This window comes from Culex quinquefasciatus, chromosome 2, assembly GCF_015732765.1.
Source record: "Culex quinquefasciatus strain JHB chromosome 2, VPISU_Cqui_1.0_pri_paternal, whole genome shotgun sequence".
NCBI lineage: Eukaryota > Metazoa > Arthropoda > Insecta > Diptera > Culicidae > Culex > Culex quinquefasciatus.
The window spans coordinates 100,859,144-100,913,552 of record NC_051862.1 but is presented as its reverse complement, the minus strand read 5'-3'; the positions used below and the strand labels follow the sequence as shown (position 1 = coordinate 100,913,552).

General features: G+C 40.5%; 2 protein-coding genes across 2 annotated transcripts; one reads left to right on the top strand and one right to left on the bottom strand.

The window, feature by feature from the left end:
• Nucleotides 1-1,781: 1,781 nt before the first annotated feature.
• LOC6045834 (helix-loop-helix protein 1) lies at nt 1,782-18,299 on the bottom strand. The gene is made up of 4 exons (XM_038257273.1): nt 18,196-18,299; nt 12,195-12,325; nt 2,250-2,472; nt 1,782-2,193 (listed from the first exon to the last, which is right to left on the bottom strand). Exons 2-4 carry the CDS (start codon nt 12,201-12,203, stop codon nt 2,039-2,041), a joined length of 387 nt encoding a protein of 128 aa, XP_038113201.1. The 5' UTR covers nt 12,204-12,325; nt 18,196-18,299; the 3' UTR covers nt 1,782-2,038.
• Nucleotides 18,300-29,011: 10,712 nt separating this feature from the next.
• LOC6045835 lies at nt 29,012-36,990 on the top strand. Its single transcript, XM_038258319.1, has 6 exons — nt 29,012-29,205; nt 35,291-35,636; nt 35,693-35,949; nt 36,011-36,047; nt 36,101-36,751; nt 36,813-36,990. Exons 2-6 carry the CDS (start codon nt 35,321-35,323, stop codon nt 36,878-36,880), a joined length of 1,329 nt encoding a protein of 442 aa, XP_038114247.1. The 5' UTR covers nt 29,012-29,205; nt 35,291-35,320; the 3' UTR covers nt 36,881-36,990.
• The last annotated feature ends 17,419 nt before the right edge of the window (nt 36,991-54,409 follow it).

Sequence of the window (54,409 nt, the reverse complement as noted above, 5' to 3'; positions counted from 1 at the left end):
CCGAGTTAAAATGCGTAACCGGAAAAGAAGGTGTGCATGCCTGGCACGAACACTCAAAGCGTGTTCTAGCGTGCTGCTCGTACTGACTCAGAGCAAGGGTGAGATGTAGGTGTAAGGGCAGTGCGTGTTCGTCGGGAACCTAGTGCATAAGATCGGTCAAGGCCCGTTCTTACACTGAAAATTGCGAATTGCGAATTGCGAAAAAGTTATAGCAAAATTTATCATGATTGAGCATTCTGTGCATGTACCTGAAAAATAAATTAAAGAAAAAAACAAAACCCTGATATAATCATCGATTTTATGAAATCTGAGAAAATATTCTGCCAACTTAATTCCTACAATAATTTTCAATTCTCAGATAGGTATCTCATATTATTTGAAAAAAAAATTGTATTTCTGAATTTATCCATAAGGTCTCCAAATCCAATACAAAATATCAAAACTCGTTGAAGCAATCATTGAAAATTAACTTGTAAATTTGGGAGGGGCGCCAAATTGATGTTTCGCCAAGGGCGCCGTGGACCCAATGTACGGCTCTGCCCAAACATCTAGGTTTTCTATAAAACCCACTTTTTTTTTACCTAGGTATTTAAAAACGGGGGTTTTAAAGAAAACCTAGATGTTTGGGTATCAAAAGATCGAAAATTTTGGGCACTTTCCGATTCCACCTTCTTTGACCGAGTTATTTTTGAATTTATTTACTTACTTTTTTAAGGCAGGAAAAACCACCAAATCAGTGGCACCAAAAACCTACTTCTTTTTGTAAACACATAATACAAAACATAAATACATGAGTAACAAAATACAAATAACACGGCTGGACCCAAAGCTCCATCTTCACGAGGAGCTCGGTTGATGTTTTATGCTAAAAACTGATAATTTTGAAAATTCGTCACTTTTTGTTTACTAAAATGCAAAATATCTCGGCTTTGCGTGGACATAATATGAATGTTAAAAAAAGAAAAAAGAACTCCATAAAATTTCCTATAAGCTGAATGCATTAGTTTAGGCTGCAAAATTTTTTTGGCTCGTTTTGGGGAGTAATTTTTGACATTATTTAGCTAAAAAATACAATTTTTTTCTCACTAAAACGCCCTACCATGCCCAAACACAAGCTATTATGGACTTTGTGTGTACAAGAATTTGTTCAGGGGACATTAAACTATAACTTGAAGCCCAAGGCGACCAAATTTGAAAGACTTTAGTATGATTGTTACGCACATTTCTGAAAAATACCCGAAAACTGTACTTTTTTCATTCAAGCTCCGCGCGCGAGTTGTAAACCATTTTTGGGATTTTTTTGTTGTATGAAAACATTGTTCCTGGCATCCTAATCTATAATTCTAGGGTGAGCACAAAAGATTTGACAACTTTTATTTTTTTTGGGACGGCCCAGTGCGCAAGGGTGTTGAAAATAAACGCTTTATTAGCCAACGGCACACGTGAAAAAAACTTTAAGGGTTTATGAGAAAATTCTTTTATTATGTAACGCAAAATTTTTATTTGTAGACAACCCCTACCCCTTCGTATCAAATTTTCCATACAAATTTTGATTTTTTTTTTATTGTCGTAACATGGCATCCGACCCCCCTCCCCAACTGCGTTACGTAATAAAAGAACGCTCCCTATATATAGTTCGAAGCGAAGCAAACTAATCCACTTTAACGACCCCCGGGTCTTTTATGGTCTCTGTTGCAAGTTTCTGCTCATTTCTAGGCGTCCGAAGGTTATGTGTGGTGAGTCACCCAAAACCTCTTTTACGCTAATGGACCGACGTTTTACTTCCCCATCCGATAGAAGGCGTGATCAGGCAAATCTCGTCTCGAAAAATGCCACCGGGTCCGTCTGGAATTGAACCCAGGCCATACTGGGGTGAGAGGCTACCACGCTAACCACTGCGCCACCAGACCCGGCGAAGCGCCAACGCGTAAAAAAGTTTAACAAAAAGTTTAGTGTTTTATTTTTTTTCTCTTTCATGCAAACATAAATTACTATATACAAAAAACAACTCAAATAAAAATCAACTAAGTTTTTCTTGTTATGCTTCTAGGACGTGGTTTAGATATGCAATGTAACATATAGCAAGTTTCAAGATTTCGATCTTCGAAAGCTTTTTATCGGGAGGTAAGGTTGGTAACAATTTCCTTAGTTCTGTGAACGCCACGTTGAACGCTTCCACTCGAACACGCTCTCCTACAATAAACAAATAGGTTTTATTCTGAAACAAAGCCACAAATATTTCAACTTACTGGTCGCATGTGCTGTTCGGTATTTTAAAGTTGCTCTCCGGCGTCTTCTTCGTTCCTCACGGGACAGCGTCGCAAGCTCTGGTTGGGTGGAGCTGTTTTGTTTCCGTTTGTTGCCACTGCTAACCACGTTTGGTGCAGCCATTATACTCATCGACTCACAAGACAGCTCAGCTAACGAATCCATATCGATTCCAAGCGAGTTGTGTTCATTTCCATACACCATCTAGAATACGAGCATAATTCAAACATAAATAGAGAGTTTATCCAAAATATATGGGTCAAAATCGCGAATCAGGCCTATACAACTAAAAATGGAACTGGACAAAATTCATTTACAATTGTTACATTGCTTACAGCAGCGGCTCTCAACCTGGGATACATGTACTCCTGGGGGTACCACGAGCGGTCTCAGAGAAGAAAGACAAACACTGTAATGACGGACATTTGAAAAATATCCACAACACATTTTTTCAACTATGGGTGATTCCATCTGAAACGGAACAGCACGAAACATATTCCTTTTTGTCGATTAAGTGATTCTTATGTAAAATTGGCCGGGAATGAGGTTTTTTTTTTTTTGGTGAGGTCAAATTTGAAAAATGAATAGGGCTGTTTTGAGCTACGGCCATTTAAAGTTTTCAATTGCGCAATACAGGTAGAATACATATTTTAATCTAAATTTTGATCACGACCGACCCTCTAAGATTTGTGGTTCCTGAGTTATCGTCGTTTGAAGATAGGGGTTTCGCTCAAAAATCGCCAAAAAGTCGATTTTTTGGGAGGGTACAAAAATGCTGACATACCTAGTAAGGGAGGAGGAAAGTATTTCTTAAAAAACTATACCACAGTATCACGGCACCAAACTCGATATCAGATCGTTTTCCGACATCGTGCAACTAGTCAAAAATCGTTGTAGCAGCTTGCTGGTCCAGGTGTCCAGCGATTCCGTGTTAGCCACCTCCTCGAGCTCGTCCGTCGGGAAGTTAAACGGCAAGTCCAGCATCATTTTAAGGGTCTTGTTTTGGCACGTCTGCAGCTTTTTGCGGCGAGTGGAAACAACACGAAATTGTAAATTGATTATTTACAAATAAAAACTAATTGAATTGATATTGAATTGAACTTTGCCTATCGATTTCAAAGGCCCAAATTTTCTATTTTGCATAATTGCTTACTGCATAAAACATTTGGGCTGTTCCCCACGACATGTTTAAGGGTTATTTTTATCGAACTTTCATGAACAGCACTAATTCTCCCTTGGAGCATGTTGGGGGGACTGTCTCGAGTCAGGAAAACTGTTTTTCAAAATCATCTATCGGTGAAAATTTTTTTTGCCTTCCTCACCTCACTGAGGCAAGGCTATAAAATCACTCAAAAAATGAACTTTTTAAATAAGCCTTTACGTATACATATCGGCTCAGAATCAAATTCTGAGCAAATGTCTGTGCGTGTGGATGGACGTAGATTTTTTTTTTTTCTCACTCACTTTTCTCGGAACTGGCTCGACCGATTTTGTCCGGATCTATGTCTTTGGATTCGTCTTAAGGTTCTTTAAGTCTTTTTTGAATTTCATCCGGTTTGGTGCAGTACTTTAAAAGTTATGATAGAAAAACTGTTTTGGTTGACACAAAAAAGGATCATTATTTACATAATTTGAAAGCTCCGGCGGATAGCTGTCGGAACTTTCCGCTCAGTGCACGCACACAAACACTGCAGTGCTTTCAAATGGTTCATTAAATTTATCATAGATGGCAGCTCTCAGATGTATAGTGTCTTTACTAAGTAAGCGTTAAGCTTTCGTAGTGTGTGGTTGCAAAGTTTTTAGGAGGAAGGCAGCAACCACCTTCTGGTGGATTAGGTAACGTTTTTTTTTTTTTTTCATTTCTAAGTTTTTGTACCATATGTATTAGCTAAAATCTCCAAAAAGTATCTCATACCTTACTGAAATTAAGATATTGTTTGGTCTTATTTCATCAAAACATTAGAAAAAAATATACCTTGGTCGTCAGGTTTGATAATAGCTGCAAAATACAGTGAGTCAAATATTTGTCCGTACCCCCCGTACGGAAAATGTTTGTGATATAAAAGTACATAAAATTCGGCTAAAGTGCCATGTTTTATACATCAATCGACGCGGCAGAATGTTCCTCTGTCATTGGATTTGCAAAAAACTTTTTCTTAAAAAATACAAAAATAGTTTACTGAAAAAAGTAAAATAAAGAGGTCAAATAATTGTCCGTACCCCTAATAAAAGTACAAAATCTGATCGATTTAAATGAATTCATTTATGAAATATTGTTTCTGTGTCAAATACTAGTACCTCTAGCCAGTTTGTGACAACTTTGAACTTGTGATAACTTTGTTTAGTTAGTTTATATTAAAAATTGGATTAAATTTAGTTTTTTTATGTAAAACTTATCAAAATATTAGTTTATAAACAACTATTTTTATAAAATTGCTATTTTATGTTGTAAGAGTCTCTATTCAACAAGTTTTAACAATATTTGTGCGAAATATACATTGTTTTCATCTTTTTTATTGACATTTTTCGACCAAAAATACTGTTTCGGAACAATACCGTTAAACAATCCGGATTGTCCCGGAACCGGTTTAACCCCTCGGAGGGAAATTTTGTGGTGGTCAGATAGAGGACAAAAAAACCCACCTTTTGCAATTTAAAGCATCCAATTTTGTCCACTACAGCCCGATTACGAGTCCCTAGTCTGAAATTTGAAATTTTCACTTTCCGTACTGAGAATTTCTGTACCGTCCTGGGACAGAATGTTTTGCTTGGGGAATTTGGACGAAATTGGATGCTTTAAATTGCAAGAGGTGGGTTTTTTTGTCCTCTATCTGACCACCACAAAATTTCCCTCCGAGGGGTTAAACCGGTTCCGGGACAATCCGGATTGTTTAACGGTATTGTTCCGAAACAGTATTTTTGGTCGAAAAATGTCAATAAAAAAGATGAAAACAATTTATATTTCGAACAAATATTGTTAAAACTTGTTGAATAGAGACTCTTACAACATAAAATAGCAATTTTATAAAAATAGTTGTTTATAAACTAATATTTTGATAAGTTTTACATAAAAAACTAAATTTAATCCAATTTTTAATATAAACTAACTAAACAAAGTTATCACAAGTTCAAAGTTGTCACAAACTGGCTAGAGGTACTAGTATTTGACACAGAAACAACATTTCATAAATAAATTCACTTAAATCGATCAGATTTTGTACTTTTACAAGGGGTACGGACAATTATTTGACCTCTTTTTTTGACTTTTTTCAGTAAACTATTTTTGTATTTTTTAAGAAAAAGTTTTTTGCAAATCCAATGACAGTGTCTTAAAGAGGACATTCTGCCGCGTCGATTGATGTACAAAACATGTCACTTTAGTCGAATTTTATGTACTTTTATATCACAAACATTTTCCGTACGGGGGGGTACGGACAAATATTTGACTCACTGTAGGTCAATAATAAGCATACACGGAGAAAAAAGAATTCCCAAAATCGTGAACAAGCGTTCATGAAAATGGGAACCACGAACAAAGTGTTCAAATTTCATGGTACGTTTTTCAAAATCGTACCATGGGATTTGAACACTTTGTTCGTGGTTCCCATTTTCATGAACGCTTGTTCACGATTTTGGGAATTCTTTTTTCTCCGTGTACGTTGATAACCAGAATTTGGAAGTTTTAGTTTAGAAAATCTCCCTGTATCTTCACCCAAAGCAAATATTTTTATCAAAATCTGCAACAGTGGATTTGCTGCAGAAAATGTTACATTTTATAAAAAAAATTGCAGCAAATCCGTAAATCATTTTTGCCCGTGTGTAAACATGTCAGCGATCTGCATTTCTCACCAACACAAATAATGCTGGGCCACCCTTGGTTTTGGGCTTTCGAATGGATTTAGACCAACTGTAAGGCAAGGGTCTTATAAAGGACGTCAAATAACATCACCATATCGAAAACGACGTTTGAATTCATTGTATTTTTCGAATTATGAGCAAAAATGTAAATTTATTGAAAAACCACGCAATTGTTGTTTATTTCGAGGTTCTTAAATAAGCTTTCTCGAAAGTTAGATTGTTTGAAAAAGTTTGTTCAATGTTTATAATGTTACCAGGAGCTATTACAAAGGTAATCAAACAAAAACGGAACCTTCACGCAGAAAAATGTTTTGTAGAATCAGCCTGTACGAGGTTTGAATCAACAAAATTTTTGTTGAATATAATCAACGCCGATTTTGCGTTGAAACAAACCTTGATTTTCTCAATTCAACAAAATTCTTTTGTTGTTTTGAAAAAGCTGCTTTGACGTTTAGCGTTGAGTCAACAAAAATCATGATTTTCGAATCAACAAAAAGTTTTGTTGATTCAAATATGGCTTATTTTTCTGCGTCTTTAGAGGTTGGTAGGGGAAGTGTTAAATTAAAATCCACTTGGGGCAGAATGGACCACCCTATTCCTGCCTTATAAAAACAATCAAATGTAGCGAAATTTGAGCTAAATGGATTATTTCACTCCTGGTAGATTCAAAATCACGTTTAATGCAACATTAGTTGAATTTTTAATTGTTTTACGCTTATTTGTAAAAATAGTGTCTTATTTCGACATATTTACACTATTTTCAAAAATGTGTGTTTTGTTAAGTGACTATTTTTACAAAAGTGATCAAACTTCATGGAAACTATGTTGGAAAGGTTACTTAAGCCATTTCTTATCAACCTTCGACGTTGTATTAGACGGAATGGCTTGTTTTCTGTGGGTCTCGTGGCGCAGGGGTAGCGGCTTCGGCTGCCGATCCCGATGATGCTATGAGACGCGGGTTCGATTCCCGCCTTATCCACTGAGCTTCTATCGGATGGTGAAGTAAAACGTCGGTCCCGGTTTCTCCTGTCTCGTCAGAAGCGCTGGAGCAGAAATCCCACGTTAGAGGAAGGCCATGCCCCGGGGGGCGTAGTGCCAATAGTTTCGTTTCGTTTCGGCTTGTTTTCTAAGGTAGCCCATTCTGCCCCGCAGAGTGGTCCATTTAGCCCCGAACCTTGGAAAAAGTAGTTGAAAAACACATTTTTTTAAATAGCAACAAAATAGTTTTAAGCTGAAATTTTTTATCAATCAGGTATACAATATTGGAGGGAACATCCCAAAGCATAAGCCTACTAGACTGGATTCATATATTTGAAAGTTTTTGTTAGGTTTTCGGTACATTTTACTTAGGCGGACCATTCTGCCAAAGTTTTGCGATTTTCGTCATTTTTTCAAAAAAAAACTCTTTTCTCGAATGGCCATATCTCAGGAACAAAGAATAATAGAGCAAAACATGAAAATTATGTTTAAAGGAAATTTGACTCTGCATCGAATGGCGTCATTAGATTTTCGATTGGAATCAAACTATGATGCACTTTGCGCAATTGAAAACTTTACACACAATTTTCTCAATAAACATGCGATTCAATTTTGAATTAAACTTTACCATCGTGTTCCCCAGACAATTTTACATAAGAATCAATTTTTCGAATGTTGAGCGAATTGAAATCTCTTGAATTTTTAAAGCTTGCAGTTTCACCTACCACGCGATGCATTTTACATCATACTGGCAGCACTGCAACCTGAAAGGTCGGCATTATTTACGCTCCGTAAAATAAATTCGGAAAAATTACTAATTCACTTGTTTTTCTTGTGTTTTGCATATTTCCGGTCGCTGGAGGACGTTGCGGAACCGGGAGGATTGGAGTTCTGGTCCTGTGGTCACTTTTCGGTGAAATCATCTTCAAATTTCACCGTGTCGCAGATTGAGGTTAGGATGACCGGATCCGACCGACGCTCGATCAATTCCAAAGGTGGGAAGAACGGAAAGTCGGCGAACTCCGAGACGGCGAATTCCACCGTCTCACAGCAGTTGCAGGAGATTTCCGCGAAGCTGCAAAAGCTGGACGACCTGGAAAAGCTAAACAAGGACCTCTACGGGAAGCTGCTGCAGCTTGCGCATCGGGTCGACGTCGTTTCCGCGGAAAACCGACTGCTGAAAAGGGAAATCGAGGACTTGCGCCAAGATCGGTTGCAGGAGGAAGTCCTTATCAAGGGATTCAAGTTTGAACGTCCGAATCAACACCTGGAGGTGTTCCGTGGTGTCTGCGAGCGCGCTGGGTTCGACACGCCAGACGACGTGAAGGAGGTGCGTCCACTTGTCTTCAAGAACAACAAACGTACCGACGCCGTGCTGGTGAAGTTCTGGAGGGTCGAAGACAAAGGTCGGTTCATTCGGTGCATCCGGTCCCTCAAGAAACCGATTGCTCCACGGGACATCGACATCCGGTCCCCAAACAAGTTCATCTTGGTCCAGGATCATCTCACGCCGGTGAAGCACAAGATACACACCAAGGCCTGGGATCTGTGTAAGCTTGGATTGCAGCGTCCGTGGATCTACAAGGGATCTACCTGGATCACGCACCCGGAGTCCAACAAACGCTTCCGAGTTGCTGACCTTGGTGACTTGGCTGACATCGAGTTCGTGTTGGTTACGCGAGAGGGAACCGCCCAAGGCAGCGCGACAGTCCAGTCTAAGGTAACTGTATCGGAACAGTAAGTTGTGAATGGAAGACATTGAGACATTACCTGATTTTCATTCCCATAATTTCCTTTTGATAGCATAAATAATTACGACCGCGATTTTAGTAACTTTCATGGATTGTTAATCTTTCAAGTGAATGCAAGGAGCATTTGTAAGATTTCGAGATTTGATCAGCTTAAATTTGTAATAGAACAGTTAAAGCGTAAACCTGACGTGATCGTTGTCAGTGAGACGTGGGTTTCAAATGATCTTATTCAGTTATACCGTATTGATGGTTACAATTCAGTTTTTTCTTGTCGTAAAAATGGTACTGGTGGGGGTTTGGTTGTGTTCGTCTTGGATAATCTTACTTTTACAACTAATTGTAGCTTAGAACTTTCCTCTGTTCCTAAACCAATAAACTTTATTCAAATTTCAATTAGTGTTAGTAACAATAGATCAATAGTAGTATCAGCATATTATAGACCACCAGACGATCGTAATTTGACAGACTTTTTTAATCATTTAGAATTAATTTTATCTGCAAGTAATTCCATACATGTGCTAGTAGGAGACATTAACATTGATTCCAGTTCTTCTTCAAATAAGTTCCTTGATTACCTTAACATCTTGACGTCATATGGATTTCTCTTAACCAACACCAACATAACCAGACCTTCCAGCAGTTCCATTTTAGACCATGTTGCTTTTAATCATACCGATGATTTTACTGTTACAAACGATACTATAACTAATCCTGACAGTGATCATAATTTTATCTTATCTTTATTCGACATTACTCCCATTTCAACATCAGCTAAAATTTCACACAAACATCAAACCAACTATGTCCGTTTAGAACAGTTACTTGAAATGAGATTTAATCCTGTTTATATGGGAAATTTTGATGATCCCAATGAATTTTACAACTATTTTATTTTTACTTTAACTAAATCTATTCAGGAGAGTACCATTATAACTGAATTAAAATCGAAATCTAAACATATTTGTCCATGGTTTTCGGACGGTCTCAAAACATTATTAAATTCTTCAAAAAATTTGCGCAAAAAAAGAAATAAGCTCTTTGCTGCAGGTAAAAGTACTTCCGAAATTGATTCAAAAATTCATGATTTAACTAACAAAATTCGCACTTACTCAAACACATTACAGACTCAATATTACACTAATAAATTTGCTAACGCTACTAATGCGAAAGATACTTGGAAAAACATTAATGATATTCTTGGACGAAAAATTCATTCCAAACTTCCAACCGAAATGCTTATTACTGATGCTTTTGGAAATGATGAAAAAATAAATAATGCTCAATTAATATCTAATGAATTCAACAATTATTTTTCCTCTATTGGAGAAAAATGGCAAACAAAATTCCTTCCTTTCCTAATGACAATATCAATAAATTCAAAACTTTAAAACGTCCTAATTCTACTTTCTTTCTTACACCCATTAGTCAAACTGAAATCTTTGACATTATCAATTCACTTAAAAATAACACTGCTTGCGGTAATGATCATATTAATGCTTTTACATTAAAAAAAATAAATCATATCATTTCTCCTGTCCTTGCTGAAATTTTTAATTTATGTATTATCCTTGGTGTTTACCCTGACAAACTAAAAGTTGCGAAAGTGACCCCAATTCATAAATCTGGTTCCACTTCCTCATTCAACAACTATAGACCTATTTCTGTGCTCTCTGCAATAAACAAAGTTTTCGAAAAATTATTATTCAACCGTTTAACTACCTTTTTAAATAGTAATATTTTTTTCTGCCATCAGCAATATGGATTTATGGAAAGATCATCAACTTTTAATGCTGTTGTTGATCTTGTTAATAAAATTCAACATGATCTTGATAATCGTGACGACGTGTTGGGACTGTTTTTGGACTTGTCCAAAGCGTTCGACACGGTAGATAGACGTATTTTGTTTGAAAAACTTAAATTTGCAGGTGTTCACGGTGTTGCTTTAGACTTGTTCAAAAGTTATCTTACAAATCGTTCTCAATTTGTTTGTTTTAACGGAATAAGTAGTTTAATGAATTTAATTGATGTTGGAGTCCCTCAAGGTTCTGTACTTGGTCCTTTGTTTTTTATTATTTATCTTAATGACTTTTCTCGTTTACCTCTTAAAGGGGATCTTAGATTATTTGCCGACGATTCTTCTTTATTTTATAACAGTAGACTAAATTCTGTAAATGATTTAAATTTGAAACATGACCTTTTGATTGTTTCTGAATATTTTAGAATAAATAAACTTACATTGAACATTAATAAAACAAATATCATCAATATAAAAAATTCCAGCCTTTCAACACCTAACCCATTAATTCAAACTAAAATTGAGTTTCCAGATATTGATATTGTATCTGAATTTAAATATTTGGGTATTCTTTTGGACAGCAGGCTTAATTGGTCTTCACATGTTAACTCGTTAATTCTAAAACTTAATAAAATAACCGGTATTGTTTTTAAAATAAAGCATAAGCTTCCAAGAAATGTTCTTATTCTGATCTATCATTCTTTATTCAACTCTTTACTGTCTTACTTAACTGCCGTCTGGGGGAATACTTACGATTATCTTCTAAATAAACTTCAAATAGTACAAAACAAATTTCTTAAATCGATTTTCAACCTTCCACTTAGAAGTCATACCGTTGATCTATATACTAAAGAGAAAAACATTATGCCTGTCAGAGGAATTTACATTATTCAAGTTTGTTCTTTTATATATAAAAGTTTATCTAACCAAACTCATACAAATACAAAATTCGAACTTTCTTCTCACCAACATGGTACAAGAAATCATAATCTGCTTAAACGTCCAAATGTTTCCACTTTGTCTGGTGAACGTAGTATAACCTTCAAAGGTGCTAATTACTTCAATTTCTTTTTTAATAAATTTGGCTTATGTTCATCCTAAGCATTTTCAAAGATCGTTTGAAATTGTATCTAGCTCAACCTGAAATAGTTGAGAAACTTATTAAATCCATTGACATTTTAAGTTAAACAATATTTTATAACTATTACTTCATGTTTCCTTTATTGTTCCGATACAGTTGTCCATTCTATATTTTCATTTGCCACATTCATCTCGTAGGTTCTTTTTTTCTTTTATTTTCTTTCCAGCCCGTAACAGCCAGTTCCGAACTCCTGTAAAGGTTTCCACCGATGGAGTTCTGTCTTCAGCCGCAGTTCATTATTTACTTTATAATTGTATTTATTTATTGTATTTTTTTAACCGAAAAGAAGCAGGTTTTTATGCCAGCATTCTAGTGGCTTTTCCTGTCCAAGGAAAATTGATCAAAAATAAACAAACAATCAATCAATCAATCAATTTTGAGCTGAAATGTGAATAAAACGTACCTGGCGCATGGTGTTAGGTAAACATGGGACGATGTGCTTGATCGTTTTTTAGCCAAAATGCATCGCGTTTTTGTACGGCGTGCGTGCGTTTCGGGAAGACTGCTCAAAACACTCTGGATAACTTCAGGGCGCTTCACAATCCAAAATAAGACAATGAAAAAAGTGTGATTTGGTTATCTGATGTGAAATTTTAAGGCCTTCGAATATTCGACTGTATTAGATTTATGTACAAAAGTTAAAATTGTTTATATCAAACAACGATACAAAACCGCATTTACAATCTGTTTATTCTTTTCCTATGAGGCAACCATAAATATTAAGTGAAAGAATATATAAATACTGGAGTAAAATAACATAAAGCCATTTGAAAACGGAACCGACGTAACAGCCATAATGTGGCCCTCTTAAACCTTGCGGTTTCGTCAACGGATCCACAGGCGTGTATCGTTCTTTTTGCGACAAGACTCCGCCTCCCGGGTCTCCTAAGTGTGAAGGTATGGCACGGGGAGAGGGCACCGAAAACCTATATTTACACCAGGGGGATGCTAAAGACCGCCATCTTGGGTGATTGAGATTGATAACGCGCGCAAACTGCGCACAGTGAAAACAAAAATATTTATTTTTTTAATAATTCAATTTTTGTTAGAAGAATTACTGTAGTAAAAGTCAAATTACACAGTAGTAAAGTTAAACGTTTTATGTGATAAAAGTACAACTTTAAATGAGGTTATCGGCCCGATGTGTGCTTAATAATCCCAACTTTAGCAGTTTATTTTGCAAATAAATTGATAAAAATCACCTCACAAATATACACTAACTATTAAACGTACATTGCGGTAAAATTTTACATTAAAAACAATAATTATTTTATTTCCATTTTTGCCTGCAGTTTTTGTACTTTTTTTTTACAGTGCGCAATTGCTTTGTTTTGGTTCCGTAACGAACAGCTGTTCTTTTGTGCTGGAGCCGAAGTTGACATTTCCCTTTTGTTCTGGTGCCGAAGTTGACAGCTTGTGTTGGCTACGGGCGAGCTGCCTGTAGTGAGATATAGATGTCGCCCCCCTGATTTACACTTAGAATTTTTGCGTCCGCCTCGGGATTCGAACCGGCGACCTCTGGATTGTAAGTCCAGTGCGCGATCCGATTGATCCACACAGGCAGAGCCATTTGAAACATTCAATTTTTTTTTACAATGCAAAACATCACCAATCCCAGAATAATTCCTCTTTTAAAAACAGAAAAATATTTTTATCTTTTGTTTTCAAATACACTTTTTGAAAATCGTCTTTCGTCATGCACCGGTTTAATGAGTCTTCACAAAAAATTTGTGCCGATTTCGTCTAAGCAGTGTTGAGATATCGTGTCACCCGCAGTGGTGTCACGGTTCGCTCACTCGAATCGTGGTTCAAACGATACGTCATGACGCTCAAGCGTGGTTCGCTCATGATTGCGAACCAAGCACGAGCGAACCACGATCCGAACGTCTGCCGTGGTTCGCATGAACCTTTGCTCTCTCATCGCGAATGAGAGTGAGAGGGACCATCAATGAGCGGTTCGCAAGAAGAGCTAAAAAACAGCACTCAGAGAAAAACATTTCATGATTTTGTCAGAGCATGGCTTCAACAACTCATTGGGATGTCTTGTGTCTTCCAATGACTCCCTGGATTTATTATCCCTGGATTTATTATCGTAACAAGCAAGAGGTCTGCGGTTTATGACTGCAGATCATACCCGCATAGCTCCAGTGAGTATGGTAGACTTTTTTATACTATGTTTTTATGTCCTGGGTCAACAGAGGACTCCCTGGTTCCTTGGGGACCATCCACAAACGTGGACACTTTTTTGGAAATCTCACCCCCCCCCCCCCCATCGTGGACAATTTCCATTCAAATTAAATCTTTTTTCTATGGAGCGTGGTTAATCGCCATAGACCCCCCCCCCCTTACCCTAAGGTTACCATGTAGTTTATGGATGGTTCCTTGATAACTTTATCGTTAACAAATTTGAAAAATTTTTCATGGAGTGAAGAATAAAAACAAATAAGTTTTTCTATCAGTGCCTACATTCTCCGTTGGCGAACCGTTCGCTGAACGCTCTCTTTACTCCGTTCAGAGCGGAGCGGCAAGCGAGCAGAGAAATGATGATCGAAATTTTGGTTCGCGAACCGTTCAAACCCGCCGCTCTGAGCGTTCGATAAGCGCTCACCCGATAGGTTTGTCGATTGAGTGGCTATGATACGCTCAAAAGCGAACCGTGACACCACTGGTCACCCGTTTTTTGAAACTGCTAACTTCAAATAAATATATCTCTGCAATGATGCAACCAAAATCAAATCAAATTCAAATTCTCCGCTCTACAGCATTGATTGCCCCCCCCCCCCCCATCGTGGACAATTTCCATTCAAATTAAATCTTTTTTCTATGGAGCGTGGTTAATCGCCATAGACCCCCCACCCCTTACCCTAAGGTTACCATGTAGTTTATAGATGGTTCCTTGATAACTTTATCGTTAACAAATTTGAACAATTTTTCATGGAGTGAAGAATAAAAACAAATAAGTTTTTCTATCAGTGCCTACATTCTCCGTTGGCGAACCGTTCGCTGAACGCTCTCTTTACTCCGTTCAGAGCGGAGCGGCAAGCGAGCAGAGAAATGATGATCGAAATTTTGGTTCGCGAACCGTTCAAACCCGCCGCTCTGAGCGTTCGATAAGCGCTCACCCGATAGGTTTGTCGATTGAGTGGCTATGATACGCTCAAAAGCGAACCGTGACACCACTGGTCACCCGTTTTTTGAAACTGCTAACTTCAAATAAATATATCTCTGCAATGATGCAACCAAAATCAAATCAAATTCAAATTCTCCGCTCTACAGCATTGATTGCCTTGATTGTTGACCAAACCTCTTTTTACACCTAAGCTTCCATCCACCCCGGAATTCGAACTGACGACTTTTGGATTGTGAGTTAAACTGCCTACCAGCGACTCCACCGAGGCAGCACCCAGGGAGACGACTCCTACACCTGGATTGAGCTAACGACCTAACCTTGTAACGATATTAAGGGAGATCATGGGCGATCATCAATTTCCCCTAAATGAGCGAGCGCCAACTGTGTGAGGTGGCGAGCACGGGAACTAAAAATTTAAAAAGTAGACCTACTCTGCAACTCCCGTAGACGATGATCGCGGGATCGATCAACCTTTTGAAACTCTCTCAAATTTGCCTTAACGCCTAGCAACAAGGGCACCTTGCGAGAGGACCTTGGCCTTGGCCAATCAGTGCCGGCCACGCATGAGCCACTTTTCGCGGTCAAGGTTTCGATCTAGCGTAGTCAAGGTCTCTCTGCCATTTGCTCCGAGATCGTGCGCTAGCGAAGATCGCAAGCAATAGGGAAGTCGTAGAGTTGCTAAATTTTAGAAAGTGTTGCGAAGTGACCCAAGCGAATTTTCCGTACGAATTGTACCCGCGTGTGCCAAGTGATTTGCGTTTGGAAGTGAGTTGGAGTCTACTCCTTGGTCGTTAAATAGAATAACTAATTTAGATCACTTTATCACATTTTGTATATTAAGCCAATTTTCTACGCTGAGGGCATTTCCACCCTCCACGGGCGTGCAGTGTTAAAATAGACCAAAAGGTAATTAAATTCGCTAGTTTAGGCCCAGTGTACTAAGGTTTCTCATTTTCGCCTGTAGAACCTTCACAGGCGAAGGTTCTTTTGCTAGGTCTTTCTTCCCGTTGGCACCCGCGACCGTTCCACAACGCGGTGCCGCACCGTGAAGCAAGCACCACGCCATCGCGTGCTTCGCACCGGAGCAGCCCAAGCCAGCTAGCACAGCGAACGAACCGTGCCTATCCGCCAGGGTCCGCCGAGAGTCCGTAGGAGGCCATACCAACCCCTCCGAGCCACAGGACGCGATCGTCGACGAGAACCAGCCTCGCTGGTCCGCTGAGCCGTTCCCACGGCCACGTGGTGTCGTCCGTAGAGGTCCTCGTTTACGACCTTGAGCCACAGGACCATCATCGACGTTCGTCAGCATCCGACCCATCCGGCGTCCGACCCGTGACACGTGGTTTCCAACTCTAGCTCGACGCACGAGTCTGTAGCGTGCCCGCCAAAGCACGTGAGCCATTGGATCTAGCCGTTTCAAGCCAGCTGCGCTGGTCAATAACCCGACATCGATCGGCAGGTGAGTGCTCCGTAGGGGACGAGCCAAAAACCCCGAGCCAGTGGACTTCACCGACGCCTGGAAGTGCTGTCTCGAGTACCACGTGTCCCCGCGAAGTCGCCACTCCGTGGCGAGTTGTATCACCCGTGTAGGAAACCCCTATACGCGCAGCGCCCGTGCCAGGTGACCCCAGAGCCCGCCCAGAAGCAGCAGCAACAAAGCAGCACCCGCGCAGCGTTCGTACCAGGCGGCCCGAGAGCCCGCCCAGCAACAGCAGCGGTACCGTGAGTTGTCAGCAGCAGCAGCAGCAGCAGAGCAACGTGTCCGTAGCGTGCCCGCCAACGCACGTGAGCCAGAGGACCCAGTCGTTCACGCCAGCCCAGCTGGCCAACTTCCGATCGAGAATCGGACAGGCGTGCGAGTCCGTAGAGGACGCGCCAAATCCTTGAGCCAGTGGACCGCGCCGGCGACTGAGTGTGCAGCAACATAAAACAGCCTTAGGCTGTAGCAGGTCAGATTAGGTTTAAGAGAGCTCTCTATCCCCTCACACGTGCACGTGCCCCAAAATTATAAAACCTGCCCCCCAGAGAATAAATGAGTGGATGCGAAGTTTATTTCTCCGTGTGACTCTTTCGCGAAACGCACCTTCAAAGAACACTTGGTATTTGAGTCCCTTTTCTATTCCTAGTTCCGTTTCCGTTGATGCGCTTTAATAAGTGGTTCCTACTTGACCTGCCCTGAGAAGCTAAGCCGGGTTCTCAAAGCAACACGCCCTTTCGCAGTGTGGCCCCCAGCCACACTGGCGCTTAAGCGAGAGGGTTTCAAAAGGGTGGTCTTTTCCGGATCGTTGGTTGGCGGAAACAGTTGTGGTGGTGGGTCAAAAAAATCAAATTTTGGTTCCGTATCTCTCACCTCACCAGTCGCTAATCGCATCCCCCAAAAGAACTGTTACAACCTCTAGGTTAGACCGGGGCCAACGTTTACTTCCCCGTCCGCGGGAGGCTTGGTCAGACAAATCTCGTCTCTTAAAATGCCACCGGAACCGTCTGGGATTTAACCCAAGCCGACTGGGTGAGAGACAACCACGCTTACCCCTACACAACGGGTCCCAGCAATGATGCAACCAAATGTCTTCAAATTCATGTTGGTAATAATTGAAAATGTTTATTTTAATGCCCTGAAAACAAGTTTGAGTGTGTGCTCATACCAACCCTTGACATTTTTGCCGATTTACATACGTATGTAACCCTTTAAACAAAATTTTACCATTTCTGTGAAGTGAAGTCAGTTTGTTTAGGAGATAAGATCCTAAACAAACTGAATTCACTTTCCCTTTCTATTACTTATTTCGAAAATTCTTTGTGTAAATATGGGTATTCGGCGCCGTCGCTCCGTGCCATATTTTCATACACTTAGGAGCCCAGGGCGGCGAAGTCCTTGTGGATAAAAAGGAAGACACTGGTTGGTCGACAGCTATAAAGTTAACTTCGACTTATTTCGAAACCCACTGCACAACACTATTCCTAAATATTTTTCAGTAAAATTTCAGAACACAATTGGTCATGAATCTGCATTAGGGACCATCCATAAACCACATGGACGCTTTAAGGGGGTTATGGCGATTGTCCACGATCCATACAAAAAGTTTTTTTTTGTATGGACAATTGCCCACGAGGGGGAGGGGGGGGGGGTGGGTAACAGATTCCCAAAAAGTGTCCACGTGGTTTATGGATGGTCCCTTACCCAAATTCAAATCGATAACTTTCTTGGTTAAAGCTGTGTACAAATGCACCACAGATTTTTAAAACATCAACTGAGAGCACATCTGGTTTTTACCTTCAGTCACTAGCACTGGAAATATATATATATTTCCTTATCCTTTTCCATGAGCAAATTTTCGCTGGAGTATTTGGAAAGAACTTTGCACTTTCACGTTCTCCTGCAGACTGATGTAAAAACGAAAAAGGGAAGATAAAACTGGCTGATAGCTATTGAGCCAGACCACGCCTTCTGATTTTACCATCCAATCAGCGAATACGTTGGTTGAATGGCGTCGAATAATGCCATGTAACGTAAAAAATAGGGTGTATCATTATTTACCATATGCTACTTTATAACTTATTGATGAATAACTACATGTTGTCAAGAGTTTCGAAGAAATTATGTACCTAATTGATTTCATTAGAATTTTTATTGTAGACTGGATTATTTCACAATGAAATAAAAATTTAGTTTATCACAACCTCTACCATCTAATTTTATACAGACTCCATTATCCGAAACCTCGATTATCAAAAGTTACGATTATCCGATAGCTTGTATGGAACTTCAAATAATCGAATCATGAACATTTATTTTTACTTTTAACATCAAATTTGAGTTTTGCAACTTCATTTAAGTCAAATTATACTGATCAATTGCCTACACCCGAAATTCAGAGTCGAGAGAATCGTTCCCTCAAAATTTATTGAGGGCTCAGTACCAAAATCGAAAGAATAATGCTAACAACTCACACCATCATAACAAATGTGTTCTTTCGTTAATTGATACAATAAATCTCCAATAAGTGTCATACATCGCCATCTGACCACACCTTAGTCACCAAGATGGCCGAAGCAGATAGGTAAGTCTGTCAAAGGTCTCTAGTTCGATTCCCGTAGGCGAAATTTTTGGTTTTATTGTTTTGACGGATAACTCTTTTTTCGAGAACATAATTCTTTCGCCCATTCTCTGTGTCCGTAAATGGTACCACCATTCTCTTGACTCGAGACCATTATTCTCTCGGGCGAGCCCTGCCAGACACTTTTTTTGAAATTAAATAAGTCTTTATTGAACTTTCTTATAATAATTACATTTTTTTACATGCTAAGTGGTATGGCCTAATGCTCTTAATCTTTGTTGTATTTTTCGTTTTATTATTAACTGATCACATTTATTTTATTAACTTTAAATTGTTGTACATTATTGCATTGAATCGAATACATTTGGGTAAAAAAGAAAAAAAATCACTTTAACCCGGGCATGGTCTTCGGGTCTATATGACCCAAGAGCATGATAAAAGTTATCGTAACTTTTGACCTTTGGCACTTACAGAGCTGAAATTTTATGACTTTGTGTATCTTACCAAGACACACATTTGAGCCAAAAATGGACTTCCGGTGGCCACCGGAAGTGCCCCCCAGAAAAAAAGTCACACTTATGGTACTCGGGTCTATATAACCCAGAAATGTATTTGGCTGCCAAAATTCGGAACCTTGACCGATTTTGGATGTCTTGGCCGCAAATAAAAGGCTAGAATGTCTACTTTGCAATTCCGACTGGCAGAACCGGTTTTGGGCACTGTTGCCACCGGGAACCTGCTACAACCGAAAAAAGTCCTTTCTGAGGCCCCGACTTTGAGGACCTGTATCTCCGGAACGATAACACATAGCGGGTTGCTTCCAGTTGCATTTGACGGGTAATAACCTTAACTTTAAGCTCCCGTAGAGATGATTTGTCAAAAGTGGACACCGGTTCCGTTAACCCGGAACATCCGAAAAACATGATTTTTTCAGCTTTTGTTATAAAATCAACACATTATTCAATTTTTTCCACCGGATTTTTTGTAAATCATTACATACGTATATTATATACTACCCCTGACAGTTTGGGATCGTTCCGGCCAACTGTGGCCAATCCGGAACCGGTTCCAGGGTACCACCAAAACGGTTCCAATAATGGTATCGCTAGAAACCCGTCATGTTGCATATCAAACTTCATCAAATTGAAAATTATGACCATCTGAGGTCATGCCGATATCCTCTGACTCAACCTGGTCATGCTGGAACCGGTTACCGGTGGCCAGTGGGGGACACTTCCGAAGTATGCAGGGAAGCATATCATGCAACATATCAAACTTCATGAAATTAAAAATTATGACCATCTGAGGTCATGTCTATAACCTCTGACCCAACCTGGTCAATCCAGAACCGGTTACCAGTGGCCACTGGGGGACAATTCCGGAGTATGCAAGGAAGCATATCATGCGACATATCAAACGTCATGAAATAGAAAATTATGAACATCTAAGGTCTTGCCAATATCCTATGACCCAACCTGGTCACGCCGGAATCGGTTAATGGTGGACACGGGGGGACACTTCCTGAGTATGCAAAGAACCCTACCATGCGACGTATCAAACTTCATGAAATTGAAAATTATGACCATCTAAGGTCATGCCAATATCCTCTGACCCAACCTGGTCACTCCGGAACCGGTTACCGGTGGACACTGGTAAATTATGACTATCTAAGGTCATGCCAATATACTATGACCCAACCTGGTCAAGCCGGAACCGGTTACCGGTGGACACGGGGGGACACTTCCGGAGTATGCAAAGAACCCTAACATGCGACGTATCAAACTTCATGAAATTGAAAATTATGACCATCTGAGGTCATGCCAATATCCTCTGACCCAACCTGGTCACTCCGGAACCGGTTACCGGTGGCCACTGGGGGACACATCCGGAGTATGCAGAGAAGCATATCATGCGACGTATCAAACTTCATGAATTTGAAAATTATAACCATCTAAGGCGGTGGTCACCAAAATGCGGCCTGCGGGCCGTATGTGGCTAACCGAGGTCTTCTGTACGGCCTTCGGGATGGTTTTGAAATTATTTTGGAATCCGGCCCACTTTGCGTTCTCATATGAAGTTCGCTAGAGAAATCATGAACTAAGTTTCTTTAAAAAGAAAAAATATGTTTTTTTTTTTTACGAAATAACCATAATTGATTTCTGGTTTCTACAATATTTATAAGGTCATGGGAAGTATTAAACTAGTGGTGCCTTATTATCCTAAAGAATTTATAAAGCGATTGAATTTCTAAATTTGGAAATAATGAATATGAAACATTCATTCCTTTAAAAATATAAAATTATGAATGTGATAGTGTGACAAAAACTTTGAATTATCTGGGAATCACGTTGCTAAATATACTAAGAATAAATAAATATCCAACAGTTCTAAACATCAGATCACTTTCTGACTAAAACTTGTTAGAAATATTGAATAAGGAAATTATAAAATATGAATTCCGAGCTAATATTTTTTGGTTCAATTTTGTTATCCTAAAAATCGACAGAACATAAAAATTCTATTTGATTATATTTTGATCTTTTTTTTGTGCCCTAATCATTGATTCAAAATGAAACGAGAAGATTGTACTTCGTTCGAAAAGATCTTAAAAAATTTCAAAATCATTGGAAAAACATTTTTTTATCTTGTTCAATAGTACAAGTTTTTCGAAGCAAAATAAATTTCTAAATTTCAATAAATATGTTTTTTTCCTATAACATACGAATAATTAAAAATTTATTACTGTTAATTCAAAATTCACTCAAAAAATCATTGAAAAAATTTGCAAAACATTCAAAGCTTAAATAGAAAATAATTATCAACAAAAAAAAGTTATTATAAATATAACAAAAAAATATATTTTTTTAAGTGAAATATTGTCGAATTGTACAACAATTATATTTTAAAACATGAAATATGATGAGAAAAATTATGAAGAATGTTGTTTTTTTTTTCAATTGATTATGTATTTATAATTGGTGACAATTTCTAAGTTGTCAAAAATTTAGTTGTTTGTCAAAATTTCAATTTCAAACTATTCTACTCTACAACTTATTTTTTATTTATATTTTACATGTTGCCCACGACTCTGGGGCAAATTTCCAAATTAGCCCGCGATGATCAGCTGGCTGAGGACTACTGATCTAAGGTCATGCCGATATCCTCTGACCCAACCTGGTCACTTCGTAACCGGTTACCGGTGCCAGTGGGGGACACTTCCGGAGAATTCAAGGAAACATATCACGCGACGTATCAAACATCATGAAATTAAAAATTATCATCATCTAAGGTCATGCCGATATCCTATGACCCAACTTGGTCACTCCGGAACCGGATACGGGTTGCCACTGGGGGACACTTCCGGAGGGTCTGTAAGTTAGGTAATTTTGGAAGGTTCAACTAAATTTATCTGCTACAGAAAATTCAAACCGCCATCAATTAAATGGTTCCGGAAGGGTAATCGGGCTCGGTTGTGTAGCTGCTAGTGTGATTGCGTCCACATTTCTTGTGACGAGTAATGTGTCATCGCGCCTTCTATCGGATAGGGTTAGTAGAACGTCGGTTCCAGCCTCAGTTGTTGTACGGTCATTTGATCATTCCAGTTTTCTCCCTGCTATAATTACAATCAACACTCCAAACCAAGCCTGCTCCGGTGGAGTCGCTGGCGGCAATTGGACTCCCAATCCAAAGGTCGTCAGTCCAAACCCTGGGATGGAAGGTTCCTTGGAAAATAAAAAGGATTTGGTGCTCTCCCCATTAAAACCTTTTAAATCTTAGGTTCGAGAAGAAACTTCAAACATGGTTCTTTGCATGTTTCACAAATTTCCTCCATTCCCAACTCATTTTTGGTTCCAAATTAATCAGGATGGGCCGGAGGACATTGCCATCAGAAATTGTCTCCCAGTGGCCAGGTTGGATTAAAAAACGTGGGCAATACCTTTGGTGGTCATAATTTGCAATTTCATGAGGTTTGATATGTCACATGATATGCTTCCTTGCATACTCCGGAATTGTCCCCTAGTGGCCAGCGGCAACCGGATCTGGCGTAACCAGGTTGGGTTAAAGAATAGCGGCATGTCCTTAGATGGTCATTATTTGCTATTTCATGAAGTTTGATATGTCGCATGATATGCTTCCCTGCATACTCCGGAAGTGTCCCCCCGTGTCCACCGGTAACCGATTCCGATGTGACCAGGTTGGGTCATAGGATATCGGCATGACCTCAGATAATCGTAATTTTCATGAAGTTTGATATGTCGCATGATATGCTTCCATGCATACCCCGGAAGTGTCCCCCCGTGGCCAACGGTAATTGGTTCCGGAGTGACCAGGTTGGGTTAGAGGATATTGGCAAAACGCAACGCAAAATTTGGGTAACGGTGAACCTCGTTGGATAAATGTACGACTCGTGCTGAAAAAAACCTCTTTTTGCAACTTGTTGCATAAACTACTATAATCAGCCTGAAAAATATGTCGAATTATTAGTTTTTCTTGAAATTCTTACATTCAAAAATCATTTGGTCAAGTTTCGATGAGTGTTGGAAATTAATAAATATTCGCATTCGCATTCGCATGGAGTGTTGGAAATTAATAAATATGCCTTCATAATCAAATCAACCAAAAACTGTTCAAGTTAGTTAAACACAGTCTAAACCAGGGGTGACCAAAGCATGGCCCGGGGGCAAACGTGGCCCACGAGGTAGTTTTTTGTGGAACGCGGGCCCTTTTTGCAAGAACATGTAAAGTGACCCTTTGACTAATCAGCAATATGATTTTATAGTTCTTAAAAATTTAGCTTATATTTATTCTTGAACAACTTTATTTATTGTTCATATTAAAAAAAAGTTTTATCCACACTTTGATCCCGACTATACGATACAAATATTTTGTTGAAAAATCTATCTTAATGAAAGTTTAAATGTGATTGAAATTTCGTTTTACTTAAAGGCTAGTATGGAGATCGGAAGAAAAGAGGTCAAGAAACAGCTTTACGAACAGCAGAACAAAGGAGATGGAGCGTTTTCTTGGGGCTTTACTTCACCCTCTCTGGCTTGCTTCACTGCCGCTGCTGCCCATTTAAAATTTGTCTTGACCGATTCCTTCCGAAGTGCATACACCGCTTCAGAAAAAAAAACTGTAAAAATATCAAAAACATAGGTTTTCCATACATATTCAAAAGTACAATGCACATTTATTTCTGGCTTGAGCCTTAAAGTTATTTTGCACTTAGAAACTTTTCACCTCGGGATTCGAACTTATGTCATTTGGGTTATTAATCTAACTGACTAACATCTTATTCAGGCATACGAAGATTTATTGAAATTTTAAGGAAATTGAAAAAATAATGGTTGAAAAATGCTTTTGCAATGATTTAACATATTTTTTGTTTTCGGCTTGCGAAAAGCTGGCTCGGTCAGCGGAAAGCTTTTCGTCCTGAAGGAGTCTTCGGAGGTTGCGGCTGTAGCTGGAGGAAGCTGCCACACGCTAAACTGCCACCATACGTGGCATCGGAGACTCGGACATCGCGACGTAGCAGTGCTCGATCGCATGAAGAAGGAAGATTTAGTGTCCGGAGTGAAGATGGTTGACTGTGGAGGCAGAGGAAAGTATGAGGAGTGCTTGGAAGGCAAGTCGGCCCGATTGGCTTTCCCTCAAGTGTCCGTGAAGAAGACGACGCAGCCGCTGCAGCTGGTCCATACGGATCTGTGCGGACCGATGCCGGACGTGACTCCAGGCGGGAACCGGTACTTTATGTGCATCGTCGACGACTACAGCCGGTTCGTGAAGCTGTATCTGCTGAAGGACAAGGCAGAGGCGAAGGAGTACATCAAGAACTACGGGCGGATGGCAGAGAACCAGTTTGGTCGGAAGCCGGCCATCATTCGCTCTGACCGGGGCGGAGAGTTCGTGAACAAGGAGCTAGCGCAGTTCTACCGGGAGGAGGGGATCCAGTCTCAGCTGACCGCTGGATATTCTCCGCAGCAGAACGGGACTGCACCAACGACATGGCGGTGTGTATGCTGCTGGACGCGAAACTGCACATGTGCTACTGGGGAGAGGCCGTTCAACCGCAGCGTACATCCAGAACCGTACGCCGTCTCGGGTTGTCGAGAAAACTCCCTACGAACTCTGGTACGGCCAGAAGCCAGTTTTGAGCAACCTCAAGATCTTCGGCTGTGAGGCGTACGTGCACATCCCGGATGAGAAGCGCGGCAAGTTCGACAGCAAGGCGGAAAAGCTAACCTTCGTTGGCTACGACTGCAAGGCGAAGGCTTATCGTTTCCTGAACAAGCGAACCGGAAAGATCATCATCAGCAGGGATACAAGATTCCTGGAAATCGGAGCAGGGCTTCAGGAGGAGCCTCACGACAGAACCTTTGAGGTGGAGCCGCCGATGACCGATGCTGATGATAAGTCGCTGGTGGGGGACGATGCCAAAGGGAATCGCAGCTTGGACGAGGAACCACTCTTCGAAGGTTTCCTCGACGAGTCGTTGTTCGAGGGTGAAGAACCGGGCCAGCCAGCACCAAGAAGGACGCAGCGCTCGAACGCTGGTCAGTTGCCGAGACGATTGGAGGATTACGTCGTCGGCAGCGCGAAGCTCGAAGTGGTGGAACCGAGCAACTACAAAGGAGCGGTCACCAGTGCGGAAAAGGACAAAAGGCGGAAGGCCATGGACGAAGAGTACGAGTCGCTGTTGTCTAACGACACTTGAACGCTCGTACCGCTATCCCCTGGACGTCAAGCCATCGGATCAAAGTGGGTGTTCAAGCAGAAGAGAGACTCGGCTGGGCAGGTTGTGCGCTACAAGGCAAGACTTGTTTCTCAGGGATACGCTCAGCGGTACGGTGTCGACTTCAACGAAGTGTTCGCGCCGGTCGCGATGCAGCAGACGTTCCGGGTGCTACTCACTGTGGCTGGACATCGCAAACTTCGAGTCTGGCACATTGACGTCAAGAACGCATATCTGAACGGGAAGATGGACCAAGAGCAGTACATGCGACAGCCTCCCGGATACGCGGTGCCTGGAAAGGAAGCCCTGGTGTGCAAACTTAACCGTTGCCTTTACGGACTCAAGCAGGCGGCGCGGGTTTGCAACACTACGGTGAAGCGGATTTTGCTGAGCTTGGGATTCATGCAGTCTACCTCGGACGCGTGCCTGTTCTTGAAGCCGCTGGAAACTGGTGAGTGGATCTACCTGCTGATCTACCTGGACGATATGATCGTGGTGTGCAAGGACAAGAAGCACATCGTCAAGCTGGAGGAGGAACTCAAGAAGCAATTCGAAATTTCGTCGCTGGGCGAAGTCAGTCAGTTCCTCGGGATTAAAGTCAGCAAGAACGCGGATGGCTACTTCTCGATCAGCCAGCGCGCGTTCATTCGGGACATCGCACAGCGGTTCGAAGGAGCAAAAGGAAGCCGTTGGATGCCGGCTACTACAAGCTGTCCAGTGAAACCTTGGCCAGTACCACAGCTTGGTCGGAGCGCTACTCTACGTGGCGATGAACTCGCGTCCGGGTTCTGGCTAGTCCGTTCAAAAAGTCAGTTTTCATAATGTTCATATGTTATTTTGAAAATTGTGAAGTTTGGCACCAATTTTGCTCATACGGTGCTGCCAATGTCCCTTCAACGGAACATCCCCCGGGGAACCAGGATGCGGCCAATCTAGTTTTTTTTTCTGGAAATAATTACTTCTGCTTTTGAAGATTTTGGAAAATTGGTCATGTCAATAAATTTAAACAAATTTTATTTCGAAACGTCAAAATAAGCTGATACTCACCCCCGGTGGGGATGGCAGTGACTATATTACCAACCCGTTTTATCAACGACCGGTGACTTGAGTGAACGAGGTGGTGATGGTCGAGGCACAAAAACAATAATTACACATTAAAACTTCATTTAGGTATTAAACAAATAACTAAACAGTACAACGAATTAAAACCAGCTGCGCCAAACGCGCTGGCTGCGCGCAATGGCGGCTGGAATTCTTTTGGTGGATGTCGAGCTCTTGTGACATCATCTGTGTGGTAGCTTCACTACCACCAGTGATGGCCTATCTACAATCACTTAGCTTAGAATAGTTAAGTAAAGTAAAACTTAGAAAATGTACACAACTTACGGCCGTCATCCACAATCAACTTAGAAAATTTGCTGGGCTGATATACGTTGCTATGCAGTTGTTTGTTTACCTTTGATATGGAAACGTCAACTTACCGTAGATTTTGAAATTTTCCAAACCATACGTCAAGTTTCTAATTTTATTCCTTTTCATTGTAGAAGATCAGATTTATTTCCATTGATTCAAACTCCTAAGCTAAGTGAAATTTTCTAAGTTAAGTGATTGTAGATAGGCCATGAGTCTAGCTGACGAGGGATGTCCATTTCTTGCGTATGCAACAATAAGCCTTTAAGAATTGGGTACTAAACTGCCCATGTTCGCATAAATGTCCCATATGCAAAAACAGCAAGCTGAGAAAAACGCATTTGAAGTTTGTCCCATACATAAGGCTACGTGTTAAGTTTTTGCGAAAAAAAAATGATTTCTGGAACAAAGTACTGGATGTTATAGGCTCTTTTGAAAGAGCACGCACTTTTGAACCAAACTGCATCAATAACTCAAAATCGAGAAAAAAAAGGCATATGGGACATTTATGCGATCAGGGGCAGTAAAGCCCTATGTAAATTTTTATGTACAACGGTAAAAAACACGATCAAAAACCATTTCTGATCACTTTTTTTCATTTTAATGCAAAAAAAATAATGACAAGACAACATTTTTTTGATGGATCAACTAAGGTCCCCTAGGAACGAGCTGTCAAGTAGAAACTTTTCTGTCAAGAAGGACCGCGAGGTTAATTTTCCAAAGTTGATTTAAATATCCATTTTAAACTCTTTGTGGTCGTACAAAGGGTCATTGTACCCAGAAAAATAAGCTTTATCGCTGTTAACAATAATATCAGCAATCTATGCTTCATTTTTGGACCCAATTCCATTTCGCATAACAATATTTGTCTTCAATCAAGTAAATCAGGCTTTTGATTCTCTTTAAGAGAAAATTTCTAGAGTTTTTTTCAATATGTCCTATAAACATATGAAAGACAATAGTTTATAGGTCCTTTTCAAAAATAACTCTGGATTTATAAATGCTTCAAGCTTTGTTATAATTTCCAGGAGTTCCTACAGGTTGCTACAAAAATCTTTTCCTAACTAGAAAGTTTTATTCGAGCATTGTAGAGCTTTATAAAGTATTTATAAGGTACACCCAAAATTCCGAGATGAGAGAATCGTTCCCTCAAAATTTATTGAGGGCTCAGCGCCAAAATCGAGAGAATAGTGCTACCAACGCACACCACCATAACATATGAGTTCATTCGTTAATTGAAACAATAAATCTCCAACAAGTGCCATACATTGACATCTGACCACTCCTTGTTCACCAAGCTGTGGTGGCCGAGGCAGTTAAGTCATTGAGTTAGTGTGTCAAAGGTCTCTGGTTCGATTCCCGTAGTCGACACTTTTGGTTTTTTGTTTTGACGGATGAACTTTTTTTGCAAATGAACCTCGATAGAATAATTCTCTCGCCAATTTCGAGCTGTGTTCTCGGTGTCCGTGGGTGGTACCACTATTCTATCGACTCGAGGCCATTATTCTCTCGGACAAGCGCTGCCCAGTTTTGGGTGTACACAATCAAATTATAATGTCTTATGATACTCTTAATTTTTGCTCTGGCTAACCTCCTAAAGTGGTCCCCCCCTGGCATACTTTATGGATGACGTCTAAGCGCCTAAAACAAAGTGTGTAAGCGAGATGGTACCACTGCTTTTTTAAAATGTGTTTTTTTTGCTTGATGTATTTATTTAACTAGTGTACTTTTTCCCAAAGATTTTACCTCATTGAATTTTGTTTTTATGTAGAAAACTTAAAAAAAAATGATTAAAAATAAGCCAGCTCAAAGCTGTAGAAAAATATGTTTAACACTCTGTTATTTTCCGGTGCCAGTCTTATCGATTTTTATTAGCAATTTCCAGGGCAACAAGAACTCTGTTGATTTTACTGACTTTGTTGAGTTATTTCTATTCTTTAAGGTTTGATGCAGATTTAAATTCCAGCTGAAAAATATCGTTTTCCTTAAGCAAATATAGAGCCAATGCGACGTTTTTAACGATACTATAAACCGGAAACACAAACAGTTAAGGCAACAGAAGTGCAACGTGGCTGATTGATCGGTAAATTAAAAATTATGGTGAAAATGTGTTACTTTTTTTTTTTTTTTGCTGTAACTATGAAACAAGTACTTAAAATGTAGGAGGAAACACAACATTAGGATTTCAAAAAAGATGTTCAAAAACAAATCGCCCGATAGAATATCTTTTTACATCGTGTCATTGAAATGTCATTGATAAGTTGTGGGTATGATTACGACAGTGCATAAGAATTTGTGGCCTCCTAGATTATAACAGTTAATGCAAACGTCGTTACCATGGTAACCAACGTCATTGCCTATTTGGGGCAAGTGTTCAAATAAGAATGAGCTGATTTGTGAGTGTCCAGAAATCGAAAACTTTGCATTTAAATTGCTCCATTTTACAACAAGTGTAGTAGCTATTCAAAAATGGATAATTTATTTTCATTAATTGTACAAAGTATTAAAAGCCAAGTGTCCAGTAATAGAAATTTTAAAACATTCATATTCCTGAGTAAACTCCTAATGCTGTTGAAAAAATCGATGATCTAGTTTAAAAGGGAAACTAGACAGATAGTGTTCTAAATTCATTTCTTCGGACAGCAACGGTTTGTCAATTGATTTTTAGTTAAATTTTCTACAATTTTCGTAGTGTAACGAACACCTGCGACTAATTATTACAAGAGCTTGTTAACTTGTCCTTATTCCACTGTGAATAGCCACGTGGTTTTATAAATTACATGCCTCATCAAAACATTCAACTGGTGCGGGTACAATTTAAATTCAATCAGAAAGTAACACTTGTGCCAAATGCTGCGCATCTAATCCAGCGGCAACAGTCCACCCCTCCCGGCATTGTGCAGCCGACTCGACAAATTCCTTAGTGCTTGCGGTGTTCTGCACGTGTTCGTTGAAGTCACCCCCTTTCGGGTGGGATAAATTAAATAGACACTCATCACTCGTGAGGAGGGTGTGAAATCTATGTTTATATTGATATCTTGTTGTACTGCCCACCATTGAAAAAACGGCTAATATCCACTTTTGGCAAAAACGAGATATTAGCACCAGGTGGTAGAGGACGTTCCAACGCATCTCCTGGAACTTGAATTTTACTGAAATAGTGTCTAGACTTGGCTGCCGATGCGAAAAACCAAACGGCTAATATGCCACTCTTATGGGAAATTACCTTGACGGAGATTTTGTGTCAAACACTAAAACGCGTTTTTCTCGGAATACTTAATCAAGTATATAATAGCCGAATTTTCAATTATGGGCAGTGTACTACTCGGTAATGAAATAAAAGATTACTTTTTGTTTAACAAAGATATTTTGCAGATTAGTTTAGTTCGCTCAAAATGGAAATCATTTAGTGGCTCTTAAGACAATGTTGTTTTCAGTTAAATAATCTGAATTTAAAAAAAAATATTGCATTTGATCAAAAAATATGTTGCTGTCGATGGCACATTTTGTCCAAACACAAATAAACTCGCACTGATCCCGGGATTAATAATGGAAAATGATTTCGGTGGAATAAACTGTGATAAATTGTTCCCTTGATACTCTCCGCAAACACCCCTTGCTCTATTTAAACACATGTACCTACCCATAGCTACGGTCTGTCCAGCCAAACTAATTCGGCATCATTCAAGCAGCTCGGAGAGTTAAAAGGGGCGTAATTGACATTGAAGAAGATTTGGACATGTTTTTGCGGCGGTATGTTAAAATATGCGAGCCTCGTGAGGGTGGGTGGCAAAATGACAATATGCTTATTCTTTTGTTCAGTTAGAACACGTGTTGATTCAGGTGGCTGGTAAACAAGGGATTTTTTTTTTTGATGATTATAATTTTCTTTCTTTTTTTACTGCTTTGCATGTGTGACTTTGCTTAAATTCTGAATAGTCTTCAAAGATTTAGAATCACTTTGTCTTCTTCGGTGAAGATTTTGGGAACTTCTGCGTCAACTAGCTGTTTCGAAATTGTGGGATAACCGCTAGATATTTTTTTAAATTAATGTTTATTCAGTTTTCTCAGTTCATGTACATTCAATCAGTTTAAATATTATTGAGTGTCCAATCACAATCGGTAACTTTTCACAAAAAAAATAAAAACAATGGAGAATGGGGAAATTTTTATGGGAGCTGTTCCAAGGATGTACACGAACGGGAGAGACTTTATTCGAAATATCTCGCCGAGACATGAAAAAAGTCTTCTGGACGAACTCTCTAAACCCCGGAGTTCAAAAGTTACAAGCTGTTCTGCCCATGTTCGCATAAATGTCCCATATGCAAAAACAGTAAGCTGAGAAAAACGCATTTGAAGTTTGTCCCCCGCATAAGGCTACGTGTTATGTTTTCACAAAAAACTGGATTTACTCCTGATTTCTAGAACAAAGTACTGGATGCTATAGGCTCTTTTGAAAGAGCACACGATTTTGAACCAAACCGCATTAATAACTCAAAAGTTATGAAAATGCATATGGGACATTTATGCGATCATGGGCTGTGTTGAAGTTTTAGTATTTTGGGTTAAAATGTACAAAAAAAACGTATTTTTGCTATTTCTAAAATCACTCTTAAAATCCTTATTTTATTATGGATTTCAATCATCTTGACTTCATTCGACGCGTATCAACAAAAACTATAAGTTCTGATATGTTTTAGCATGATTGGAACATAACTTCTCTTGTCTTCATACGTTTGAGCCGTTTGTGCAAGAGACTTACCATAGAAACGAGTAGAATTCAAGGGTCATCCTAGGACTCCCTGCAGTTATGATCTGTGGGTCTACTACCGTAACTAGCAAGATGTCTAGTTGTTTTGACCACTGATCATACCCGCATAGCTTCAGTCAGTATGGTAGACTGCTTTTTAATGTGTTGCGATATCTTGGGTCATCCCAGGACTTACTGGAGTTAACAGCCACTTATCATAACTCCAGGGAGTCCTTAGGTGATCCAAGACAGCCCAAGTCATTAACAAAGTAGTCTACCATACTCACTGAAGCTATACGGTTATTATCTGTGGTAAAAAATCACTGACCTCTTGTTTGTTACGGCGGTAGACCCACCGGTCTTAACTCCAAGAAGTTCTTGGATGACCCAGAACATCTCAATAAGTTGTTACAACAATGCACTGTAGCCTTCCATACTAACTGAAGCAGTCTGGGTAGGATCCGTATTAGGATGTAACAAAATTGATTTTTGGCGGGCATTCAAGGGTTTGTTCCGGTGGGCAAATCCCAAATATGAGCTCGATTGGACGTAACAGGAGCTGGCGCTCCGCCCTTCAATTTTAAATGGGATTTAACCCGTAAAAATACTTTTTTTCCAAAATGTCTATTTTTGAGGCACTTTGGCCACCAATGCGTTTACCAAAAACATCACAAGCGTGTAGGCCAGATCCTTGCGCATCTTTTGGTATATATAACATTTATGTTTGGAGCTCCCTAGAGCTTGGTACAGACCTTCAAAGTTTGGCATTTTTTCAAAAAATCGGCCCCGGCAAAAAAGATATGCGTCGCACCTCGCGACGCCCGAGACGCCATTTATTTGGGATTTGGGCTCAGTATGCCCACCGGAACAAACCCCTGAATGCCCGCCAAAAAGTCAATTTTGTTTCACTCTAATCCGTATTCAAAATCTTCAAGTTTCTACTCGTTTCTATGGTAAGCCTCTTGCATAACCGGTTCAAACGTATGAAGACAAGAGAAATCATTTTTCAATCATGCTAAAACATATCAGAACTTATAGTTTTTGTTGATACGCGTCGAATGAAGTTAAGATGATCGAAATCCATAATAAAATAAGGATTTTATGAGTGATTTTAGAAATACGATTTTCTTGTGCATTTTAACCCAAAATACTCAAACTTCAACAACTTGTAACTTTTGAACCCCAGGGTTTAGAGAGTTCGTCCAGAAGACTTTGTTTCATGTCTCGGCGAGATCTTTCGAATAAAGTTTCTCCCGTTCGTGTACATCTTGTGTACATCCTTGGACCAAATCCGCCCATTCTTCTTTTATTTAATGAATCAACCGCTTACGGCTAACTTCATAAGTTTTTGTTTTTTTTTTTTCCTTTTGACATTTTAATAGATTTTTTACTGCTGAGCAATTCTCTCCAATTTCCGGAAATGGATTTTATTTGTGTTTTTTTTATTTGACTCAACCTATTAGGGGCCTTCACTATGATCAAAGAAACATTTTTTTTTGTCATTGATACACCCATAACGTAAGCGGATGACTCTGGGTTCGATTCCCATCTGCTCCAACCTTCCATCGGATGAGGAAGTAAAATGTCGGTCCCGGCCTTGGTTTTTTTTTTAATCTTTGTCCTCTACCCTAACTGGCTCAATCGGCGTTGCCATCACGGAGCCGTGCGTCTATTTATAAATCCGAGATCTATTGTTCTTCGTCTTGATGGATGTTCATGATCTCCTGGGGGTCTTGTTGGAAGAGTCTTCCTTCCTTCCTTCACGCGTTGCGGTGTGGTGGTTGGTCATCTTCCCGTCCATTCCCCACTCACCCACCGCTAGTTGTTTTAGTGGGGGGAGTGGCATGTGTGTGTGTGGTAATTAATTACCGTGTATCTGATGCTTCCAGAGGGAGCAGGGGGTTCAAGTTGCCACCGAAAAATCGGTGGCGAGGTGACCGGGCGGGATTCGATCCCTGATCGTCTGCTTGAAAGGCAGATCGCTTAACCATTCGGCTAAGTACCCAGATTGCCGGCCTTGGTTGTTAGGCCGTTAAGTCATTCCAGGTGTAGGAGTCGTCTCCATGCCATAAGTACAAACAACACACCAAACCAAACCTATTCCGGTGGAATCGCTGGCGACGGTTGGACTCGCAATCCAAAGGTCGTCAGTTCAAACAATGGGGTGGAAGGTTCCTTGGAGTAGAAAGAGGTTTGGGTGCTCTCCCCATTCAAGCCTACGGTTCGAGCAGAAACTTGCAATAGAGACCAGAAAAGACCCGGGGGTCGTTAATGTGGATGGTTTGATTTTTTTGACACCCATACAAGTTTCCATACAATTTTGGTAGCTGTCCATCTAAAATAACGTAAAGATTCAAATTTTTTTATCGTTTTAGTGTTACACCTCTTGTAATTTCCTAATAACAAAAACAATTTAAATAACATCGAAAATCTTTCAACGTAGATTTGTTCTTAGATAGTTTACTAACATTTTCCCAAAATATGAGGAATTTTGATTAACACTACATTTAATGCCAATAGTTTGAAAATTGACCCAATCTCACCCCTTAGAGGGGGTGACATAGGGTCAAATGAAACTAAAATGATGCTCAAATACAACGATATGGTAAAAACAAGTCATCCAACAGTGTTTCTTGTTCGAATGAATCGTATTGACATGCTACAATGTTTGAAGTGGAGATTCTCAAACATTTGGGTAGTTTTCGAGCAATTCCAACAAAAATATTAGAAAAATGATTTTTCAAGAGGTCATTTTTGGCCAAAAACGTACCACAAATTTGGACAGCTGCCAAAATAACAGGATTTGTTCTAGGAACGAGATTTTTTTCAGCGAAGTCATCTTTAGATGTCCCCTACACAACCCTTTTAGCAGAATTCAGTTTCATTGAGAAGAATCTGAGAAATGGTAAAATCCGTAAAATAATCACTTTGACCCAATCTCACCCCCCAGACCCAATGTCACCCCCACTGACGGTATCAGAAAAAATGCCGATTTTGAAATTAACTTATTTTTTTTAATCAGTATATCTGTTTTTGGGGACAAATCCCCAACTTTTGAACCATAGAGAAATATGGGCAAACATTTTGCAGCCGAGTTTTTTTGTTTTTTTTTTTTTTTTGGAACCTTACCTAAAATATATTTTTGACTACAGTCTTTATGTTAAATCGAATTTGCAGTCGAAAGAATAAGTGCACCGTTTTCGAGATATGGTCAATTAAAGTTCGATTTTAACAAAAAAAATGCTGTTTTCGGATTACAAATTTTCTGAGATAAAGGTAGAGATTCAATACAACAAAATGGTACTTAATTAAAATATATAACTGAGTCCGCTTGGTTTAACTTTTACTTCATTAGAATTTCCAAAATTAGAGTAATAATAACAATAAACTAATACAAAGAATACATTTTAAATCTCAGGCCTCCTAACTGGTGAAACTTACCAGCATTATGGATACTGCATATTCAGCCGAAATAATTAACAAATTCAGCAACATGAATCTGCAAAACAAGCCAAGGAACGCCCCACAATATGGAATGCTCACACCAGAACAGATATCCGATGCGCACAAGCCTCTGGACATCCGACCACAGTCTTCGTTCATTCCTGCGATTTGTAATTTTCAAACTGCTAGGAAAATGGCCCAGGAAAACTTAGAGCATCAACCATTGCCAGATGCGGTTATGGACATTGCATTTCGGAAGGCTCAGGTAGCGGGTTCGGCAAATCCTGGGATCGCACTGGAAGTGGGTCCGTACGCGACCGGTGAGTTTGATTTTTAAAGAGGCTTGATAAAATTAATTGACTTAAACACTTTCAAGGCGTTGGGAGCAAAAACTACAAAGCAGGTCCAACAAAGTGTACAAAATACAGAGTTTATCGACCAAAAACATGTGGAGTTATTCCAAAACCTTTGAGCGCGTCCGGCATTAAGGAAATTGTACCCGAATTCAAGAAACGGTCAAAGGTCGGCGCGATGGATCTTGCTATTGGGTGGGATTATCGAACAAAGCAAGAGCCTCGCCGGGCACTCTATATGGACGGTTCAAAGGCTTCGGTAGCACCACCAATATTCGAGGTAATTTTTTTCTTGAATTATGTTCTATGTTTCCTCATCATTTATCATCTCGAACAAACAGGTGGTCGAAGCGCCGAAAGAGCTTAATTTGCCCAACGGTAAGTATTTATTTGAAATATTGTTGTTAACTAAAACCCTCTTTTTGATGCAGTTGTACACTCCGGTGGAGTATTTTCAAACACGCTGGGTGAGGAAGATTTCTTCGATCGGGATATTATCCGGCAGCACGATGAGTACACTAAAAATTACACGCTGGCTAATCGCTGCAAATGTAACAAAAATGATAAACCAAAAACACCAACTTCCGGAAACAAACAGGCCAAATCTCCACGGCCAGAGGCCCAAAGTGATGAGAATGTTGACAACGCTTTACCGGAAATGGCCGAGTTACCGGAGCTGGTTCCGCAACGCAGCAAGAGCACTCCGAACATGACTCAATTACTGGACCAAGAAGTTAACATGCCAAGCAGCAGACAACGGTCTCCGAATGAAAAGCAAAGGGACAACAAAATACCCCGCCTGTGTCACTCCAACCAGGACGACGAGTTTACCTATAAGGTCCAGCACGAGTTCCGGTGCGCGTTTAAGGCCGGCATACCGCAAAGTAATTCGTCCGGAACAGTTGCTAGCTTTGACAGTGGCATTGGGAACTGTTTACCAAAAAATGAACCCAAGAAGCTTACGGTCCCCAGACCAAGGGATCCGTACACTAAAAAGAATTATATAATAAACACGCTGGCCCCTCCCTTTGCTTTTTGGAAAAAGGGCTCTGGATATCCAGACTATTGGCGTTTAGTGAGTGGTGAGTTTCGTTACTCGTTTAGTGTGATAGTCAATTTAATAATACATACGTATATTTTTAGTTTATCAACATGCTTATAAACCAGCGGATAAAAGGAAGTACCCGTTGATAAAGACGGTTTATCAATAGTATACAAACTTTAGTGAACTTGATGAACTGGATTACATTGATGGTTTCAAAAATTTCAACTTCCTTTCAACAGTCATGTAATTAGCGAAAATAAATGTTTGATTCAAAAATGCGGTTAAGGCTACCAACTCTTTCTGAGCAAAAATCCGTATACTTTACCGACATGACACCATGGTATAACAAAAAATGTCAAGGAATTATTTAGATAATTTTGGAATTTGGGAATTAGACCTATTTTTGTTAAACGTTTAAAAGTTTACGAAATATCAAGTTTTTTCTAGAATTTTTATTGGAAAGGTCCTATAAATACAAGCACATCACAAGGTTTTCACAAGCTTTAGAAAGCCTTTTGATCTTTTATTTGATAAATATGTTTAGTAAGGAATTTGAAAAGAACAATTATTGACAATCAAGTTTGAACTGAGGAAAACCCCAAACTGACAGTTAAATAAAAATATCAAATTAGCAAAAGCTTTGACCCAATCAAAAAAGCAATGGATTTTTTAAAAAGTTGTTAAAATTCCGTACAAATCCGTACTATGCGAAAAATTCCGTACAAAAATTCCGGCCTGTTTAAAATCCCATCTGCTGCAACCTTCCATCGGATGAGGAAGTAAAATGTCGGTCCCGGCCTTGGTTGTTAGGCCGTTAAGTCATTCCAGGTGTAGGAGTCGTCTCCATGCCATAAGTACAAACAACACACCAAACCAAGCCTACTCCGGTGGAATCGCTGGCGGCGGTTGGACTCACAATCCAAAGGTCGTCAGTTCAAACACTGGGGTGGAAGGTTCCTCGGAGTAAAAAGAGGTTTGGGTGCTCTCCCCATTCAAGCCTTCGGACTCCTAGGTTCGAGCAGAAACTTGCAATAGAGGCCACAAAAGACCCGGGGGTCGTTAATGTGGATGGTTTGATTTTTGAAAATCCGCGGAGAGGGTTGAAAATCCGTACGGTAAGGAAAAAATCCGTACAGTTGGTAGCCTTAGGTATAATGGAAAAAAACTAACCGAGCTCATATTTGGGCTATTGTCCCAGTAAATTCATACAAATTCATCCCTGTTATGGACGGTGAAAATTGCAAATTTGCATCACTACTATAAAATACAAATTTCAACCATACAAATTTGTGCCGGAAATGTTCCGAATCGCCTCTGTTACTGCTTGCAAACGCCCATAAGGATCCGCATTCTTGAACCAATATTCAATATAGTTACTAACAGTACTTGTTCGGTAACTGGCCGTTGTCTTCTAGACTGCTTTTTATCAAGGCGATCGATAACCAGTTAAGGTCGTAAATGGTAACATGAATATTTTATGTATTAAACTGCCTTACCCAAAGCGTTATCAGCCACAGATAGTACTCCAGATGTCCCCTACAAGCTCCAGGTCGAATCAAGTTGATATCTTGAGTTTTTTTTTTTTTTGAAAAGGTCCAATAAGCTATTGTCTTCCATATGTTTATAGGACCTATTCAAAAAAAAAACTCTGGATATGATGATGGAACACTTTTTTATTTTAGTTTGAAAATTGTGTTATTGTTTCATTAAAATGCCAATACCTTGCTTTATATTTAACCAATTGGGATGCTCCACCCTGCATTTTGTTGGGTTTTTCAAGAGTTTCAAGTTACAGCCTTTTTAAGATTTTTGACGTTTTTGATCCATTGTAACCTTTCTCAATGTTCCATCTGGTATAAACGAAAAAAACACGGTAAATTTGAACAACTGAAACATTAAATCCCTTTCCCATTCCTTTCCATTAGCTGGTATGGAGCCCTTCATGAGATAATATTAAATTTAAAATAAAAACCTATATCTGGCTATAAATATTAATAAACGATAAGTTGATCCACCCTATCCTAACCCAAATGCCAGCTAGAAATACCCCCCAACCTTACTCCTCCAATTATGCCCGCTCGACCAAAACGTCACCGTGACAGACGTCGCTTTGGGTGGAAAAAGCACGTGACGACGGCCACGCCGACGAGGAGGAGGCCGCGGAGTATATAAGCGCCGTCGTGCGAATTGAGCGCTCTCTTTTTGGTAATCAATCGTCACACGCTTCTCGACTTTTGACTAACCTGAGTTTTATTTTAACCTCGGCTAGGTAATCTTTTAAACGTACATAGCGCGGCAAGTGTTTCGGAATCTCCCGGGTGTACGTATCACCCCGTACGCGATTAAAAGTGACTCCAGGTTTGCGGTCGGAGTTCTGAGTCCCCAAACGGTTTGAAGCCCCGAATTCTGCTTTCGAACCACGTGGGCCGAGGACGTGATCATCGCAGGGCCCAGCTATCGACGCCATCCAGCATCGGGTCCCCAACAGCCAAGTTCCGCAGCCGACTCGTTACTCCACCCAGCAGAGTGCACCAAAACGACGAACGTCCGTGAATGTGCACGTTTCCTGGAGGATCGTTCGGTGTGTGCCGCCGCTAGGCTTCCGTTCCGTCGTCGTGGGAAATCCCATTGTTACCCTCGGTATTACCCTCACACGTTTCCCCGTCGGCTGGAGGACATCCGGTCGGGCCGAGGGTCCGTCGTCATTAAGGGCGTAAACTTGCCCTCCACCAACGAGTCCGTAGGAGAACAACGCCACGTTCTCCGAGTCAGTGGACGCAGCTGACCGGATCAAGGACTGTGGACAGTCCGTAGGGCTGCACCGTTCCGGATCAACGTGGTGAGTCTGTAGGGCCAGCCAACACCCCGAGTAAGTGGACGCCACCGGCAGCTGTCTCAACACGTGGGCTGGGACGTGACTGAACGTCGCCCAGGATCGCCACCACGTGTACCAAAGTCCTCACCCGGTCGGGTTGGAGGCCAAGCGGGCCCTTGACGCCGTTGCGGCTGACGAGGAGGTCGAGCATGTAAAGTTGGGTGAGATTCCCCCTCCTCTCTACTCTTTAAAATGTTTAAATATAAATCCCATTTAGTACCACTTAATTCTCTATATTTCTCTAACTTCGGTTAGTATGACCCTGAGTAACCTTTAAGTAGTTTCACTGGCGCCCAACGTTAAATAAATACCATAAAAAGTACCAATTTTGAGCCGAAATTTGGCACCTTTTTGGAAGCTCCGGAGAAATTGAAAACTCCCAAATTTTCAATAGATAATTGTATTATATATTGTGTGTTTGATTGAACAGTCATTTTTTCTGAAGATTATTTCAGGTGATGATATTGTGTCATTAATTATCCTTCTCCATTAAGTTAATTTGATCTTTCATGTTATTTTACTCATTTAAATTCACAGAAATTCTTATTATTATCCCTAGCTTGATATAGTGAGCTATATTTTCCTCTTGAATATACCTTTAATTATAATTTGTATATATTCTTAGTTTTTAGTTTTATTAAAAGTACACTTTCTGGAAATATAATAACATTTAGAAATGTCTAATGGAACGCAGGGTTTAAATTCTAATTTTGAAAAAGCTTGTGAATTTATTTTGGAACATTACACGGAGATAAAAAGTGATCTGTTAGCGGCGGAAGAATTATGTTTTGAATTGCAAATTCGAGCAATCGTGATCAATGATGATCCAACTTACGTTCGCAGGAAAAGAATTTTGCGAGATCAATTGAAATTAGAAAAGCAAAGTGGAAGTCAGATAGTACCAGATTCTTCGAATCTACCAGTGGATGAAGATAACGTTTGCTCGGAAAAACTTCAAGAAATTGAGAAACTTTTGGAACAGGGAGAAGTACCTCAAGTTCGTTCACGCTGTAAATCAAAACTTCTTCACTTAGGACATAAGTTAATCATACTTGTCAGGCACACCGAGCGAACGCTAGAAAGTCAAATACTTTTGAAAGTTTTGACACTCAAAATTTCTAAATTACTTGTCCATTACTTTTATGCTCCCCCGTCCTCTAACCCCGATCCAACTCCCGACCCAGATCCATCCGATTTGAACTCTTTGTTCGGACAAATGGATCAAAACGAAAATAATAATAATTCTTTGCAATCAAAGCTAAATCCGGTTCCCAAGGAAACTGTAGTTAGACTACGGTTGGAGGATGTTGAATGGATTCGTGACCTACAAACCAGATTAGTGGAGGTGGAAAAAGAACTGGCCGAGAGCAAAACGAATAAAGGTGATTCTTTTACACCAAATTTTGATAATTTCAACAGCAACACTAATGATAATTTTGGTCCAATTTTGTTTGCGAATCGAAACAAGTCGAATGGGAATTTCAATCCGAACTTTGACTCGAATTTCAATTCGAACTTCAACCCAAACTTGAATTCGAATTTCAATCCGAACTTTAACCCGAACTTCAATTCGAATTTTAATGCGAACTTCAATCCGTACTCCAATTCAAGCAATTTTCCCAACTGGTCAAAATTTAATGATTTTTATAACAACAGCAATTTAAATAGACCAATTCCCCCAAGCCCATTCAATTATAATCCTTTTAACAACCAGTCAGGTCCCTCATACAATAATTTTGGTAATTATTCGCATCAAGCAAACGTTCCGTTTGCCGGACATGCCTAACCCTTCACGACGGACCTTACCAGTCTCGAAGTGGAATATCGATAAATATGATGGTGAAGATCATGGAATGGGAATCAACGAATTCTTAAACGTGGTTGATACTATGGCAATGTCAGAACACGTGTCAGAAAGGAATTATTTGATTCAGCTGTACATTTGTTCACAGGTCCAGCATTAAAGTGGTACATGACCATGAGGTCGACTAACCGGCTATTCAACTGGCAGCACTTAACGTGGGAACTAAAGAGAGCATTTATGCATCCAGATTTAGACACAATGATAAGGATGAAAATTTATGGTCGGAAACAACAGAGAAATGAGTCATTTAAGGATTATTATCACGACATGGAACGGTTATTTCAAACCATGAATGTTCCTATGACGGAAAACGAAAAACTTCCGATTTTAGCTCAAAATATGAGAGTTGATTACAAAAGCAAATTAATTTTGTACAAATCCCTAACATAGATTTTTGTTAGCCGCTGGCCAGAGAATGGATGCGATAAATTCCTCCATCGCTAATAAAGTTTTCGGTAACGAAAAAGCGGTAAATGTTGTCACGGAAACGGGTGCTAAACCTAAAATAATAATAATAATATTCAAAATAGTTCTCAATGGCAACCATCCAATCCACCCCATGGTCCAAACTTTACCCAGAATCGTTCAGTTCCAAATAACAGTAGAACTCAAAACCTACCAGCTCAAACTAATGAGCGACGCCCTCAACAATCTTCCGTTCCTCCCCAAGAAAGCAACACCCCCAGGGCGTCTACCTCATGTCCCTTCGCACCTGGTACGTTAGAATATAGAATAGTAAACCATCGTCCACCCCTCGTAACCAATGCTACAATTGCGGACATTTGGTCACCAAATGGCCAACTGTCGTTAAAGAGTGTCTTATGCGAAAACTGCGGATTTCAAGGTTATCCTTCAAATAATTGTCCCTATTGCTTAAAAAACTCCATAACAGTGGACCAAAACCGCCGTCCACTGCCCCAAATTTAGAATTGCGTAAAATTGTAAATCTTCCACTTGAATTTTTCGAAATAGCATCCGACGACACCTATGTCGAAGATGATCCTGTCACTTGCACCATAATTTATCCTGTAACCAATGATAATAGACCCTATTCAGTAGTTAAAATATATGATTATAAGATTCAAGCTTTGTTAGATAGTGGAAGTAACTTAACTTTGCTTAAAGAATCTATTTATCAAAAATTGAAATCACGTGAATTGGGTCCTAAAATGAAGCTTAGATTGCTGATATTATTGTTTACAGCGATAAAGCTTATTTTTCTGAGTACAATGAACCTTTGTACGACCACAAAGAGTTTAAAATGGATTTTTAAATCAATTTTGAAAAATTAACCTCGCGGTCCTTCTTGACAGAAAAGTTCCTACTTGACAGCTCGTTCCAAGGGGACCATAGTTGATCAATCGAAAAAATGTTGTCTGGTCAAAAAAATTGTTTGCATTAAAATGAAAAAAAGTGATCAGAAATTGTTTTTAATCGTGTTATTTACCGTTGTACATAAAAATTGACATAGGGCTTTAGTACCCAATTACCTTCTCTTACCAATTCTGTATCGGTAAAAACTGCAAATGGCGATAATTTAGAAATCAAAGGCCAAGCTTATTTACCATTTAATTTTAACGGCATTGTTAAAATAGTGCCAACCTTGATTGTCCCTAAGCTAGCCATTGATTGCATTTGTGGAATGGACTTTTGGACAAAATTCAACATCCAGCCCACGATCAATGAATGCGGCATGCTTGAGGATCATCAAAGCGAACTCTACCGAAAATACATTTCCCTCCGTTCTGTTCTAACCGAAGAAGAAGAGCAAATAATAGAAGAAATCAAGCAACTTTTCATCCCTGCCCAACCAGGTCAACTAACTATTACTCCACTTACTTCTCATCGTATTGAAATCCAAGAGGAATGGAAAGGTAAACCACCGGTGCGTCAATTCCCCTATGTAATGTCTCCAAAAACATTGGGACTAGTTTCAAATGAATTACAACGTTTATTAGATACTGATATTATCGAACCCAGCAATTCTGATTGGTGTCTCAACTGTGTTCCGGTGGTTAAACCGAACAAGGTGAGGCTCTGTCTAGATGCGCGAAAAATTAACGAGCGGACGGTACGCGATGCTTACCCCCCCACCCTGGACGAATTCTGGGTCAATTACCCAAAGCAAAATATCTTTCAACCATTGACCTTTCTGAGGCATTTCTCCAGATACCACTCGAACTGTCATCCAGAAAATATACCGCCTTCAGTGTCCAGGGCAAGGGTCTGTTCCAGTACAAACGTATGCCATTCGGTCTAGTCAACAGTCCGGCCTCTTTGGCCAGGCTGATGGATCGGGTGCTTGGTCACGGTGTTCTGGAACCAAACGTCTTCGTGTACCTCGACGATATCGTCGTGGTCACGGAAACGTTTGAGCACCACGTACAACTGCTGCGAGAAATCGCCAACCGGTTGCACAAGGCCAACTTGAGCATAAATGTACAAAAATCCCAATTTGGGGTACCCGAGATTCCCTTCCTTGGCTACCTCCTTAGTTCCGAAGGTCTTAGAACCAACCCCGACAAAATTCGTCCAATCGTAGAATATGAACGACCCACAACGGTTACCAAACTGAGAAGATTTCTTGGTATGGCCAACTACTATAGGCGCTTCATTTTAGACTTTAGTGGTCTAACCGCCTCCTTAACTGATTTATTAAAAACTAAAACTAAGCATATAAAATGGAACGATGAAGCCGAGAAGTCCTTTTGTGCTAAAGGAACGACTCATAAGCGCTCCCATATTGGGAAGCCCAAATTTTGATTTAGAATTTACCATTCAAACCGACGCTAGCGACGTCGCCGTCGCCGGGGTCCTCACGCAGCAGCAGAAGGACGGCGAGAAGGTGATTAGCTACTTTTCCCAAGCTAACCACCGCTGAACGAAATTACCATGCAGCAGAAAAAGAAGCCCTGGCTGCGATTTTGTCAATCGAAGCATTTAGAGGGTACGTCGAAGGGTATCATTTCACCCTAATAACTGATTCATCTGCGCTTACTCACATACTTAAGACTAAGTGGAAGGTTGGTTCACGCTGTAGTCGTTGGAGTTTGGACCTACAGCAGCTCTGCATGACTGTCCTGCACCGGAAAGGCAAAGAAAATGTGGTCCCGGACGCACTGTCACGCAGTGTTGCAGTGGTTCACGACTCTCCAACCTCTACTTGGCATTCTACCATGAAGGAAAAAGTAATGAGTCAACCCGATGATTACGTAGACTTTAGAATCGAAAATGATAAATTATACAAATTTATAACCTCAAAGAGTGATCCATTTGACAGCAGATTTGAATGGAAAATTGTCCCGACACCTGACGAAATCCCTGAAATTCTACGCCAAAATCACGAGCAAAACTTTCATACCGGCTACGACAAAACTTTAGCAAAAATTCAGCAGCGTTTTTACTGGCCTAAAATGTCACAGGAAATTAAAAATCACATACGAAACTGTACAACATGCAAAGAAATCAAACCCCCTTTCGTACCTGTAACTCCTGAAATGGGGAAATCAAAGGTGGCATCTCATCCCTGGCAAATCATTTCAATCGACTTTGTCGGCCCCCTGCCGCGGAGTCGAAAAGGTAATCAACACATGTTGGTCATTGTCGATTACTTTTCAAAATGGGTTATGATTCATCCAGTGAGGAAACTGAGTAGCTCAGTCGTGTGTGGAGTCCTTAAAGATCAATGGTTCTTTCGGAACTCGGTCCCCGAAGTTATCATCAGCGACAACGGGAGCCTTTGTGGCGAAGGAGTTCAAGGAGCTCATTGATACTTTTGGAATCACACACTGGCTGACTTCTCGATATCATTCACAAGCTAATCCCGTAGAACGGGTTAATCGAACCATCAATACGGCTATCCGTTCTTACGTAAAACAGGATCAACGACTTTGGGACACAAAACTCCCCGAAATCGAACTAATGTTGAACACAACCACGCACTCCGCGACAGGATTTACGCCGTTTTTTATCACACACGGGCATGAATTGTCCGAACGTGGGTCAGATCATCAGCTGATGAGGCACAACGAAAGTCTAACTGAGGAAGAAAAAGAATCCCGTAGAAAGGAAATGTTTTCAAAATTGTATGACCTTGTACGTCAAAATTTAGAAAAAGCTAGTGAATCATCTCGTCACAACTACAATTTGCGTTCGCGGAAATTTGCCAAGTCATTCGCCGTGGGACAGTTAGTTTATCGGAAGAATATGAAGCAATCTAGCGCAATTGATCACTACAACTCGAAATATGGTCCACAATATCTCCCCTGCAGAATCAGAGCGACGAAAGGATCGTCGTCATATGAATTGGAAGATCTTGATGGAAAGAACTTAGGAATTTGGCCGGCTGTTCATCTCAAGCCTGGATAATCTCATTCACAACACCTTTGGATTTGTTGAGTTTTTTTATTTACCTAAAATAAAGAGCAAAATGATGCAATTTGTTAAGATAATTATTAATTTCACTTAGTTTAATTCTGCATCCTCGCGCCATGCAGAACATTGTTTTGATTTAGATTTATGTTTTCTTTCGCTCAAGTCAAATGGACAAAAGAAAGCTTTGACGTTTCATTTACGCCCGCAACCCAAGTGGCAAATTTAGATATATTACGTTACGATACCAACATTTCATAAGAGATTATCAGTGCTAAAGTTTTTCCTATTTATAGGGAGTAAAAAAATACTTAAATATGTAAACTAATGTCAATTGTAATCAACCCTTGATATACCACAAGGATAATAGACTAAGAATAATTGTTATCCTACGTGCGTCACTAGGAAAACAACTTTAAATAGGGCCCTAGAATAGTTTAAAATTACCTTGACTGCAGACAGGGTGAAACAAAATATAAATAATTATAAAACAACATAAATTTTGGCGGAATTCAAATTTAGCCAGTAGAATGCTTTTCCAAAAAGAGAAATATAGCTCGTTTCTTCACCTAGGATAAAATAATAATTTAAAGTAAGTTTACTTGGTCAGCAATCCTGACAGAAAATAAAATGAGTTGATAAGAATTTCTAAATGGTTGTGGGATCGACATCTTTATCTGATGAACCCTGTTCTTTTGAAGTTTGATTGTAAAATCGATACATAATGATCAATACAATTGTTCGCACAACTCGTCCAGACTGGAAAAAATCAAGTGATTTTTAGTCGGTCTAGGGGAGAAATGTAACCTTTCTCAATGTTCCATCTGGTATAAACGAAAAAATACGGTAAATTTGAACAACTGAAACATTAAATCCCTTTCCCATTCCTTTCCATTAGCTGGTATGGAGCCCTTCATGAGATAATATTAAATTTAAAATAAAAACCTATATCTGGCTATAAATATTAATAAACGATAAGTTGATCCACCCTATCCTAACCCAAATGCCAGCTAGAAATACCCCCCAACCTTACTCCTCCAATTATGCCCGCTCGACCAAAACGTCACCGTGACAGACGTCGCTTTGGGTGGAAAAAGCACGTGACGACGGCCACGCCGACGAGGAGGAGGCCGCGGAGTATATAAGCGCCGTCGTGCGAATTGAGCGCTCTCTTTTGGTAATCAATCGTCACACGCTTCTCGACTTTTGACTAACCTGAGTTTTATTTTAACCTCGGCTAGGTAATCTTTTAAACGTACATAGCGCGGCAAGTGTTTCGGAATCTCCCGGGTGTACGTATCACCCCGTACGCGATTAAAAGTGACTCCAGGTTTGCGGTCGGAGTTCTGAGTCCCCAAACGGTTTGAAGCCCCGAATTCTGCTTTCGAACCACGTGGGCCGAGGACGTGATCATCGCAGGGCCCAGCTATCGACGCCATCCAGCATCGGGTCCCCAACAGCCAAGTTCCGCAGCCGACTCGTTACTCCACCCAGCAGAGTGCACCAAAACGACGAACGTCCGTGAATTGTGCACGTTTCCTGGAGGATCGTTCGGTGTGTGTGCCGCCGCTAGGCTTCCGGTTCCGTCGTCGTGGGAAATCCCATTGTTACCCTCGGTATTACCCTCACACGTTTCCCCCGTCGGCTGGAGGACATCCGGTCGGGCCGAGGGTCCGTCGTCATTAAGGGCGTAAACTTGCCCTCCACCAACGAGCCCGTAGGAGAACAACGCCACGTTCTCCGAGTCAGTGGACGCAGCTGACCGGATCAAAGGACTGTGGACAGTCCGTAGGGCTGCACCGTTCCGGATCAACGTGGTGAGTCTGTAGGGGCCAGCCAACACCCCGAGTAAGTGGACGCCACCGGCAGCTGTCTCAACACGTGGGCTGGGACGTGACTGAACGTCGCCCAGGATCGCCACCACGTGTACCAAAGTCCTCACCCGGTCGGGTTGGAGGCCAAGCAGGCCCGCTTGACGCCGTTGCGGCTGACGAGGAGGTCGAGCATGTAAAGTTGGGTGAGATTCCCCCTCCTCTCTACTCTTTAAAATGTTTAAATATAAATCCCATTTAGTACCACTTAATTCTCTATATTTCTCTAACTTCGGTTAGTATGACCCTGAGAAACCTTTAAGTAGTTTCACCATAAAACCTTGTGTCCTGATTTACCCCACTTCCATTTGACCTCGAGTGCTTATACTTTGGCAAGATGCTAGTTTCATATGTACAAACAATCCCTGAAAATTTCAGTCGATGCGAGATGGGTATGCTTTGCTCGTGAAATAGCTCTTAAAGTTTACATGGAAATTATTATGGGATTATTGTGCTTTTCCTTCAACCGTTCCTACAGGTCTGGGGACAACATGGATTCACTCGTAACGAAGACAGGTGTGACAGGTGAACACATTTCAGAAGGAATTTGGGTTGTCTAGTGCGCATTGGATCGACATCTGGTGTCTCCAGAACCAACGATTCGCCCTTCAAAAGCATCGCATTCTCCTTAGTATGCTATGACGGCAAGATGAAAACCACGACGCCACATATTAGACGGTGAACACGTGTAGAGGCGTGTACTGCCCACCATTGAAAAAACGGCTAATATCCACTTTTGGCAAAACGAGATATAAGCACCAGGCGGTAGAGGATGTTCCAACGCATCTCCTGCAACTTGAATTGCACTGAAATAGTGTTTAGACTTGGCTGCCGATGCGAAAAACCAAACGGCTAATATGCCACTCTTATGGGAAATTGCCTTGACGGAGATTTTGTGACAAACACTAAAACGCGTTTTTCTCGGAATACTTGATTTGGCATAATAGCCGAATTTTCAATTATGGGCAGTGTAGAGGCATCGATTGCATTATTATCACAAAATCAACCCTTTTTTTTTTTTTGTTGAGCCTTATGACCACTGCGACCAATTAGAGGAAAATTGTGGTGTGACTCTTTTTTTGTAGCAAATCAGGTTAACCCAACACCATGGAACGATGAGAGGCAGCTCCTGTTTACTGCATGTTGTCCCAGTTAGGGTCGACTTGTTTTATAAAATCTATCACCCTACTAGTACGGAAATGGTTGATATTGGAGGGAAGTAAGATCCCTTTCCCAAAAAATAATATTCTAGTTTGAATTAGGGCACCACAATTACACAAAAGGTGCTCTGATGTTTCATTCTCAATATTACAAAATCTACAATTTGCGTTTGGAATTTTTCTCATATTAAATAAGTGGTATTTGCATGGGCAAACCAGTTATCACCCTTAAATTTTTTTATCTAGTTTTAATAGTTCCCGAGATAGTTTCCCACCTGGAAAGATAAATCTTTTTGCTTGTCTGGAAGTATCTGTAGAATTCCAGATTGAATTGATTGTTAATTGTTAATAGCTCCATTTTCAGGGAGCAATCTGGAACACCAAAGAAAGGTTCTGGGCCAATGAAGTCAGTTTCAGATCCTTTCCCTGCAAGGCTGTCCGCATTTTCGTTTCCTAAAATTCCACAATGCCCTGGAACCCAGTAAAGATTGACCGAGTTCTTTTGGGACAATTGCTTTAGTAATTTGATTCCTTCCCATACTAGTCTTGACTGGCAGGTATACCCTTTCAGAGCATTCAGTGCTGCCAAGCTGTCGGAAAAGATACAAATATTAGCTAATCTATTGCAGATTGCAGCGATTATTAGACAATCGTGCAACTTGTGGAAAGCTCTATACAAAAGTGCACACCAGAACTACAGCAGAAAAAAACTATCTAAGACACACGCCCTAGTTTGAAACTGTTCTAAAGTGTTCGAAAGTAACAAAGCTCAGTCGAGACACGCACCACTCTAGGCGAGCGAGGGGGAGAAGGGGTAAGATTTCAAGTGTGCAAATATTTGGTGTGCAGTTATGATTTGCAAGGGTGGAGAATTTGGTGCAAAGTGTGCAATATAATTGAAAAACTTGAAAAACTGTTGGAAATTGTCCCATTGGAACAGATGTCTTAATGCCTGGTCCAAACACTCCAGCTCCTGTTTTGTTATTCATTCTAGAACCATCCGTGTAAAACAGAATAGAGCCTGGACGAAGATTAGGCCCACCATTATCCCACTCGTACACACAAAGAAAAATTACTCTAAATTTAAAAAAATCGTTCGTTGGATTAAAAGTTCGCGTTGGTGAATATTCGTAGAAAGTCCAAACATTTCAATTTAAAAGTTGGAAAGTTTTTGATACTACCATGCATTGGAACAAAATCTTTGTATTGGTAAAAGTATTTTACTATTAATTGGAAAAGAAACCTTTTATGAAAAGAATACGCAACATTTCTAGCAAAACAATGTAAAACGGCCGTAGTGGGTTTGTAAACAAAGAGTGTATCCCTTTCTTGTCAAATGTAAACATTCTCTAGCGTGAGCAAGATACACTCTATGTTTACAAACCCACTACGGCCCTTTGGCATTGTTTTGCTAGATTTAACACAACAGGGCTAATTTCAGAAAAATGTGCTTGGTTTTCTACATTTATTTAAAAAAATTAAACAGTAAGTTAGAAAAAACATTTGCTACAACCTTCCATCGGATGAGGAAGTAAAATGTCGGTCCCAGCCTTGGTTGTTAGGCCGTTAAGTCATTCCAGGTGTAGGAGTCGTCTCCATGCCATAAGTACAAACAACACACCAAACCAAACCTATTCCGGTGGAATCGCTGGCGGCGGTTGGACTCGCAATCCGATGGTCGTCAGTTCAAACAGTTCGGCTCTATTGCCGAGCTTCCGTGGCCGTGAGGTTACGGGTTTCGCCTTGTAAGCGGAAGGTGATGGGTTCGATTCCTGTCTGGCTCGGCAAAGTCAGATCCCTTAAAAGAGTAATTCTACTCACTGGGAATACTGACCGGTAGGGGATGGGTTTCGACTAGCGGCGTGCTGGGTTTACAATCCAGAGGTCGTGAGTTCGATTCTCGTACCGGGATGATGAAGTTTTTAAAAAAAAAAACACTGGGGTGGAAGGTTCCTTGGAGTAGAAAGAGGTTTGGGTGCTCTCCCCATTCAAGCCTTCGGACTCCTAGGTTCGAGCAGAAACTTGCAATAAGGCTTTCTAGTCAGAAATTTACCAATACATTCAAAGTATGTTTACATGACAGCTGGACGTTTGTTTGCATCAGGTTTCCTATCTCTTTCTAGCAAAAAAATTTTGTCAGGCGACTCTTAGCTGGTTTTTTTTGACTGACTGCCCGATATGTCAGCCAACATACTTCGCAGGGCTGTGACAGCTGCAGCTCGATCATTGTTTGCATCAGGACACTGTGACGAGAAGTTCATCATTTTTGAGTTAAATTATATTTTTTTCACTGGGCCTAGAAAGCCATATAGAGACCACAACAGACCCGGGGGTCGTTAATGTGGATGGTTTGATTTTTTTTTATATTTGATTTTGCTTCTCCACTAGCTTCTGTTTCATACGGTACGCCACCGGTCACTTCCGAATACCCCAGGCTGGACAGTTCCGGATGGAGGCTTCGAAGCGCGACAGCAGTTTAACACGATGGTCACGTTTCCGGCCTCAATCAGGACAGTCTTGGAGGAGTTGGCCATTGATTCGGGAAGGATGGTCGACGTTTCCCGGCTGGAAAGTAAAGTGCCTGAACGGGGAGTTCCCGATGCTGGAAGTGCATCCGGAACATGGAGTTGATGAGGCCCTCGGAACGGAGTTCGATTTTGAGCACGTAATCCTACTTCGAGAATGACACAGATTTTTTTTGGCTCACTGTCCAGATTCATTCGGCTGTGGGCGGGAAATTGCTATAAGAGATGGAAAGTAAGTGAAGTGAGCCACTGCACACATTCTCAATACTCACCGGTGCTGTAAACCACCGGCACCGAGTGCAACATCTGCGCTGACCACCTCCAATTATTGCGCGTATTCCCGAAAAAGACACACGGCATACCAGCCTCGAAACGACGCGCCGCACTTTCGGCAAATGCGCGCTGTCAAATCCCATAGAGTTATCTACGTGCGCATGTATTGCGTGTACGTACACGAAAAAAGTGAGGTTAAATTTTGTACCAGCCAGCAAAACAAATGGTGTGTTAGTGGTTGTGAGATCGGGCTTAGATAGCTTTATACTATGCGTTTTGTTTTTATTGATCTTCTTCTTCGAATTGCATGCCATTGTTGCCGGGAATGTTTTTATTGGACCAAAAGTGCAGAAAATCGCTGGCAACAGTGTCTGCGGCACATTCTGAAATGCCGCGCGGCGTATACCTTCGAGGGAAACGGACAATATGTAGCTTTTCGTCGTCCTCCTCTTCGTCGGAGGCCCATCGTGAAAATAAACTTTCGCGAACTTGTCCAAAACCAGAAGTTAATTGACCTTCAATCCCGGGCCACCACCACCCAATACAACCGGTGCGAATCCACATTCCTACCTCTCATCCTACAAAAACAAACAAAATCAATCACAAACCCCGCTAAACACCCAAGCTTCGTTCTTACGCATTCCGGCCGTGGAACAGCTGCAGTTCCTGCAGGAAGCTGGTTTTGTCCTTTCCGAGCACTCGACCTCGTCCCGCTCCTGCACTACCCTCCTTCGAAGGCGTTCCGCTGCTGCTGTTTGGCTCACGAAGGTTTCCGCGTCCGAATCCTGGCTGCTGCCGCGGTCGGCTTTGCTTTGCGTCCTAGACTCACCAGCACCACCGGACCCACCAAAGTGTTTGTTTACATTTGCGACTAAGGCGTACACGGTTACACGAGAACGTCAAAATGAAAGAAATTTTACAGTCGAATTAAAAGTAAAAACTTTTAAATCAGTGAGCAATGAGATTTTCAAAAACTGTAGCATTAAATGTTTTCATTTTCAAAACAAGAAAAAGACTTTTAATGTAGCAAATTTTAACAACTTTTTAATTCAAAAGTAAGTTACTTTTGTCATTACCGTAATATTTTTTTGTGTGTAGCGACTTTTAGCGTCCACTGTGAACGGAATGTCATAGTTAGCCTTTGTCGGCATCCAGTCTACTATTGAGTTTAACGCCGGATTCAAGGTCAAGTTTTTAAGGACTTTTAGGTGCCCTGTCAAATCTTCATCATTCATGCTTAGCTCCAGTTATTGAAATGGTGGCTAATCTTTGCAGCTAAGCTAATTTATTTTGTGCAATTGTTTCTTCAACTTTTGGCCACCACACAAGTGACGCATACGTAATTCTTGTTCTAACTATCCAGGTTTTTAAGCGAAGATGGCGTTCGAATGGTGAACACCCGAAATGTCAAAATCGCGCAGTAGCACCAACATTAGAAAAAAAATATGGCTGTCATGTCATGGCACACTTGTTCCGTAATGTTGGTACCACTGCGTGATTTTGACATTTCGGGCGTTCACTATTCGAACGACATCTTCGCTTAAAAACCTCGATACATGTATTTATCCTATAAATCATTTTAGGGCGGAGACCCCACTTTTTTCCAAAAGTTTTTTTACTCAGCCATAGAGAATTAATTCCTTTGTTTAATATATTATTCAGGTGAGCATTCCAATTAAGTTTCCTATCTAAAGTAATACCAAGATATTTCACTTCGTTAGAATACTCAATGGTTGTCCCACGAATAGCAAGATTAGGTAGTGCTAGTGTCCTTCGTCTTGTGAACGGTATTATAACTGTTTTAGAGGGATTTATACCAAGACCCCCATTTTGAGATAAAAATTCAAGGCCGATTGCATTCGGTGGGTCTCGTGGCGCAGGGGTAGCGGCTTCGGCTGCCGATCCCGATGATGCTATGAGACGCGGGTTCGATTCCCGCCTTATCCACTGAGCTTCTATCGGATGGTGAAGTAAAACGTCGGTCCCGGTTTCTCCTGTCTCGTCAGAGGCGCTGGAGCAGAAATCCCACGTTAGAGGAAGGCCATGCCCCGGGGGGCGTAGTGCCAATAGTTTCGTTTTTTTTTTTTTTTGCATTCGGTTACAAATTTCGCTACCTATTTTTTCCCCGAACTATTATACAGATGTCATCCGCATAGCTGATCAGTTCAAAGCCGAGACTCGCCAACTTTTTCAGAAGATCGTCGACTACTAATGACCATAGCAGAGGTGATAGAACTCCACCTTGTGGACATCCCCTCCGTGGTCTGATTACCAATCGTTCTCCTCCAAGGTAGGCAGATATCTCCCTTTCAATAAGCATTGTTACAATCCATTTGATAATCCATGAGCCAAAGCCCCTTGATTCCATGGCGGAACGCATAGAGCTGTAAGATGCATTATCAAAAGCTCCTTCAATGTCTAGGAAAGCAGCCAGAGCTACTTCCTTGGCTTTGAGGGACTTCTCAATTTTAGAAACTAAACAGTTTAAAGCAGTTATAGTAGATTTACCACTTTGGTATGCAAATTGGCTATTACTAAGAGGAAATTTAATCATGAACGTTTTTTTTTACAAAATCATCAAGAATTAGAAGAGAGACTAATTGGACGGAAGAATTTGGGACTTGTTTTGTCCCTTTTCCCAACTTTTGGAATAAATATGACCCGTACCTCTCTCCAAGCTTTTGGGATATAGCTAAGAGCGATACTGGCTCGAAAAATGTCTGTTAATTTAGCATTGATAATATCTTTACCCTGCT

Excerpts from the sequence above, each read along its gene's own strand:
- LOC6045834 (XM_038257273.1), bottom strand. Across the intron at positions 2,194-2,249 it reads CCGAACAGCACATGCGACCA|GAGAGCGTGTTCGAGTGGAA; the intron begins GTAAGTTGAAAT and ends TGTTTATTGTAG.
- LOC6045835 (XM_038258319.1), top strand. The coding sequence starts at position 35,321 with ATGGATACTGCATATTCAGCCGAAATAATTAACAAATTCAGCAACATG. Across the intron at positions 35,637-35,692 it reads AGTGGGTCCGTACGCGACCG|GCGTTGGGAGCAAAAACTAC; the intron begins GTGAGTTTGATT and ends AACACTTTCAAG. Across the intron at positions 36,752-36,812 it reads CTATTGGCGTTTAGTGAGTG|TTTATCAACATGCTTATAAA; the intron begins GTGAGTTTCGTT and ends GTATATTTTTAG.